General features: G+C 37.1%; 4 protein-coding genes across 9 annotated transcripts in view; 2 read left to right on the plus strand and 2 right to left on the minus strand.

The window, feature by feature from the left end:
- Window positions 1-4,560, plus strand: part of LOC123766128 (uncharacterized) — a 12,914-nt gene extending 8,354 nt beyond the window's left edge. The window contains exon 3 of the mRNA XM_045755004.2: window positions 499-4,560. Coding sequence (XP_045610960.1) covers window positions 499-1,012 — 514 coding nt within the window. The 3' untranslated portion in view covers window positions 1,013-4,560. The remainder of the gene's footprint in view (window positions 1-498) is intronic.
- A 2,160-nt stretch (window positions 4,561-6,720) lies between these two features.
- On the minus strand, window positions 6,721-58,658 carry LOC123766125 (long-chain fatty acid transport protein 4). Of its 4 annotated transcripts, none has more exons than XM_045754999.2 (15): window positions 58,513-58,658; window positions 56,447-56,671; window positions 40,665-40,815; window positions 40,266-40,391; window positions 39,243-39,354; window positions 38,907-38,993; window positions 38,115-38,262; window positions 30,701-30,902; window positions 26,237-26,311; window positions 23,893-24,010; window positions 21,753-21,896; window positions 20,327-20,464; window positions 12,295-12,452; window positions 11,826-11,979; window positions 6,721-9,701 (listed from the first exon to the last, which is right to left on the minus strand). In XM_045754999.2, exons 2-15 carry the CDS (start codon window positions 56,605-56,607, stop codon window positions 9,544-9,546), a joined length of 1,932 nt encoding a protein of 643 aa, XP_045610955.1. In that variant the 5' UTR covers window positions 56,608-56,671; window positions 58,513-58,658; the 3' UTR covers window positions 6,721-9,543. The 4 variants fall into 4 exon arrangements, with proteins under 4 accessions (XP_045610955.1, XP_045610956.1, XP_045610954.1 ...); XM_045755000.2 differs by lacking the exon at window positions 30,701-30,902 and adding an exon at window positions 31,979-32,180; XM_045754998.2 differs by lacking the exon at window positions 30,701-30,902 and adding an exon at window positions 35,866-36,067 and having other exon boundaries at window positions 58,513-58,657.
- LOC123766127 (connectin) lies at window positions 13,142-19,602 on the plus strand. The gene is made up of 8 exons (XM_045755002.2): window positions 13,142-13,269; window positions 14,325-14,505; window positions 15,208-15,316; window positions 15,513-15,619; window positions 16,576-16,698; window positions 16,931-17,111; window positions 18,228-18,353; window positions 19,263-19,602. The coding sequence occupies exons 2-8, from the start codon at window positions 14,326-14,328 to the stop codon at window positions 19,394-19,396; spliced, it is 960 nt and encodes a 319-aa protein (XP_045610958.2). The 5' UTR covers window positions 13,142-13,269; window position 14,325; the 3' UTR covers window positions 19,397-19,602.
- A 12,692-nt stretch (window positions 58,659-71,350) lies between the features above and the next one.
- LOC123766129 (long-chain fatty acid transport protein 4) overlaps window positions 71,351-72,089 on the minus strand; it is a 15,628-nt gene continuing 14,889 nt past the window's right edge. For 2 of the 3 annotated variants that reach the window (XM_045755007.2, XM_045755005.2), the window contains exons 15-16: window positions 71,999-72,089; window positions 71,464-71,761 (exon numbers count right to left, since the gene is read on the minus strand). The exon at window positions 71,999-72,089 is cut by the window's right edge and continues 63 nt beyond it. In XM_045755007.2, the coding sequence (XP_045610963.1) occupies window positions 71,604-71,761; window positions 71,999-72,089 (249 nt within the window). In that variant the 3' untranslated portion in view covers window positions 71,464-71,603. Of the gene's footprint in view, window positions 71,762-71,998 lie in introns of all 3 variants that reach the window. The other variant, XM_045755006.2, reaches the window with a different exon arrangement.

Consider the following 72,089-nt stretch of genomic DNA (forward strand, 5'->3'; position numbering starts at 1 on the left):
AATTAATTTTGTAATTTATTTCATACTAACTCATATGTAGTGCTCTCATTATACAAGTTAATAATTATGAAAGATTCAGACAGTAAAATGAACTCTGTTGTACTGTACCTAAAGTAATCTTAATAAGACTTTCCTGTTTTGTTTTTCTCTAAAAAAGTTACATAATTACAGAATACTGTATTATGATGATGAAATTTTCATCTTGTACAATATAGCACAGTACAAAGGAAATGCATATGCACTTCCTATAATTCACGTCCAACCACTTGGACTGGACAGTTGAGTGACGGTCTCGCTTCTTGCAGGTCGGCATTCAATCCCCGCCCATCCAAGTGGTTTGACACCATTCCTTTCCTCAGTGCTATCCCAAATCCTTATCCTCATAAATTACTGTACTTTCAAATGCTATAAAGTCATAATGGCTTAATGCTTTCTCCTGATAATTGCTTTACCCTCTTGTAATGCAGGTCAAATAGTCACTAATATGATTTTGTGCAGATTTTTACTTGAGGAGGAACATCTACCTGAAGACCATCCAGTGGTAACGGGTCTGGCAGCACACCTCACCCGAGACCATGCTCATGTAGAGCTCACTAAACTCTCGCAGCAGCTGGCTAGTGCTATTATGGATGCACATACTGCCCCAACAAATGAATCAGAAGTGTCATCAACTAACAATGCTAGTGCCCTCAGGGTTAATAGGACATTTAATGCAGGTTTTGAGGTAACATTAGTTGAGGATAATAGTGAAGATGAAATCATAGTTTTAGATGATGCAATGGATGAAGATGATTGTGAATATATTAACATAGAAGAATTTAGTGACAGTGAGACTAACAGTGAATACGAAGCTGATGGTGACCTGGAGGAAAATAATGTAACAGAGGCATTTATTACTGACCCTGAATTGCGTCGACAATTGATACGGTTCGTGTATCAGGGTTGTGATCTCTTTGCTGCACCACAACCTATCAGTCCAGCATCACATCAAGGGGTTGTTCTGCAACTGTGATGTTTTCTCAGATAGATACTTTTCTCAGAATGTTCCTTCACGTAACTGGATGCACACATACACAGTGTAGACTTAAAAGACTGCTACAGTTATAACAGAATCAAGTCCACATTATATTAATTAGTACAAATATATCATCATTTTCACATTTTCAGTCAGATGCACAAATTTTTGTTGTCTTTGTCATAGAAAGTAGAAATAAGCAGAAGAGAAACTAATAATTACTTAAATTCACAAATTTACTGATCTCATAAATTGTAGTGTACCCCTCAGCCTCGTGTTTCTCCCAGTTCTTGAAACGTCTTACAGCTATCATATATCCCATAACATTACAATATATATATCTTATATTTGAAGAAAAAACAAATGACAAATATCTTTTTCTTTATACAGTATGTATATTAATGAGCATTTCCTAAATGCGGATAAGTTCACACCTTGCAGTCTCTAATAGTTCATTATACTCTATTACAGAAATTACCTTCACTATGTACCTGGTATAAATAAGACAATTCCAACCATATAGCACATATTATAGTGTACTATAATTTAATTATAAATCATCTTAGAATTTAACTGGAGGAAATTAGCAATTAGTTACACCAATGGCCTTTTTTTTTAACATGTGCGACCATCATATGATGGCAGCGTCAAGTGGCAATTGTCTTAACCCCCCCCCCCCCCAAGATTCTCACACTGACCTGTTAGCGGATTTACAACCTCGGTGCTTGATCTCTCCTCTTCAGGATTATCATCTTAGAATCTTACTTGTGAAAATGGACCTGTTGTTGAAAATTAAAAAGTGTAGAGATTTTGAGTTTAGTTGAATTGGCTTATTGGAAGCAACATCTGTTATGCCATGACAAAGTGATATTTATCACAAAGTAGTACTGTACTGTCCCATGTATACTCATTTCGGTATTCTGAATGTTAAAGAATTTTGTATTTATGACTTAAATGAATGGCATTTAATTTCATGGTACAGTATATATGCAGGTAGTACTATTTTTGTTTATTAGTACTACTAATATATATATATATCTATTTATATATATTTACTATTATACTACTATAACAGTATAGTACTATTATGTATTTTCATATGCAAATATTTTGTAATGTACTGCATTGTAAATATTGAAGATGCAGTACTTTGAAAAGAATTTTCAAGTACTGTATGAGATATGCAAAAATATATTTACAAAAATATTTAGCATTTAATGATGTAATAGGGATTTGTAATACTGTACTGTATTTATGATCAAAGCATCTTTTCATATTTATGCGGAATAACTCAACTGCCATCACATTATTTGCCATAAAACGGTTCGATAGTTAACACAGTACTAACGTTGCAGATATCACTTGCAGCATTCATCTTGACACTACTGTACTATTATTGCGGACTTAGCTCACTTATTACTTTAAACGTGGGATTACTTTACTAAGAGGCATTACATTTATATATTTATATATTTATATATACAAGAGTTCTTACATTCTTGTACAGCCACTAGCACGTATAGCATTTTGGGCAAGTCCTTAATCCTATGTTCCCTGAAATACGACCGCACCAAATCGTTTAACAACCAGGTACCCATTTTACTGTTGGGTTAAACAGAGGCTACAGTTAAGGATTGATGCCCAGTGAATCCTCCCTGGCCAGGATACAAACCCAGGACAAAGCGTTCGCGAAACGCCAGGCGAGTGTCTTACCACTACGCCATGGGGGACTCTAGGATTATTCATTGCATACAATGCTGCTTATGCAAACTCAAAATGTTTTATAGTTGATAATCTTGGTATACTGTATTTACATTTGTAACTTTTGAAGTCTAGCCTTGGATATTAATTTATGTATTATTAGCAATATTGTATATGAAATAGTTATTTAGCACTTTCTTGTCAGCCTAAGTTTGTTTGAATAATATAAAGTAATACAGATACTATGCTTCTGAACTGTACAACTGAGATGTAACTATCTAGTTCTGTGCAATGATATTACCTGTGTATGATTTCAATAGTTCTGTCACAGTCCTGGCTTGGGGCCAGCCTTCCTTGGTGATTGCATTCATATACAAGGTTGTTTGTCTTTGTGTGACCATGTAACCATCACAGCCAAGCTGATCTGGTAACTTCAGCAAAAACTTGTCAAGTTCTGTCTTGAAAGCTGCTATAATACTGTTGTTCCACCGATATCTCTTGTATTTGTTAACTGGAATGTTGAAAAGTTGTGGATCTCTGATGTTTACAGTGTGTTTTCTTTTTGTGCTTATGGTGCCCCGACTTTTCTCTGAATTTATTTTATTCTTCCTACTATATCTCTCACTTCTGCATGTTGTAATTTTAATGAGCAATTTTGGGATCTGATAACCCAGATTTTCCATGTGCAGATTATAAAGATATCTCTCTTGTCTTCTTTCCTTGGAGTACAATATGAGTGCTTTCAGGTGGTCTAATTTGTTCAATAGTTTTACCACATTTGGAGACAGTAAAGGATCTCTGAATATTTTCAAGCTGCTATCTCACCTGCTTTGAAAGGGGATGTGATGACCGAGCAACATTCCATTTAAGATTGCACTAGTGCTTTAAAAAGTGTAGAATACCATCATTAATCTGGCATCCCTTGTTTTGAATGTTTTCATTATCCACTCATTTTTCTAGATGTTTATTTTTTTGTATTTTAAATATTAAATTTTCTGATATTATTATTCAAAGATCTTTGATTTGGTTGCTCGTTTCTGAGGAGAGCTGTATGAAGATTTGTATCTTGCTTCTTTTCAAGTTTTTATATTTGTCCTAATCAAAGTAACTGAACTCTTATCTCAGCTTAATGTTATAGAGTATTTTTTTCTTGTTGCCCAATGGAAGACCTTGCTGATATCCAACTGCTGTTTTATGGTTTTTCTAATGTTGCAACTTTCATCCTTATCTTGGTGTCATCTGCAAAGATGTGGCTTGTATCCCTGTCTTAGGCCATTTATGTGAAAGTAATGGTGTGAGGACTATCTTGTGGGACCAAGCTTCATACTGTCCCAAGGTTGGGCTTGTCTGACTTACTGTCACTCTTAAATATCACATGACAGTATTTACCAAGTTAGTTGCCTCATTCTTAGGAATATACTGTATATATTTTTATAAGCAGGTCCCATCTAAAACTAGAATAAAGAACACTTATACTGTGAAAGACAAATGCATATAGTCATTATTTTAAGGAGCACTGTAGTAGACATTCAAATTACTCTATGTGAAGTAAATATGTAAATTATGTCCTCATATTGGTTCCCGAATAGCATTCTATATTTGAAATGAGGTACTTTTTGCAAGATGTGAAAATAACAAATGTCCATGTAGAATTATGCACTGTATTTAACTTTCCTTACATACTGCCCACATTAAGCTTCATCATTAGCTTTCATTTTCATTTGTAGTCTAAATAGATCTGATCTTGCTTTGCTGTCCGAGGAAATATACTTAATGTAAATATCATATTTATATCAAGCCTTGAAGCTTTTTGTAATTTTTTTTATTAAATTTTTCAAAACTTTTTTTTCTTACTGAGTTATCCTCTGATGAAATATAAAATTACTTCAGTTCTGGATGTTAGCAAGAGCTGAAGTAGATATAAAAGCCAGTTACCTAACACTGGACAACTTTTGTACTGTATTCACCTTTTTTAATGCATGAAATCATTTGCCTGGTTTTGAATGTACTTTACTTCAATTAACAGTTCTAAAAAAAAAAGTCAGAAAAATTAAGTGTCCAGATTTGACTGTCAGATGATCATCACCTCAGACACGAGAACCTAGTTCTGCGGCTATCATTAAAGACATGACATGCCACTGGCATCGTGCATGTTTAGGTGTTGAAAATTATTCTCTTTATATCATTGGGTTTATAAATATTTTATATATCAACTAACCATGGTGCTGCATCCCTGTGGTGCAGTGATTAACAGCCTTGCCTGCTCGCCTCACAAGTTGAGACCAACCCCGGACAGGGGGTGTGACGATTGGCCACCTTTCCTTCATCGTTCACTCCTGTCCACCTAGCAATAATTGGGTATCTGGTAATAAAGCAAATGGCAGACAGTGTTCAAGAGAAAAAATGGCACTGAATAGTCTACCTGGTTCCAATACCTGACCTAAGTCCTAAATCTCAAAATAAAAAGAGTAACCCAAGTGCTAATGTGGTGCCAAAGACTTCAAATAGTGACAGTACATGATATAAACAGGTGGATAAATGTGTACAGAATGTACAAATCCACAAGGGCCGAGATGAGGGTTCGAACCTACGCCCGAGAGGATCCCAGACATGCCTTAATTGTGCCATGACATGGTAAAAGAATTGCAACCAGGAGTTCAACTGACCTCACACGGATTATGTCCCCTAATCGGGGTTAGTGGGTATAGGTAAATCTAGCAAGGATGATGGAGTTAAGGGAGTGGGAGGACGGACCAGAGGCAAACGGACAGAGTCCGGAATGTGAGGAGGCATTGGAGAGGGACAGTCAAGAGAATTAAGGGAAAGGGGGAGGGGGACAAACAGGGTAGTGCACCTCATCAAGGGCAGCACCCGAGAATCGAAGACCAAGGGAACCTCCATAGCTGGGACAGGGGGCTCGACCACCAAATTGGGGGGGGGGAGGATGCTTGACCACCAAAATTGCTGGGAGGATGCAGATAGAGTCCAGGTCAGAAGGCTGGGAAGAAAGGAATGCCTTCTTACCTGCCAGTTAGAAAGGAGAGGAGCCAGGCTTATGTTTCTGACTTAAAGAGACAGGTGTGCCAGCAACAATGTACTGCACAACAGCCTCCAGAGTCTCAACAGGAGGAGAAAGAGAAAGGGGAGCGATCAACATGAAGATTGCTGGGAGGATGATGGACAGCGGCATGGAGGACCAAAAGACAAGAGGGAAGGGCTGGGTAGAAGGATTTGGAGGGAAGGGGGGGGAAAGGAAAGAGGATACAGGAGACAGGGAAGACTGGGTTAGAACGGTTGCGAGACTGAGAAAGGAGGGGAGGGTGAGGAGAGGTGGAATGCAACACACGAGCATAATACATGCCACCACAGTCCGACTTGGGGGGCCTGTTCGCCCACCCCACAAGCCTGGGCAAGAGACGTCGGTTCAGTTTCCATACAGCATCAATTCTAAAAGTCTGGGGCATGAGCCAAGGAATACCACCTACCAGGGCAGCCAGGGAGGCCAAGCACTGGCCAGTGCAGGAAGAGGCGTGTCATCCCCAGTGTTGTTCATCCTTTTTATCAGGAAGTCCTACTGCCTCGTCCATTCTCCCACACTGGTGCAAAGACTATTCTCCCTTTCACCCCAGCCTGGACACCCAATCATCCACTTAGGGCAGCCTTCTCCAGCAGGTGGTCCGTTGACTCACAAGGCTCCTATGTTGGGGCCCTTTCGCTTGTACAACACTCAAAGAGGCAGGAGAGGGGGCGAAGGCAACCCTCACCAGTCCCAGGGAGAGGTACGCGAGCCCCCTCACCACGACAAGGTGACACCATGGAGGGGGAGAGGGAAGGGGAACTACCTTCCCTGTAGGCACCATAAACCCCCACTCTGCAACTCGAGCGATTTTTACTTCATTTATTTGAAACCATTATTTTTACCAAAAAATATTCCGAGGCTCAACTTTCTTGATAATTTAACATTAAAACACTGCTTCTGCAATAGAAAGGATATGATAAAAATATTTCACCAGTATGATTTATTCAGACAACCATGATATGGAATGACCTCTTAAGGCATAATTCAGGGTCAAATATAAAAGTCCTTGTTATATAGGCTATTCAAGACACTGTGTGAGCTGCACGAGTACAGACTTTTAAAATATTTCAGCACACATTCAAAACGCTTTCGCAACTCTCTCAACAATTACCGTATTTGTGTCTAGTATTACAATTATTACCCTTCTCCCCTCAATAAAAAAAAAAAATTATTAAATATAACTGCCACAATTTTTCATGCATCAAGTAAAATGTATTGCTCATGTCACACGAGTATACAAAGTAATGTTTCTTTATATAATTATTGGACAAGATTTTCAAAGACATGAAAATCTAGCTCAAGTCATTTAAGAATTGTTTAAAAGTTGAGCCGAGTGTAGTAGTTACTGTAGCAAGGGACAACCAACTCCGAGAATATCATGGTGAAGACCAAAAATCCGCACTAAATAACGTATAAAGAAACACTGTATACAACCATAATTATGCTTAGAGAGCTTCCATCACTAGTGATATACAGTACAGTGCAAACTGTAGTCACAGTGGAACAACATCAACCTATATAACATTGAAATGCTGCAGACTTGTTTCTTTTGTGCTTAATGATACATCACTGCCAAGCCAGAAAATGACAATAAAACATTACCAGCTTTTAAACATATTAAAATATTAAACAATAAAATCTTGATAGGAAGCAAGACATCATGCATGGCATCTCATCTCTACATATAAAAATCAAACTTGAACTGAACAGAAGCTGTGTAAGCAACTATATATCCTCACTTATACTTATTTTATTTTAATTCTATGAAGTCCTCTATGTAATACAGTACATGCATACAAGTGTGTGTGTAAATCGTGAAAAAAAACAATTAGTGTGTGTGTATGTATATAAATGTATGTAATTTACATCAGGGCTGCCTAACAAGCTGAATTCTCGTAAATACTGTCACTTTCCTCTTGTGGAACAAAGATTTTAATTATAATATACATGAACTGGTTTTGTTTTTATGTGAAAAGTAACTTAGAAACTTGACCTAACCTAATTAAGTTAGTAATTTATGTTCTCAAAATATTAATATTGGAAAGAAAGACCAAATTTGGAAAGAAATATTTTAAAATACAGAAAATTGTTCTGCTTGTTAGGCACAACTGACCTTGCTTACTAGGCCATGTAGTGTGGTTGCATATGTTAAGTACGACATACATTCACACACAAACAGTGCAACCTCGATTCAGTATATCTCAAGTTGCAACACACTTTCCAGACAGAATGTAATCACCTGCTTTGCCAAACAAATGTGTGGAGATTTGAGCGTAGTATTTATAGATTTGCTAAGCAAGCAGGCCAAGACTTCACACACCTGCGGGAATGTTGGCCATCGTAAAATAGGTAAACAATGCAAATTTTGCTCGGTAAAATTAGACCATAGAACATGGGAAAGCAGCATTAGAGTATGAATTGCAACTTTCATATGGCTCCAGTCAAATTTTACCAATTTTCAAAGATGGATGTAAAATCAGAAGAGAGAGTTGGAGCCTTGGGAAAGCTAATAAACACATTTAAAACCAAATTCTATGGTTCGTTTTAATTTTGAGTGTCCTATAATTTTGTTAACTTAAAATATGGTCCCTTCTACCTTTGAAAATGAGGTTTCCAGGCTGAGGCATGGGAAATAAATACTCTTATGGGTTCAATCACATTTTGTGTTTAATTTTCACGATGAATGAAACATTTTTTTGTCTTAAAGTAAATTGCATCACACAAGTATCTCCAAAAGGCATCTGAAGTTAAAATGAATCTCGCTAACAAAAATGGGGTTGGTCCCAAATAGTTTACCAAATTGAAGTGGCACTGTATGTATGAATATATATCCATTTACTGTATATGTATGTATATATGTAATTTTTTAAAACACCTATCTTCAAAATAAAAATATACCATTTCTATTGCTTAAAAAAAATAATAACCTGCAGAAAAATGTTTGAACGCTATAGTCATAATCACATCCATTTACTCACCTGAACTAACAACTCCGATATGCACACAACCTTGCTTTTTTGTCTATTAAAATAAATATTCAGCCAGACCTGATCTAAAATGAAAAGTTTTGAAGAAACATTTCCAAACAACACATTACAGACTGCATCAACCTAAGGAAAACGTGCACGGTATATTTTATATATATATATATATATATATAATATATATATATATATATATATATATATACACACACACACATCTGCCACACCCTCGAACTTTAACTAGTGCAACAAAAAATTGTACAAATTGTTGGGCGAGCAGAGCTTCATTATGCATTGTTCGTTACTCTCATTCTGAAGCTGCCCTTAGAGTATATAATTGGTGTATATATATATATATAACAAACAAATATATGCTGACCAGACCACACACTAGAAGTTGAAGGGACGACGACGTTTCGACAATCGACTTGAGAATGGTCCAGGACGGACCAAAACGTCGTCGTCCCTTCAACTTCTAGTGTGTGGTCTGGTCAACATACTTCAGCCACGTTATTGTGACTCATCGCCTGCAAACAAATATATATACCCAATGAGTAGTCAGCCTCAAAATAAGCCATAAAATTAGTCTGAGAATTAATCCACACAACGGTACTGGTAGACTTCGCAAGTCAATATCGGTCAAGTTTCACTAGCGACGGCTTGAACCTGAACATGATATTAACCTTACAAGTCAAATGTTAAGTTACAACAGATGTGCACCAAAGCTGCTTTAAAACTTTTCTAAGAATGCAAATCCTATTAGCCTAAAATCTGACTTCGCCACTGACAATCTTGTCATAAAGATCAATTGTTAGTGGAACATATTCCTTTTTCTTGGCGTCCAAGAAGTATATCTTGTCCTTGATGACATTTGGGTTAAAGCCTTCTTTTTGGATGGCAATTTTCTTAAGCTTGTAAGTTCCTGAAAAGCAATGAATGAGAAATGTGATTAGAGAAATGTATATTTCATCTGATAAGTTCTCAACACTGAATTGTTTAAATTGCTTAAAAAAATTAATAAAACCTGCATCATTTAAGTATTTCCTGCAACAATGTTTGTATAGTGAGTGTGTCTATAATAACAACCTAATATATAACTTGTATAAAAAAAATAAACAATATAAAACACTTATAGATTACCAGTTAGACACCTTGTAAGAAACAAATATCGCAAAAAACTGATCACAAAATGTTGTACAGTATTACATGTCCTAATTAAACAAATACAACAGTACAAAAGGTTATCATTCGAAATGAGTATCAAGGACAAATCAGGGGGAAACTAAAGCAAATAATAAAGACATTATTATTAGACATTAAAACAATTATAAATTAAAACAAAAGGCCCACTATGAATAGTGTATAACTAAACAGGAAACGTTAATATTTAGCAAAGGTCACAGCTCCCCGATATATAGGGATTCCATTATTCTCAAATCTGACTGGCCATTCATGCAAGTGTCTAACATTTTAACATCGTATTCCGGCAGAGAATGATTCGCCTCACTACAATTATTTCTAATCTCTGAGAATGCCAGTTTGATCATGATAAGCCAGTCCTAAATGATATTCCTGGTGCTCTAGTATCCTAATCTTATAGTTCCCGAATGGAACTTCTGATGTATCAGCATTACAGCTGGAACATTTATACATATACACTGTATAAGATACTAGAGCACAAGGGGGGGGGGAGGAACTTTATCTTTAAATTTAGAATAGGAGCCTATGGTATTTGCATTCACAAAAATAAATTTCAAGTCTACCTGAGGATAATGCTGAAAAAGCTTTCTCAATCTACAAGAGTTTTACATACATTCTTGTAAAGCCACTATTACGCGTAGCGTTTCGGGCAAGGTCCTTAACCCTAATTTCCCCGGAATACGACCCCGCCGAATCGTTTAACAACCAGGTACCCATTCACTGCTGGGTGAACAGAGGCTACAGTTAAGGATTGGCGCCCGGTCAATCCTCCCCGGCCAGGATTCGAACCCTGGCAAGGCGCTTGCGAAACGCCAGGCGAGTGTCTTACCACTGCGCCACGGAGACTGCTAATCAACTTCTTACATGAAAAACTAATGGTGCCGTAAAAGGATAATTTGATGCATTTATTATCCCTTTCTACCGTAGTAATCTTACAAAAAGAATGAAACTCCTTTTTTAAGAAATTCCTTATAAAAGTATACATCACATAAGCAGGGTAACCATTATTTGAAAAAAAAAAAATCACAATAAAATTAATTTCTTGATCAAAGTTAGACCAATTTGAGCATAATACAAAGGCTCTGTTCAGCAGAGTATTAAGTGCATTTTCTTAAAAATATCAGAAACAAATGCATTAAAATTTAAGTCTAAACCTGTAAAAGTTGGTTTTCTGTAAACTTCAGTGTTAAAACTATGAAGGTTACTCACTTTCACATCAAGAAATGACAAAGAATTATTAATTTCACACACTGCAGTGAAACGTATACAGTATTACGATGTTGTGTATTAAAATACAGGTTCTCTCTAAACTTAACACGAGATTGGTCCTTGAATAACAAGTGTCATCCACACATTTCCTGTACCTAATTGGTTTAAAACCCAGAGGACATTTGTCAAACCAATTTCTCTCATAAAAGCTTAAAAAAGCATTAGCGAATGCGGGAACTATTGGAGAACCCATTGCTAATCCATCAATTTGTTTATAATATTATTAAACATAAAGACCAAGTCTTTGACGGACAATTCTAACAATCGTCTAAATTTTCCACTTTCTTCTCGACACTAGTATAAAGTTTGCACATAAGAATTATACAGTATTACAAATGCCCTTTAACTTGCCATTAAAAACAAGGAAAAGATTATGTGGAGAATCAATCATACATGCATCTAAAAAAAATGCTCGCCTATTTGTAAATACAGTACAGTATTCCCAAACAGAATACAACATTTTCTTTTATATGTTTATCATCAATGACCCAATATCTAAGGAATATTTGAAATGAGAGAAGTTATGAGTGTTCTTTTAAAACAAGATAGGTATGTACTATATAATTGAGAAGCTTACCAGTCATTTCTAATTCCTTGGCAATCCTAACAAAGTAAGGACGAGCATATGAAGCAAGTGCCCTCATAACCCCTGCATAAAGTTCCTCTAAGTTCAGAGACACTTCACCATCCAAGATGGCTGCCATGCCTGCACGACCCTCGGCACCAGGAACCTGAAATTAATAACCATTATTCTACTGCCCTTATGGAAATTCTTGTTTGCTTATATGCTAATTGTGGAGATCATTCGCTGAATTATCTGCACAAAAAAAAAAAATGGTTGCCTTATGAAATAGAATCAGGTCAGCCCCATTTAGTTTGCTGGAGCAAATTTTAAATGCAGCCATACATTTTTGTTTAATGTACACATGCGAATAAAATGTTTGCACAATTTACAAAATTTGTGTGATATTTTATTTGTAAAATATTATGAAGTACAGTAAGTCACCTCAACACCATACACCATGTTGCCAACACCATATTCCTACCTCAACACCATACACCACCACATCCGCATGACCGGCTACTTTGGAGATAACTGCTTCAACTTCATTAGTCGACACATTTTCACCCTTCCAGCGGAATGTATCTCCTGTACGATCCTTGAAGTACAAGTAACCTTCCTCGTCCATCATGAGAATGTCACCTGTAAGAAATGACTTGTTAGGCCTATCCATTTTACAAGGAAAATATTTAACCCAGGAGAAATAAATAACAATAATTAATGATAATACTGAAATCTGGGTAAGAAAAATCCAGGAAACTTGAGCCCAGGTCATGATCCATGTCCAGATACTGTACACATTTTGACTCGGCTAGAAAAGTGCACGAGACCGTGTCAGTGTGCTCATGATTCATTGGATACATTTTCCAGCATTAAAGATACTGTACATTCTAATTAAAATGTATACCACAGAGCCTACAATATACATTTACAATTGTTGTACACAAAAAAACTTGAAAGTTCATATGACAACAATTAAGGGACTATTCCTAAACCCAATCAAAGGAATGCATAGTACTGATGGATATTCAAAGTGCAGCATCATGTAAATACCACAATGAACATGTTACCAAGAGGTTTAGAAGCAGGCATAAAATTTGACCTTACGACAGGGTCTAGAGACGTGATTGGGAAAGTCCACGTGAAATGGATGTGGGAACTCTCATTGCCGCGGGAACAGCCAGATGCAAGGTACGCCTGCTATCATGTCAACGCCAGTAACCTAATTAACATTTCTTACTGTTTCAAAATGCTTTAAGAAATCATGTTAAAAGAATTTTTCCTGTCACCTTCAGAAAAAACATTAATAGGTTCAAATATTGTAATGGAGCAGGACATAGTTAAGCCTAATAATAACTAGTACAACTAGAGGGAGGGTTGGCAACATGAAATGCTAGATGATATGGTAAAGTGCCAGACGAAACTCTTGTACACACCAGACTTACAGGATCACCACCAAGTTAGTATCTACTTATCCACTGTATATTTTGTGCTGTGATGTGTGTACAATATAGATTTTTTCAATGAATATGACTGCATATTCTGTGATGATTATTTTCTTATATAGGGTTTCTATACCTCTGACTAGTGCTCTTGCATCTTTGTCTAATTGGAAGAGGATCTCTCCAAATGTCATCTTTGTTCGAGGTAAACTTAAAGAATAATTAACTATAGAATAATGTACAGTATTACACTGTTTATAAATTTACACATTTCAAACCTACATGGTTCATTCTCAAGTGATGGGACTGTACTGGGCATATTGGATTTATACTATAAGGGAGGTCAGGTACATAATACAAATAGGTGAGAAGCTCCCAAAACTAATGGACAAAAATTATATTTGACAATTCAAACACAATTTGCAACAGTCTTTTAACAAGGGATCACCTGTTTTGATATGAAAGACTCTGGCTCGGAAAAAAATTAAATGTCCCCCAAACAGAGCCACAAGTCTGTATGATACAAGGCGTTAGATGGTAAATTGAGCCTGGCCTCAGGCCGGGCTCGGGGAGTAGAACTCTCAGAACCCTCTCCAGGGAAATAGTTTAGGGAAAAGTTGAAAAATATGTGAGGCATTTATTGCCTTGCAAAGCCTTGCAGCTTTCAGTTTGTAGGTAATGGACATATGACAGGCATCAAAGATAAACCCCAAGTTTAACATGGGAAATGCCTGTATATTGGTAAAACAAGAGGCAGAGACAGTACAGTAGTTCCAAAGCATACCCTAAAAGTACAGCCAACAGTAGTTCCAAAGCATACCCTAAAAGTACAGCCAAAGAGAAAGCATTGAAGAATGAGCTTTAGGGTCATTGAGACCAAAAGAATGTAATTGGGCTAATATATTATATCTCCAAGTAGTGTCATGTGCTTTCTCTAGGTCACATGCATCCTCAAGAACCACAATAAATGCATATTAATATGTAGGGTACTGTAACACCAATATTAGTACTGAATTAATTTTCACCACTCTTGAAATATGTATAGAACTGACTTTTCGTTTTTGTTTCCAAGGATGACTAAATTAATGCAAGTTATACTGGCTTATTGCCTGGTGGGATGTATGGCACAGTGCCCACCTAGCGAGGACCTTGGTCCATGCCAGTGTTATGAAGATGCTAATGGTGTTCCTGCCCTACGGTGCCAGGACGTGACTGGTTGGGACGAAATGGAAAACATTTTTGCCAACTTAGGGGTACGGAGAGAATTTTTGTTTATTTCGTTTGCATTGTTTTAGTAAAATATTAGATGGCCAAAATTTTCTCTACTACTGTAATACCAATTATTAATTTATTTATTGTATCTAAACAAAATATTGCAATATAATGAGTATAGGTACATTAGAGAGATTGAGGGTGTGACGAGTCAAAATGAATGGGACGAAATGAAAATGGTTAAGGAATGAATGAACACGTGACAATTTGTCTTGTGACTTTCCCCTGAAGTAACGTATGCCCGGTTGAGAATGCTATATACATAAGAAGTGCTGTGAATATTTTACTAAGAGTACAACTGTTTTGTACAGTCAAATACTACAGCTGTGCACAACCAGCACTGAACTGGAGAAAAAAAAAAGTAATTATCAAAGAAGGCACCAAGCCGGGAAGGAATGTAGTATGAAAGTGGTATGGAATAATGGCAAAATTTATATAGAAACAATATTTGAATTGAAAAATGCAGAAGCGTACTTAACAATTTAATGGAAGGACTGATAATACCTGGAATGTGCTTGTGCTCGACTTTTAACATTAAAAATCTATAAAAATGCACAGGTATTAGCATGGGGGGGGGGGAAATTATTTTTAAAGCCATAAAAAAATAGTTTAAATGTAAAAAAGATGCATGTTGTACAATGAAGCACAATTATTTACAATAATACTTGGATATAATTTGTCAGCTGACACATGTAAGCAGTGTGGACATCATCTCTTCACCGGGCCTAACAGATCTCCCACCGTTAGCATTTGCTGATGTGTTAATAGATGCCATACGTTTCTATAATACAGGTTAGTATTACAATCTGAATCTTCCTGTAACTACTTCCAGGCATTGCTTTTTCCCTACTGTTAAAAACTTCATGACGTTTTATACCAGTATGCCTAATTTATCTAATAAAACTAAAAAACTAGATTCTCTGTTACTATTGCTCTATACTGTATATAATATTAAAAAAATACTGAATAGCTACAAACATTGTTGCAGGCCTGGTGTACCTAAGCAAGGAAGTCTTTAGTGATGTTACAGCAAGTGGGCTTCAGACGCTTTACATCAAACATAATTCAGAGTTCACAACCCTCGAAAACGATGTGGTAAGTGAATCTTATTAAACAATCTTTATGATAATACGTGCACATTTAGTTCTATAAAAGACCAAATAATATTTAAATATTTTCATAGTATGCAAGGTAGTGTCAAAATGTCAGCCATTGGTCAAAGCTGGTTGTCTGTTACTTCCCGAGAAAAAAAAATAATCCTTAAAGTGTGCCATAAACCTAGACAAAAATGGACTTTTAAATGTACATGAAATGCTGGCCTCATTCCAAATGATGCCAGTCTGGGCAGGTTGGCACTATCACAACAGGGGATCATTTCCACCACTCCCATAGGGTCATACTGACAAGGGAGGCAATGGAGAAAACCCCTACTCAGCCCAAAGAGCACTAATTCCCAACATGTATAGGATCATGCACAGCTTGGGAGAATATTGCTTTACTTCCAATATTGGAAGTAAATATTGTGATCTAAAGGCACCAGATGAGACCAGCAGACTTCTGATCACAAAAATGGTTGACACGAACCAAGTAAACGAAATGTGCCAAAAAATTTCTGAAAGCAGCCAGAAAAGGGGGAAAGTCAACATTCACTCGAGCCAATGGTGTCCCCCAAACCGCTACTGTACCTCGGCCCGAGAGCTGAATAACTCGGAGAAGACCAGTGATCCCTTGATTTGGGCAGGGTTGGTGTTTTTCCAAAGCCCTCTGGTAAAGCAGCCGGGAAAACACATTGGCACTGTCCAACACCCAACGTACCACATCCCCAATTATTATTTTAACCCACCAATTTATCTTCAGTATCTCACCTTTCTGAATTAACATCAGTTTTATCACAAAACACTACATGGTTTAAAGTACTGCAAATTCCTTGATGGCAGTTTTTGTTCAAAAATCAAATAATTATAATTACACACACTTTACTAATAAACTTTATGGAACGTATTATACAATATTAATGTTGCTTTACAACTAATACATTAAATAAATTTCAGCTTGCTTCCCTGCCTGCTTTAGAAACTCTCTACTGCTCAAACAACCAGCTGGGCAGCCTAGACGGTGCACTGGAAACAACAAGTGTATCCTATATAGACTTTGGCCACAACGCTATCACTACAGTAAGTGATACTAAACAAATTCAAAATCTATCCAAGTAAATATGCCAATGCACCAATACCAAATTGCACCTTCAGAGTACAGCATTTCACATATTAAGCATCTAAGAAATATAAGACAAATGATTTTTAACTGTTTACTTTGACAAGTCTATTGCTTAGGATACATTTCTCACCTTCATAAATTTCAGTTCAATACACATATACATTCCCATATTTCTCCATGTTATAACAGATATCTGCAAATTACTTTTCTGGAGCACAAAACCTGAGTCGACTGCTCTTGCCCTTCAATGAGTTAACAACCGAGTCACTAGGGCCTGAGAGCCTGACGTTCTCTGGTGATGAGGAGGATATGTATCTGGACCTGGCTTGGAACCAACTATCTCAAGGAGTGCAACCCTCGGCTTTTGGAGGTAAGCTTACAGGGTTAAAATGACTTATTTAACTTGCGTGTGATAAACATTTTTAAAGTAAGTCATGACTGATAGAATTTTCCATATACTTTATATATAAGCACCTTATAGGAGCATTGTATGTACATTAAATCCATGCATGCATGCACACATTGAGACACAAAATTCAAGTTCCTAATGAGCATAATTAAATGCTATAATTTATTAGAGTGAAAGATATAGAAGGAAATTTAAAATATGCACTATGAAGAGTAGTGGTCCCATTGGCAGAGAGAACACATTCCAATCTTCTACCAAAATTTATAATAAATAATTCCAGAACAAAGGTGTAAGTTCTCTAAGGTGAATTAGACAAGCTCCTGTAGAAACTCTCAGATCATTCAAATTGTGATGGCTATGTGGGCTTTCTAGCAATCTATCAAGTCCTCACAAGTAAATGGGTAATAAAAACTGTTGAATTGTCACAGATAAGCCACAGATAAGCAAGGAGCTTGAGGACATTAATGAGACAAAAACTCATCTTAATGTTTGCAGTAAGGAAAATCTGGAGATGTTTTCCCTCTTGAGGAAGATCAGGCATATAGGTCCTAATTAACCTCATGGCTATATTAAGCAATATCAGTCTATTTAGTAAAATGCACCATAGAACACGAAAAGAAACTGGAGTTCATGTGCCTAGTCAAACACTTACAAATGATGTAATGCGTGACCAGGTCCTCTAGACTTTAAAACAGGCTCCCTAAACTTAGTAAATACTGCAAGTTGTTAGCAGCAGAACTAAATGTCATCACTGAACTTTGAAGTGGTAAAATCCAGTCACCACATGCTCTAAAATAATAAAGAAAAGATAGACAAGAATCTGAGTAACACTTCACAAGTAAAGGTATTCTGTATACACTGAATAATGAGCATTTACGAAAACATTCAATTATTTCAGTGTTAAAGTTTGCAGGAATATATTATTTATCGTTTAGATATTCCAAAAATATTTAGAGACCAGTCCAATATAAAATGGTGTTCAGAATCACAAGTCAACAGTATAAATTCTTTCTTCAACTTCAAGAAAATTTACAATACATTTAACATTAATATGCATAACAAAACATTCTTTTGCAGGGAGAATGCCCAAGGAGTTGATCTTGAGTCACAACAACATTACAAGCCTTGTTTACGACACATTTTCAGCCCTGCTCGATCAGATGGTTTCCGAGCACGGCACAGATGCTTATATACTTTTGGACAGTAAGTACAGTACTGTATTAGGCTGTTCTTTGACTGGATAATGTATCTAGGTAAATTATGTAATTTTATTGGTTAAATTTTTATAGTACATGAACTGTATCTCTTTTCTATGAGTGCAAAGGTGATTGATGGGTACAAGGTGATTTAGGAGCACAAAGTGGTCAACAAGTACAAGGAGATCAATAAGTACAAGGGGATTGATGAGCACAAAGGGATTAATGAACAAAAGATGACCATTGACTAGAAGAGGTTCAATGAGAGGGAGAGGGTGCGGAGAGTGATGGGGGAGACTATCAGGAGAAAGTGCCAAGCCATTAAAAGTATATAGCGCTTGGAAGGGATCAGGATAAGAATTTGGGATGGAATGGTGCCCAACCACTTGGAAGGCTGGGGATTGAATACCGACCTGCATAAAGCGAGACCATCACTCTACCGTTCAGCCCAAGTGGTTGGGCGTGCGGAGAGTGAGTGAAGGTCTTGCATCAAACACCAAATAACCAAATATTCACATTCAGGTTTAGTGTACTTTTATTTAGCTCTCACATTTTATTATTTTATTTGTCATTATATTTTATCTTAAAGCCTATTCTGAGGTATCACACAGTAATTCTAAAATCTAACATATTGGACGAATGTTTCATAGGTAATTAGGGGAACAAGGTGGAACAGTGTCTATTACAATATACAGTACGCATAGGAGTTTCTGGTGCGCAATCAACAAAACAGTTTTGTAGGCAATAGCGGTATGGAGAATCGACGCACGAGAAAATCGTAATAATCAACTACTTGATTCAGGTAAAGTGTGGGGCGTTTACAAAATACAACAAACAGAATAAAAGAACCAGAACATGAATTCTGGCAAAAATGCATATATAGTCTGACTTAAGATTGTACTCATTTCGTTTCTAGGTAACGAACTAGGATGTGGGTGTGACATGTCGTGGGTTGTGTCATACGCCGCTCGGGACCAGCTTCAGCAGGCAGAGTGTACCGACGGTCGTCTTGTGTCTGGTCTTACCGAGGAGGACTTTGCCAGTTGTTAGGGAACTGTACCTCATAATTACACCAAATATAGTAGTATTTAATTCATTCATATAACCAACAGTATAAAAGCAGTGCTGCTTATTTACCTGTCACTCTTGAGTCTTTACAACAATTATTGTAAGATAGCAAACTCCTAATGTTACCATTATGTTAACCACTTACATTGTAACTGGTTTGATGAAATTAAAATGTCAAAAAATTTAAACTCATTTTAAATAAGATACTTGTACATTATATGTACAGATAAGACACTGTACCTGCTATCTATTTTTATCTATATCTACATCTATCTCTATCTCTTTTGCTCTCTCTGTAGCCAAGTTTATATTGGCTTTGGGAATTGGAGCAGATGTGTTTTTGAAGTGGTAAGTAATCTGGTATCATCAGGGAAAATAAAATTAACAATGTCAGATAAGAAGAGGGAGCATATTGGTGATGCACCACTAACAAGGAAGAGGAAACCCATTACGCTAGAAAAAAGCTCGAGATAATTTAACACTCTGATAAGGGTAAGCTACCAAAACAGATCACACACACTCAGAGGCTGGGGTATGCATGTGGAAGAAAGTGATGACGATGACTACAATCTTTTTAGTTAGGTTCTGCTGGGAGTTATCCATTTTGTGATAAATTGAGGTTAAGATTTTGCTCAGTAAACTTTGCCCATAGTGTGTGGGGAAGACGAATGGAATGAAAAGGGGGGGGGGGGGAGAGAGAAAGAAAGAAAGAAAAAAGAGATACAAGTTTGTTGATACAAACTGGATCAACAATATTACAGAGAACTGCATATATATATATTATAATAGATGCTGTGGTAATCATTCACCTTTTGTCAGCACTGAAAGATGAGTCTTCAAAATTCCTGACATTATTAATACATTACCACTCTTCTGTGGCTGGCATGAATTATTGTCAGATCTTAAACTAACCTGAGAGGAAGGCATAATCTCCTTTCTTGAAGACATCCCGCACAATCTTTTTCTTCGTCGCACTGTCATCTGCATACCCGTGGAAGTCTCGGACAGGATCATCCTTTACTATCTTGCCAATAAACTCACCAGGTTCTCCTAACCAGGGGACCAAACAATAAAGATTTACAAATGTTTCATGGAGCATGATCTGTGATGAATAACATTTACAAACCAATTTATTACTAGCCTAAATTCCAGAAAATCAGTTACGTATAATAAAACACTTGCACACTTAAAACACTAAAACACTTAACTTTTAAAGTTTAATACAGAATAATAGAAAATCAACTAAACTTACAGTAATTCCATATATAGTACATTAATTATCATTATTCCATGTGGTCAAGTTAGCTAGCCCAAGAGACTCATAGTTTGAAAGCAAGCATTAAACTGATGTGAAAAATCTTGTGTTTCTTTACTCTATTAAAATTAACAAAGGTTAAATCAATTCTTAAAATGATTGATTTTACTTTGTCTTCCTTATAAGTCTTAAATTGCTTGATCCACCCAATGTGCCTAGGACTCAAACAGTATATTAAACTCATATGTTAACTATGCACCTCATATCTACCATGATGTTTGAATGCCATACTCCTTATTATAGTATGCCTACTACTCTCAAGTCTAAATTTGTCATGCTCGCATTCCAAGTGCCTCACATCCACACAAACACGGACACTACCATTCACCCCTGCAGCCCTCTGGCCACACCTCTTCCCTCTCTTTCTCTTCCTAATTGGGAGAGAGAGAGGAAGGTTTGGTTTGATATTGGTTTGCTGTCATGGCCACTGCCACAACCTGCAATACTTTGCAGTCAATTGATTTCAATAATTGCTTGAAGGAGGTATTCGTGTATAATGGAATTAAATAATAGTAAAGAATTCAGAGAGGAACGGAGAAATTGCCAAAATGTCTCCCTGCAAATGGTTTAATAGGGGCAGCCTGAAAAGGACCCCACTGCATTGAAGTTGACAGAGGAATACACAATCTTTATTTATGCTCTGACTCGGAGAAAGTCAAGTCTTAACTAGGGAAGCAACTAAGTGGCCATGGCCAAGGAAAACCATTCAGTGTACTGCAATACAACAACAATAATGTGACCTCACCACATAATCCCTTGGATACATTTCACAACTAAATTATATAGTTAAACTTCAAACAGCCCCAAGAATATATCCACAAAGTAAGACACTAGCAATTTGGCCAATATAAAAAACTTCCTACCGAGATTGTTATATAGAATCATCAATCTTTCGGCATCATTATTGAGATATTGTCCATAATAAAATAAATATTATTATTAATTACATAAAAAATTAAGTTTAATGTAAGTATTCAGAGAGAAATTATAGAAAATATTCCTGATGGAAACAAGTCTCCATACCTGGTTTGCATAATATGCACATTCCATTAGCATCTCTAACAACTTCTCTGGTGTCCTCGTCAACCTTGATGAGAGCCACAGGATAAACACTTGGGAACAGCACCGACACGAAGCCAACTGCTCCAGGTTTACCATCCATATTGACTGTTTAAAACAAATATAAAAAACTTTAAAACACCTAATTATATATAAAATCACAATTCTAATGCTTTTACAAAATTATTAAACTGTTACAGTACTGTACCTCAACTCTTGCCATTGGCATAAAAATTCAACCGACTGACTTCAAACGAAATACTGTATACTATGAAATGCTGTTATAAATTAGGTTTATTACTGCAATTTTATGAAGTTTGTGCAAAAAAATGGGTCAATTTTGTGTTTATGATCCACAAATATATTTCAACCACTCATGGTCGAGCTAACCCAGGTTGCACAGTTGAGAACAGAATATGAGGATGATAAATAAGTGAATGAATGAAATTCAAGTAAATTAAGAAAATAAGATCTCTTGGAAAGAAATAATGTATAGCAGAGACATTGGTGAAAAGGTAAATGGAAATACTGTATTAAAAAGAGAGATATAGGAGAATGTTTAACCCTTGCACTGCTCACCTATTTTCGGCAAAAACGTCTTGGTGCAATTGTCAAGGACATATTTTTATTATTTTTACAAATGTTCAGGTAAATTTAATGTCAAAATGTTTCCAAAGTCAACTATTTCCATTTCAAAACACAAATAGTAATGAAAACATTAAAAAACATTAAAATATAGCCAAATTAAAAAACAAAAAGCACAACTCTCTGAGCGCCTAAAGGCGCTTTGCGCAGTGCAGTGGTTAATGGTGAAGAGGAGACTAAAAAGTAATTTGAAAATCAAATGGGTGGAAGTGATGAAAGAGGTGCCAATGTAAACGTGATTGAATTTGGTGAGAGAAGAGTACAAGATTGTACATCAGTTGATGTATCCAAGGAAGCAGCGAGTACACAAATGAAGCTGAAATGTTAGGAAACATAAGGATTAGGTATATCAGTACTGTATACAGAAATTATTAAATATTGAGGAGAAAAAGTTGAGGAATGGTATAGAAAATTTACTAAAAGGCTTGGAATAGTTGTAATGTGCCAGAGGGCTCAAAAGGAGCCGTGATTGTGCAACTGTATAAAAATAAAACAAGAATGCACCAAACAAAAAATTCCAGAAACTACTCCGGCAGTTCATTGCCTCAATAGGGAGAAGCTGAGGCCACTCATCCAGGTCCTTTCCTTTAGGACTCTGGATATCAGTTACAGCTTCTCTACTCGCTTGTCAGGATTCAGTCCTTTCCTCACTTCACATTTGTGGCGTGTCAATATATTGTAAGACTAATTTTTGTCCACAAGCCCTCCAGATGATAAACACATGCAGTATTACTAAAAATTTTTTATTTTTTTTTGCATTTGCACGAAACTACAAACATCTTGTTTGTACGACTTTCACATTCGTAATGAAAGGGCACAATGGGAAATACCCGATCACAAATATTCTTTGTTACATGAACACTCATTAACAAAGTATCTACTGTACTGTCCTGGGAAAGTTATAGTTTGAAATATGTATTTTTTTTATAAATGTCGATTAAATTATTTGTTTTACAGTTAATTTTTTTTCAAGATATATTATTACAGAATCCTCATATAAAATATTATGGTAGGTCACTATGGCAAACTGTAGGAACTAGATGACAAGTGCAAGACTACAATACCATTGCTAAATCTATAATTTGGCTAATTATAGAGATAGAGAACAAGTATTCGAGTTACAAAATAAAGTATGTAATCCTTTTACAATTGCATCATACATTTTTTTTAATTAATTGTTCAAATTCGAACATGAAGGAAGCAGTAACCAGGTTACTGCAATTCAGTCTGTAAAAGGTTAATCTCAATTATTATACTTGTTATCTACATACAGAAACAGATATACTGTACATGGATCCTTATATTGTACATTTATGTACTGTAATACTATAATGTACATGGATCATGATACAATTATCCATATGCAAAAAGCAAACAAAATCTCAATCAAAATTTAATTTGCCAAATCCCAGAATATCAGTGGAAAATATGCACAAACTGGTGCTAATTAAAGACTTACTGATATTAGCATTCCCTTCAGTCGAGCCGTAGAACTCACTAATTCTGGGGATACTAAACCTCGACTGGAAGTCTTTCCATATGTTAGGCCGCAGCCCATTACCAAACATTAAGCGGATCTAGGAAAAGGTAAACATTAAAAGGATAAGGAAATGAGGGTATTATTCTTCCAATGAACAAATACAGTAAATTAGCTACACCAACTTTTTTCTAACTCAGCAAAATGACATTCAGAATAAAAACTGATTAAGATCATTTACATTTTCCACTAGAAAATGGAGCTTCAAGTCTCTCTAATGTAGGCACTTACCATCAGCATAAAAATCCTAGATAATCCGTATGGCTATTGCATTTTATAGCAGCAAGGTGAAGAAAACTATCTATACAGTAGTGCTTGTAATGGCTTTATACAGTTGGAGATTTGATACAGAACTTAAAGTTGGAGTGTAATCTCCAATACAGTCTCCTCTGAATTTGGTGTTTCACGTCAATAAAAAGCTACAAAAGTGCCTACACCAGTGGCGGCAGGAGTGCCTACACCAGTGGCGGCAGGAGTGCCTACACCAGTGACAGCCGGAGTATATTATATTTATACTCAAATTACTGTACGTAGAAGTTGCTAAATGACTAAGTTTTTCCTTATTTGAAGTAACATTTGTTCAGGTCAAACTACTGTAGCAGAATAAAGTTGGTGCAAATTTAGTGCACTAGAAAAAAATCAAAGATAGCTTTAACAGCATTTTATACATAGCCAAATATCCATCTATATCATGTTTTCTTTTCCTACCATTGCTGAAGGGATGCATAAAAAACTAAGGAATTCAGGTGGCAATCAGATCTACACAACTTGTAAAAAAAAAAAAATCCAAACTTTTAGTGAGCAACTTTGCAATAATTACAAAAATTCTGCACTAATAATTGTACATGCATTTATTCTAATTTCAAATAGAGGACTGACCAACGATACATGCTCATAAAAAAAAAAACTAAGTAAAAAATCCTTGGGATTCGCTGCTTTCCTTGGGTGGCTCATACTACAGCATGATTTAATGGTGTATCAAATGTTGAAAGGTAAACCTTATTCTAAATAAAGGTATCAACATTTCCATTACAATTTTCTTTTCTTATACTTTACAGTTTATTTATTTTGAGTTTATTTACATTACTGTACATGGTTTTCCTGTTCTGGCTCTAATTTACAGACACACACACACACACACACACACACACACACACTGTTGAACAATCTTTGTGCCTTGACCTATGCCATGTGCGTGTGACTTTCAGCAATTACTGTATTAACCGCATTTTGATACGGTATATGCAGTCGATTTAAAGCAAAATGTTTAGTTATGAGGTATGGGTACGTAAAGATATATTGATCTGAACACATGAGAAAACTCTACAAAGGAATTTCAATTTGATACTGTACATTCTAATTTAGATTCTAGTTAATAACCACCAAAGTAAAAGAAATGCAGTAAAGGATTAGCAGAAAATGTGAATATCGTGATGCCAGAAGTAGTCAGAAAACGGATAGCATTATACTACATGGTTTGTTTATGAGGGCACCAAGATGGCGGCTCCGAATCCACCTGTAAGAACGAAGTTAGTTTCAATGCAAGTGAAGAGCCATAACCGGCAGCTCTTACTTGCACTATACTGATGAATGCAAATTTAGTGGTATGCTGGTAATATCTTTATACTACCAAATTTGCAAGTACTGTAGTGGATTTCAACATTACACAGGTCCAGCACAGACTATTAGACGATCAGCAGTTCCATCACCTTTTCAAAAGATCAATTATTGATAACAAGATAGAATTTTGGAAGCCAAGATAGAATTTTTTTTTTGGAAGCTAGTTATATGCAACTCCTCCATACAGTACATTTTTATAAAGAAAAGATCGTAAGTACTTTAGTGGTGCAAACATAATGAGCAATATCTTTTTTATAACTTATATTTAATGTTTATATATTTTTTTTTGGGGGGAGGGGGGGGAATTCACATATTCTAGGTGGATTTTTTTTGTTTGTAGCTATTTTTTGTATTCTATTTTCTTGTAGCTGCTCTGAAAAATGGAAAAGGTGTTCATGATATAGACAGATATTATTTATTTGTTAATTCAACATGATTTGGATAGTGGATAACACTGCCATGACAACACTCACTGGGATAGGCAAGAAAACAGCATCAAATGTCCCAAGACGAACGTATGAACAAAATATTAGTTATAAGTTTGAATCATAAGAACAAATAAACATACCCTGTGAATATAAATTATAATGATTGCAACAAACATTCAAAATGGTAGCTTCCCCAACGTATGGATCTTCCAACTTACATTATGGCGTTTATCCTCCGGCTTCTCGGGCGTGTTGAGGAGATAGCGGCAGATCTCGCCAATGTACTGTGCAACCTGATGATTTTGTACCATTACACATTAACTTACATTATTCTTAGACAGTCACTTAGGATTATTGCAAAATTATTTAGTATTTTAAAAGGTAAACTAGTACACGTTTACACTGTTTAAATTTTGGTACTGTACTGTATCTACTATTGATGTATATAAACAAATTAATTATACATATAAAATTATACTTGTAATATGCATTGTTGCAGTTAGTCTAATTTATTTTATTTTATTAGTTAATGCAGGGGCACTAGATATTATTATGAGCACAAAGCTTTGCAACTACAGAAGAATATTGCATTTTTTTTTACAAGAATAACCAACTGATATTATTTATCAACGAGTCAATAAAAATACTAAATAGTGGAGTCCCATTCAAGCATAACCTGGACCACCAGATGTCCTGATGCGAGGAGTCTGTTCTAGGTGCTCGACTGCCACTCTGAATACAGCAAAAGTCTTTAAATGGCGCAAGTCCACGATTCGTTTGACCAGAATGAAGATCACAATTTTTGCTTTTTTTTATTGGGATATTTTATTTTGTATATTTTTTTTTGCACATCAAAACAAGACCAAAAAGTATGTTCAATTGTTTTCCAGTTATAGAAAACAATTATAAATATATAATAACAATGTTTGGGTGACGTGGAACTTCGTTTGCAGCAGCAGGAGGTAAGAAAAAATACATACAGGTACCTCAGTTCCAAATGAGACTCCACTACATCCAAAAAACACAATGTAATATAAAATCAAATTAAATGCTATATTCTAGTGCTTATCATGCAAACAAGCAACACACAGAAGAATTCCAAAACAAAGTAAGGGCACAAAACAAAAACTGTACTACAAAGCAACTCAAACACTACACAGCAAAAGACCTGGTAATTCTGAAGAAACAAATGGCATTTCTATCTACTAGAATGAGACTCCTTAATATTTACCGCTAACATGCAGTCTCTCAAATTTCCACCAATTTTATCAGCATCAGCACTTTTGTTCAGTTAAAAAATTAAGCAAATATTGCAATGTTTAATAAAATACTGTCTAAACATATTTTAAGATGGCCAAAAGTTGTTACTCCTCACTGTAAATTGAATAATAATAGAAGTTGATTAATGTTATGGTGTAGACCACAATTTGTGTGAATTATACATTTTTACATTATAATATTATACAGCTCGCAAAATAATTTCTCCTACTGTCAACACCTTTATTGCTCACATGTACACTTCACATAATAAAAGTACTCATAAGGTAGTGAATGCTTCTTCCTGTTCCCCAGTATGTATACAGACTACTGTATGCACAGTTTTCATGTACAGAAACCGATACCCTCTTTGTGAATTTTTGTTTGGTGTTGTATAGTTATGAATAACTAATTATACAAATTACAAAAAATATTTTTCCTTACAGACAAGATGAGGGCTCAAAGATACAAAATGTCATATTAAACAGTTCATATAATATTGACGGCAAATTTTATTGCAATGTCAAAGTTTTCTTCACAATTGCCATGTCATGCAAAATCTGTCACATATTTGCATTTTTGCTAGTCTCAAAAACACTGTCTATTTTCAATGTGACATTTTTTTTTTTTAACGCCAATTCCAACCTCAAATTTTTCAATCGCCATATTGTTTAATCTCCAGAGATATGCAAGATACTATACTATTAGTGCTTAGAAGGTAAATATTCACAAAATGTTATCCTCTTTAATGAAATTTACACTACCTGTTTTGCATGGAGCAAAAAACGAAAAAAGGTGATGCAATGCAATAAGGGCTTCATCAGCTCCCTATTTATCAGAGAGGTGTCAGCAGTGCTTCGTAATATACAGATACTCGTCATCATCTCATTAACAATTAAAATGTATAACTACAGTAAATAAGTGCCACACCTCTTATTAAGTGGATCTTCAGTTCAGTATGTTGAAACTATCATTCTCTGACCCAAAAGTTTTGCAAGTGAACGATCAGTAAATTTGGAAAAGTAGACTTGGTCTGTGCTGACATCAATATGTAATGCTATTCTCGGCTAAATACAGGGGATCCAAAATTTACAAACTACCGGACTCTTTGAATGCCCTACTAATGTCTCCCATTTAGAATCTCGATCCTCTACACGAGCCAGCTCCACTATCCCTTTACTACGAACGGTGGTACTTTTATGTTCACGACCTGCCTGAAACACCATGAGTGTTGGTGGCTTTGCAAGAATGTAAAAATACCAATCTTATGTAATCTCACAAACCCATTGTACCTTCTTGTAAAATTGTTACTACTATTACTACGTGGCTGAGTGATGTACAACTAACCCATGCGGTCCAGTTAGCAGTACCCTTATACTCTCTGCAGGCCTGTATGCCAACACTGTATGCACCATTTTTGTGGTTTCATGAAGATAATATCTTTAGTAATGGCTCATTGTAAGAGGAAGTATGCTGATTGTTCTCCAGTGTTAAAGAAGTGGCCAATTACCCTAGAAGCAAAGTTGGAGATAATTGAGCACTCTGAGAAGGGAGAAACACCAACACAGTGTCAGGTGTTAACTGCTCCACAACTGTTATTAAGTTAGAGACACCCCATGTGTACATAAATACACTGCATTGGGCTAAGGCTCATTTCTACTTTAAATTTTCAGAGAACAGGCGTCAATTTTCTTTTAGATTTAATGCCTTATGCACCGTGTTTCATGATGATAGAAAATACAAATACAGTACAGTACTGTATTGAGAGAAATTGTACGGGTACATTATACTGTATACTGTATGGTGTAACAATGTAGGAAACTGGTGGTGGTCAAATGAGTTTGAGTAGACTATTACCGAATGATTATTTGGGCTACTTTGAGGCACCATGGGAATATAAATTAAATTGGTAACCAAGCTGGAGGGCTATCTTCTCGAGATGATTTCAGGGCTTTTAGTGTCCCCGCGGCCCGGTCCTCGACCAGGCCTCCACCCCCAGGAAGCAGCCCGTGACAGCTGACTAACACCCAGATACCCATTTTACTGCTAGGTAACAGGGGCATAGGGTGAAAAACTCTGCCCATTGTTTCTCGCCGGCGCCCGGGATCAAACCCGGGACCACAGAATCAAGTCCAGTGTGCTGTCCGCTCGGCCGACCGGCTCCCAGCTAGCAGTCATGTTTTGTTTAGTCTCGAGTGTTTGCCTCTGATAAAACTGTATGTACTCTCCTAGTATTGGCCATCGATCTATTTTAATAAGTTATTACTGATGGCAACTAAGCATGCTCCACTATTATTGTGTTTGTGGGAGTTTAGAGTGTAAGTCTTTATCCCTGTCCCCAGGGGTAATTGTGAGCATAAAGTAAATGTCAACAGGCAGTGCCAGGTTCTTTTCCATGGGAAGGGTTCTGTGATTAATAAACCATAAAGTATACATACAATTTAACTCTTGTGTCTAGTCTGCAGGCGTCAGTCATACCCTAAAAGGTTAATTTGCGAGCGCTTTCCCTAGGGACTGGGAATTGGCTTGCTAGATTGTATGTTTGAAATGAATAAGGCAGCCCTACATCACAGTATATTGGTAGGTTTACACCGAGTATACCAAAACAAGCATCACAGCCCCTTGACAGTAGCGTCATTGTCTCCACCACCGTCAGAGATGACCTGGACTTGACCAACTGAGGGCGTGAGTTGGGGGTGTGCTCGCGAGGTTTCCACCTTACTATTGTGAGGGTGTTTACCTAAGTGTGACTCAGTGTGGCTGAGTACTGTAGTTAATCTGGCGAGTGGAATTTATCCTATGTATTTTATGTCTCATTTAATGTTTTTTTTTTTTAATAAATAACGCACACATCTTGCTAGTTTGTTCGAGCCTGGAAACTGAAAACAGTTGTGCCATTCACTTGGCATTACCTCTCGCATTTGAAATTTATTTCTATACATTATATTCAATCTGAATTCCAAAATTTAAACAACAAATATAAACAGTAAGTAAGGAAGCAGGAGGCTTTTGTATGTCCTCAAATTATACCCCTTCCCCTTACAAAATATATATACATTTCAAAAAGGAAAACTTTTTTGCCGATATATCTCAATTGGACCTAATAGGATGATGCCACAAAACATTGTTAGAAATAGAGTTGATTTCTATCAGTTTAGCAAAGTTTTGGGAAAAGCAATTAACTGAATCAGTACAAATGCACAGCTTCCTATGTTAAAGTTTGAAAAATATTATCTAGATAAATTACGGTAATCAAAATATAATTAAAACAAAGCAAAATCAGTAACAAAATGTTAAAATACTAAAAACTTTAATCATATTGTTCACAAAATATATATATGAATCACTAACGCAAGAAAAACTAAGCATGATCCAAGCAAAATGTCGAGTCAATTTCTCTCAAGTGTTACCCTTTCGATTCCTACCGTGACACTGTATCTTATGGTCTCCTCCCAATATTTTGAGGCCGAGAACTTGACTCTAATAACTGTCGAGCAGGCATAAAGAAGAGCCTGCCCAGTCCCAAGCATGCCCCCTGCAGTATGGTATAGCGGAAGGGGGTCGTATATCACATCACTGGGGTCAAGCGCTGCTAAGTAATACACGCCAGATGTGAAGAACAAATACCTATCATGCAGAGAAAAAAAATAATGCATACCTGTTAAAACAAACCTAATGCATTAATTTGTTTACCTGCCAAGTGCCACCAATACCATTCTGTCGAGGAACACGGGAAACGCTCGATAAATCACATCTCCATCATGCTGATATGCACATGCAGGGTAGCAAAAACTAGGAAGTGGTAATGTAACAGGCTTTTTCCATGTAGATACACATCACGTTTCCAATAAGAGCAAAGTCAACTCTAATGTAATTATTTCTCCTTGTTAGAAACACAGGAAGAATTGCAACCCTGAAGCCCAGGAAAATTTTTAATATTAAAATTCTATATTTAAAGCACACACAAAATCTTATACCTGTCTATAAACACATACAAAACTGGAACCTCTTAGCACAGTAGAATTAAAACTGAAAAAGACATCAAAATACCGTAGCTAAACTGCTCAGATGTCCACAATGTTCTCTTACTGCCTTCAACAAGCAAAATACTGTAAGTCTTACATATTGCACAACCTATACAACAATTTTACAGCTTGAATACTAAGTTACCAATTATATCCAAATTATTTCTTAAAAACAAAATTTACAACATAAAACTACTATTTTTTCACCACAAAGTTCAAGCTTTGAAAAGCAACGTATTTCAGCACCTTAAACGATCATGTTCAGGAGCACAAATTGGAATTTAACGACGAGGTAAGGTAATTATTCCTTGAGAAAAGATTGGTTTCTTAAGATTCCACGGTCAGAGAGTAAAAATAATAAAACGGGTTTTATTTGTCAAAACCTGATCATCCGATTCAATATACAAAATGATGTACTAAGTATAGTCAATTAAATCGTAGAAAAATTAACAAATTTAATTTGTTTATAATGTGTCATTCTTATAATGTGACTAGGTGGATTAGTAAACGACAAATCATTAATTATCTTTGGATTTAGATCAACCCATGCACCTAATATGCCTTTTATCATTACATTACCAGAATCAGTGTAAAAGTTAAATACTGATTAGAATAAAACCTTCACCAGATTTACCCAAAACTCCCTCTAAATTCGTTAACCAAAAAAAAAAATCTTACCGTACACCTGTATTTTACACAGTCAGACCAAAATTGCGAGACTGAGAATTTCCGTTTTAGGACTGTGGCCCCGCCTGTAAAAAGACTGTGGCCTAACCCTAGGATACCCCCCGCAGTGTGGTATAAGGGCAGGGGACCGTAGAGTATATCAGATGGAGCTAAGCCAATAAATGTGCTCATGCCTTCTCCCGCAAAGTAGGCCCTGGCAACGAGGAAGGAAAACGGTAGTAAACACTTCATACGAGTTGTCACTCAACCTACCACTAACTCGTTCAAAAAAATTAAAGACATGAAATGCCAATAAAGATTTTTTTAGTAAAATAAATTACAAATACATCTCCCTACGATAAAAATACTACAAAATTAAATCATACAAATAAAACTTAACAGCATATTTTCAATAAAAATAATCACCATTTTGTTCAAGTATAGTAATTAGCATGCACCAGCAAACCGATTCGATTACTAAAATATAGATAGAAAGCAAAGAATACTTTGTCCAAAAACATATTAATTCAGCTACATTGATCCTGTTGCCTTGCTTCATTGCCTACCACACATCCTCAAACAACACGGTTTAATGAATTGCACTTTGAACTTCTTCCCTTTTCCCCTGTTCAATTGCACATTGTTCTGCTGTAGATACCAGGTTACTCACTAATGCTTTTTAGAGATTCTTAAAGGTACAAGTGAAAAACCTGATGGTGATTAGGAATCTGTGGCAATCACAACCAAAATGTGACCAAATCCTCCAGGTTTGAGAGCAAGAATAACCACCACTCCCGACTCATTTGTACAGCAGTGCTGCCACCTGGTGGCAATTGTTTACAGGGCATTTGGTATTTCAGAGCAATTCTTGGCAATTTTTGAGTTGACAAGAAATGTTTGGAAGGGATTTCATGCACTTTGAAGCGTTTGTGTGTGTGTCAGTGAGCAGTTTACCTTGGGGTGGTTGAGGGATGCTCTTCATGATCCCCAGCCTTTTTATTAGTGGAGAAAACAATTTGAAAAAGTATGTTGTCTTCTGAGGCTCTAAATTATTATGAGCCTGGTGTACAATTAGTGCCCTGGGTTGGTCCACATACAAGACTCAGGGTAGCTACTGAGGGAGCCTAGCTCAAAAAATGTGAGGAATACAAGATACTGAAAAGTAACAGCAGAAAAGATGATGGCTGGAATTAGCACAATATATGTCCATATGTCCTAAGCCACAATCACCGTAGAAGTTTACAAAAAGTAGAAATGGGAACGGGAAGAGATGACAAAAATGTTTGAAAAGGGTTAGTAGATATAAGCATGAGAGAACCCAGCCTGCTTTACATTTAGATCTAAATAGAAGTATGGTAATATGGTGCCTGCACTCTAACAACCAAGATGTGTTTGTCACAGCTGATCGGGGGATAATATCACTCATACCTATAGCAGGTGAATCTTACAATACAAACAATATTATGAATATTCTAAAAACAAAAACCTCTCTTCTTTCCTCATTATATATATACATTAAAATAGAAATATACTGTATCTATATATATACTGTATAGGAAGAGATATAATGAATGTGGATCGAGTGGTTGTGGGGTTTATGTGGGGGTGTGAGATGGTGGTATTAAACAGTAGTTAATGAGCAAGTGCGCGTGCTTACCTTTCAGTGTTTTTATAGCACATCAAGATCTAGGTCACAGTGCCATGCCTATTTGCATCCAGTGCATTACAATGTATTGATGCTTAATTTCTTTGCAATATTAACACTAAGCTGTGCATGTAAATGGCTCTTAATTTCTTTCAAAGCATGCCTCCTTGTTTACCACCACCTCTTCACTAAGGGTGTGCTGATGGGGATAAGGGGTTTATGGTGTGCTGATGGGGATAAGGGGTTTATGGTGTGCTGATGGGGATAAGGGGTTTATGGTGTGCTGATATGGATAAGGGGTTTATGGTGAGTGCTGATGTGGATAAGGGTTAATGATGGGTGGATGTGGGTATGGATTTATGGTTCTAGCAGCATAATGCACAATTCTTGAAAGTTTGAAGGCAGTAGGGGCAGACAGTTTCCAAAAATCATGCATAAAGTGCCAAACAAAAATTTCCTAGATTATTTCTCAAGATTATTTTGAAAATTAAGTAATTAGGAGCAAAGTGGACTCTGCTATGGTGTGCTAGAATTAATAAAAATTACTTCTTTGCAGAGATTTACGAGGGTCACACCATGTGGGAGTCTTTACATAAGTGCAAACTCACAAGCGAAGTATTGCAAGGCTCGTGCTAGTCCCCATAATGTTCTCGTCATGTACATAAATGACATTCCGGAGTGTGTTCAAAACTACATGAATAAGTTTGTAAGTGATGCAAAATAAAAAATAAAAAATGTTAGGAAGAATACTTACCTCCTAATAATGCAAAAGTATTATATTGTATAAAGATCTGGGATATGCTCAGTGAATGGAGTTCTCACTAATGAATGAAATTCAGCAGAGTTCAGCTTGGTCAAGTACCATGTGGCAGATATAAATCGGAATCGGAAGCCTCATGAGAATTATTAGTCAAGTGGAAAAACCAAACTATTAGTGTTCATAAAAAAATTGCATTGCCAAAGAATCATAAAAGTGCCAATGTGAAGGATCTACATGTTATTTTAACTAATTTCAGGAGACCATTTAAACATATAGACAAGACGATGCTGATGAAATTAATTACAAATTATGGTACCGGTATACAAGATAAATACAGAAATATGGTGCAGTGGTATGTACTATTCATACTGAATTTAATAAAGGATACACCCTAAATATACAATTTATTTATATTTACACACACACAAGGTGGGGAGAGGATATAGTGGGGGTGTTAATTTTGATTTAAAAGTACTGTATAGTGTAGTGCACTTGTTGTAGTGAATGCCCTCACATATATGTAGGAGATTCAAAGTTAAAACACAGCAAACAAATTAAGACTGTATAATACAGAATAGAGCACTGCATAAAAATGTTGGTATGCAAATACTGTACATGGCTAGGGCAGCAGTTACTCTTGGAGCCTGAATTACATCATGATGATAAGGGCAAGTGGCAGGAAGTGCAGTCATTTGGTGCTTGAGATGTGGCTACTATAAGGACCAGTAATTCTCTGGCCACTACCTTTGACAATTGTTTTCAATTTGACGAAATATTGCGTATAAGTGACCCAAGCTATTTTTTTTTTAAGTCAACAGTCCTTTTCGATTTAAATAATCCCAAATTAAATTTAATTATAAAAATACAAGTTCTATTTACTTGTTAAGCATTTTTTTTTAACTGTGTTCTGTGCTTAACTGTGTTTAACTATAAAAATTATTCTTTCAGCAAGCTATCAATAGGTTTTCTGTTCAAGTTAGCATGCTCCTCAATAGTTTAGCTTCAGGTTACCTTACCATAAAGTTTACAGGTACAGTACACGTATAGCTTTTAATTGTACCTTTTCTGAGCATTTAGTGATAAAAAATTTATTTGTTTACTTTTGCCTATTAGAGCAAAGATACATGCAATATCCTTAGATGCCAATTTAGTGCTATTGACTGAAGCAAAATGAAGTAGTAGATCTATATACAGTACAGCACATGCAGCTTACCATTTTTAGTGCATTTTTTTGTTTAAAGTATAACAAAATTTATTCCAGCATTTCCACATGAACTTTCTTCATCTGGTTGGTAATATAGCTTCTTCATAACCCATTCCAGTTAATAATACAAGCATTTTAGACAACCACAAACAGCAAGTGAAAATGGCAAAAACAGTCACAATCAAAGTGCACTTAATACCGATTTGCTATTGCCACAAGTAGCCATATTGCAACTAAACCACAAATAAGTACATATCTTAACCCATTTATGAATAGTTCTGGCTGCTTACCGTGCAACCGTATTTATTACAATCGTTCCAATATGCCGAGACGGAAAATTTGCGTTTGATAACCACTGGAATCCCATCAAGGATGGCTAGGCCCGACCCTAAAATGCCCGAAGCCAAGTGGTAAAGGGGAAGAGGCGTGTAGATCACATCGTTGGGTTTTATGTCAATCATGCATAGGCCAGCTGTCACTGCAAGCACTCCCCTGAGTTCCCCAATATATTTTTTTTTTTTTTTTAGGAATTCCATGAAGAGAAGCATCACATGAAATGCAAGCAACAAAATCAAATTAATACTACATTTATTTTTACTAAACACTCAATATGCAATAAATACAAAAAAAGATATATTGCAATATAAAAAATTAAACCAAGCAAAAAAAAAAAAAAAAAAGCCACATTAACAAATGGCTAGAGCTCCAATATGTCAATACTGTACTGTAATGCTGAAAGTGTGAAGCATTATTTCACCAATCTGAAAAATAATTTGTAAATATGAAAAATTATTGTTAAAGAGCACATGCCATGGAGAAAACCAACTCAATACTGTATTAGCAACTGAAGCAAAAAAGAAAAAACTCTTCAATGCATCATATATTGTGGTATCATGCATAAATTCCTTGACTGCTAGCTTGCTTATACATACAGTGCAACCTTTAAAATGAAGATTAAATTGTTCCAGATTCGAGTGAATTCTGAACCTCAAAGGAATTTTGCACATTTTGCCTTCACATGACCCATAGACTCCTAAGGGCGACTATCCAGCCACATATAAGCACTCTGAAAAGCATTCAGAGGTCCCACCCTGGTTAGAATGGCCCAGGAGGTCCACAAAAAGACACACAAAAATCATGAGATCTCCCAACAGCAGTTTAACCTCCAATAAACAATGCCAGGAAAGACAACCCTGAAACGCATCCATAGTGGCTCTAAATAGTAAGTGGCACATGAATGACTGGCAAACCAAGCAGCGAAGCATAGAATACCCAACTCCATACCCTGTGTGCAAAAAAAAAAAAAAAAAAAAAAAAAAAAAAAAAAAAAAAAAAAAAAAAAAAAAAAAAAAAAAAAAAATCTCAAGGATAAAACCAGTCAGAAAAATCTTTTATCACTAACCATCGCAGACTCTAGGATAGAGAGAGAGGGAGCCAGGCACAAAGATTGCCAACTCCAACGACACAGTTGTGGTACAAGATGCTGTTAGCAGAGCAAGGTACAAGATTCTTTCTTACATTTATAATTGTCTCTTGCAGCGATTGTTAAGGATATTGACCCTGGTTTTGCATTACAGTATTGAGAGTTTGTCACTATGGTGTCACTGGCCAAGATCCACCATTCTCTCTCCCCCCCACCAAATTATGTAGCACAACCAGTTGAATTCTCACCGTGTGAGCCATAAGTTGACATGAGTCTGGCAGATGGAGAGTGCGTGCAAAGGGGGAAGAAGAAGATAAAACACAAAACAAAAAAACCCTGGGTGGACTATATAGTGCTCAGGGTGCATCAGAGGGACCTTGCCTCAGAAATAAGATAGGCTACTATTATGACGCAAAATGGGTCCCAATTTTTAGTAAACATTTAAATCATCAGGTCCCTGCTCTTTATATAGCTTTAAGGTTGCTGTAATATCAACGTTCAGAATTTTGAAGTTGCACTGTACATTACAAGCACCTATATATAAAAACAGTCACCATTCGGTCAAGACTGAAAATTAGAATGCCTAAGTAATTCTGTTAGTTGGGTTAAAGATACTGACCAGAGGCTAACAAATTCATTATACTAAATTACTCAATGAAGATACTACAACTATAAAACAATTAAGGTTATGATAATTATATATATATTACATGGCATGGCTCCAAGATATTTAAATTCAAAGTTTTATTAAAATATCCCTAACCATTCTAGGTAACCTACTTAAGAGTAACTACAGTATCAATTTCTTGTGAGACTATAGGGAGTATTCCCTAGCATCAAAGTACGTACTGTATTTGTGTTAGAAAATTCGGGCCAGTTATACTTATTTGTTCGAGATATTATACAAGGACATTTCCCCCCCCCCCCATTTTTTTTAAATACATTAGATATAAAATCTACCACTAGGGAGCTCCATGGCCCAATAACAAAAAAGTTCTTGCACCCCCTCATACATAAATGTTGAAAGTCTTAAGCTAATACATGAAGGCATTCTCCAGATATCACATGGACTTTAAATAAACCATTTTCACAAAGTGGTAGCCTGTTGTGCCTTACCTTGAGTGTTTAATAACAGCAGCTTTAGGCATACCAGTAGTGCCTGAAGTGTATATGAACACCATCTTGTCAGAGAAATTCACACTATCAATTTGAGGAGGAGTGGTTGACGGTGATTCCTTTATACCAACATCCATGTTTACAGCATCTGAAAATTTACAAACAGCCTCAATGTTAACCAGAGTTTGTATTTTTTAAAGGAAATATTTCAAAAGATTATATTAATTAAAAACAAAAATCTTAAAAAAAAGAGCCTTCACAAAGCCCATGGAGCAACTGTATAATGTTATTAGGTAAATAAGAGGGTATTAAGAAGTTGTCCCAATGTCCGTCATTGTAGAGAAAGCAGATACAGCTTTCTTGAAGGATTTTCATAATCCGTGAGATAAACTCTCGTCAATCTTTGTCTACATGTTCAAGTACTGTACCTAGATGCAGAAGGCTTATTCCCATCATGTTACTTCCATTATTTAGTATTATGTTTCTTAATCTATTCAGATGTGTGTGTGTTGGGCAGGGGAGGGGGGTATTCAAGCCCACACTCTTGTTTTATTAATCTTACTTTACTCTTAGAAAATGTATTAAATCACAAAAAGTACTTGGATTATTTTCCTTTTATGTCTTTTATGTGGATACTGCACTTTTCTTCCCATTTTCAAATGGGGCTATCCTGCAACATTGATATTGAACAGTGAATATTGTCTACATTTAGAATTCTTATTTATAAATAACAAAGGTAAAAAAAAAATTACTCGTCAAATTCACTTATAATTAAAACAATCATCCATATACCTTTGAGGATGAGCTCATTTTCACCAGTGCCAAATACATATACAGGAAGGTTGGACAAGTCATCACTTTCTCTAGCCTCAGCCAAGGCTGAAAAATAAAAAAATAAAGATTCATGTTATTTTCATATTAAAGTTCAGAGTGCAACACACTGTATGCAGGTTCAACATAAAAGTTCTTTATGTTATATAAAATACATATTATCCATCTATCTATACATTATAACATTATGTCAGTTATGAAATGAATTACAGAACCTGCATGAATACTATATTAAGTCAGTACCATATGGTATTGACTTACTTTGCAAGTAAATTACTGGTACTTTTAATGACTTGCCTGCCTGAATGTTTGCTCCACAAATTACAGCTTTGCAAGCAGCCACATTGATACAGTGTTTCAGCGAGTCAAAACGAAGGTTGTAATTTATCAAGGCTGGTATAGCGCCAATCTACAATGAAACCATAAATTCTGTGATAATCTTTTGCCCTTGGGATTTTGGGGAACTACAGACATATATTTAGAACTTATATTTCGAGGGCAAAAAAGGCTATGATAATGAAATTAATTCCCAATTTCATTCAAACAATTCTCCAACAACACACACAAATTCTCGAGGATCATACATGAAAAAAAAAATAGTAGACATTCCAAAAAAATTACATCAAAACATTAAATAATGTGCACATAAAACTTTCATTTCTATCTGTAATTCAGTATATTGCAAATATTAGAAAAATGCTAAAATTTCATAGGAGGTATGAAATGAAACAAAATTAAAGCAATCAGGTCCTAACTCTCCCAGGTACAGACTTTCTGAATCTCAACATGTCCAGCTCCAAGAAGCTTACTGGAAATATCCAACTGGTAAACAAACATTAAAGCCAAATGAGGGAGAAGTACCTTTCTGGTTCACTTAGAAGTAATGAATCCAGACTCATGAATAAGATGGCTCTTAAATGTTAATGATACTTGTCGGCTAAGTGGAAGAAATTGAAATTGAAATAAGTTTATTGAGGTAAAATACACACAAAGGGATGAGGTAACTCAAGCTATTATCACCCCGTTCAGTACATCGTGTTAATACATACATAGACACACATGACAAACAATAAACATATTACCGAACATTCTGAGAGAGAAACATATACATTCCTCCTTTACACGCTAAGTGGAAGGGGAGGGAATTATCATTTGAAAGTGCCAAGTCATTATGACTATATAGCACTTGGAAGGGGTCAGGATAATTATTTGGCATGGGACCGGGGGTTAAGGAATGGTGCCCAACCACTTGCACGTAGGCCTCTTAACTCTTCTTATTCAATATCAACTAATGTTAGCACAACAATAAATGACACTTACTTTTGTGAGGCCTAGCCATATGCACACATATTCCACGCAATTCTCCATGAACAGTGCAACAGGATCGCCATGTTTCACACCTTTCGCAGCAAAATAATTACCAACTTTGTTACTCAGTTCATCAACCTGAAAACAATTGGGTATAAATATAACCACTGCTTACTGAAGTGTTGATATTTCTAGATTATAAGATCATAAAATTAACAAAATGTTACTAATTTCGATCAGCATAACAAAGCTTAATCTGCGGTAGATGGACCAAGATAACCATCAAAATCATTATTGACTCTAAGCTGTGTAACTCTTTCTATATCTGTACAAGAAGAGATTTTTGGTAGATTCTACACACAATCTCATTTCAAGAACAAGACCACTAATTTTTTCTATATTTAGTTTCACCTGTTGAAAAGTCCACGTCTCATCTTCAAAATAAAATGCTACTTTGTTTCTATTTTTCCGCACAACCTCTTGGAAAATTTTTGGTACGCTAAGGTTATTCCTCTTGGCATGGTGAATCCTCTTCAATAATCTGAGGTAGCGGTACAAACCCCTGTGGAAAGAATATTAAGAGATTAGCTTCATATAGCTTCAAGAAAACTGACAATGGTAATAGGTATATGTAACATCCTGGATATGCACATTTTAAAACAAACATTAAAGCGATAGACAAAATAACAATCAGCAAGAGTCCTGATCCCCATCAAGTATACTGTATACTGTACAGTACTGTACTGTATACACATATAGAGTGTAAGGTATAATTTTCTCAAACTACTGTACTTACAAAACTTGGGCATAATATACAGTACTGTCATTTATGCGAGATTTATTTTTGCAAAATGATGAAGTACAGTACTGTATATACAAGTATTTCAGCCAAGTATGATCATGAAATGGTAATATAGTAAATTACAAAATCCAGTTATTTTCTGGTAAATGTTTTTCTTTTTAAACAAAACTGGTCAACTGAAATATAAAAATAAAATTAAAAATGTGAAACAATTAAAATGATAGCAGAATTAAATAAAAACAATGATTTCACACATCTTTTGTATAACACAGCCAACTAGATCAAAGTTAGAACATAACCTTAGCACCGATACATGAACATTAGAATACCTCTGCATCACTACATTAAAAATAAACTCAAGTACAGTACTCACAAGACTCCACCTACCTCATGTCTCTAGGCAATGTGCCAATACGGGTCATCTGTAACCGTAGAAACTGCAGACACGTCTCTCTCACCCCAGTGGGCGGAGAAACGCTTTTATTTTCCATACACTCTTCATTGAGCTGTTCATCGTGGATTATTGGATCACGCATTACCATTGTCAAACTTTAGTTAGTGCAATAGTTCTTATAAAACTTGCCTTGCTAGTACTTTACTGTAATTAATTGGGTGCATGATAAAAATTATTGGCTATGGGATAATGAATTAAATGCCGATTTTTTTTTGTTAAAGGTGTTGACAGAGCATCAAGAAAGACTGAATTGTTGTCAAGACATATTTTATAAAAAAAAAAAAAAAGTAAATATGTATACAGTACAGTGCATGCACACGCATGCTCATCCAGCACAACCGCTCGGGAGCCAGTCGGCCGAGCGGACAGCACGCTGGACTTGTGATCCTGTGGTCCTGGGTTCGATCCCAGGCGCCGGCGAGAAACAAAGGGCAGAGTTTCTTTCACCCTATGCCCCTGTTACCTAGCAGTAAAATAGGTACCTGGGTGTTAGTCAGCTGTCACGGGCTGCTTCCTGGGGTCGGAGGCCTGGTCGAGGACCGGGCCGCGGGGAGACAAAAAAAAAAAAAGCCCAGAAATCATCTCAAGATAACCTCAAGATAACCAGGATTTTATGTTAAGCTCGCCAACACTGACCTGTGAATAATTATGTTCATACCCTTATGCCCCTCTTTTCCTCTTTCAGGTCACAAAATGACCCAAAATGATTTTTTCATCGATATCACATCATTGTGATTTCTTTGTGATCTGATTGACTGCAATACAATGAAAAACTATCAAGAAACTTTTGGAAAATTAAATAAATTCACGAAAATTCGGCTTGTTAGGCAACTGGCTATTAGGTACATTATAGATAGATATACTGTATTAGATGGAGGTGTTCCAGAGTGCCTAATTATGGGTTATTCATGCCCGTGCCACCTCTTGGGTGGCTTAAATCTCTATCAGAATGAGATGCTGGTAGCAGTGGGGCAGCCTCTGACTCAGCGAGTGTATCCTGATTAAGATGTACGTACCATCCAGGCTGGGCCTACACATGTGTACACAAGCAACACCTCAAACCTTATCCAATCACTCTTCCCCGCCAGGGTTTAAGTAGAGTTCAAATGCACTACTGTATTATCCCCAAATGTTTTTTTTTTTTTTTGTATTACTAGGTCAATGACAGCGCAAAATATAGCAACACAGATGGCTTTTGAAAGATTGGAGACTTAGGGTTTCACAGAAAACCCAGGATGGTCTTCCATTTTGCAAGACTACTGTAGAATGCAATAGATTGATTGATGAAGATAAAGCCACGCAAAAGGTGGCATGGGCATGAATAGCCCGTAAGTGGTGGCCCTTTGGAGCCATTACCAGTATCAATAGATGATACTGGAGATCTGTGGAGGTGCGACTGCACCCTGCGTGACAGGAGATGTCTCCCGTAATGTGTCCAGAATGCAATCCATGAATGAATGAATAAATATGAGGGAAAGTGAGTGTGGTTGGGGCGTGCGAGTGTGCGTGCGTGAGTGCCTGCGTAGCATTCAATCCTTGGATTAGCGATCATACTTGAAACTCGAGCATTTCATGGAGCTGGAGCAAAGGAGGTACTTTATACCTAGTAATGCCAGAAAATTAAACCATGATTGTAGCGATATGAAATGGAGAAAGAATAAACTTTTCTTAACCATTCGAGTGCAGTTTGCGTCAAATGGTGATACGATTTCCATAAACAAACTGCCTAATTTAAAGAAATTCTTATGTTATTTGTAACATTTCTTAAGTATTTATAATACCAGAATGTGTGTGCGTGTGCGTAAATGAATAGTCACGTCTGTGGTAGAAGATAAAAAAAAAACAGTTCGTCAATGTTTAATTTGTATGATTGTATCAAGTGAGCAGAAGTGACGCAGTAAGTTTGAGGAAAACATCTCCCAATTAAAGACTTCAGAAATAACTATTACAAATGTTCAAGAAATCCCTAAATATTTCACTTAAGATGAAATATCATCAGGAAACAATCAATTATACCAAGATTGTTTAGTGTGGGTAGCGAATGTAAGCGATTGTAACCTTTCCACAACCGTCCACTGGATGGGTGGGTGCATAATAATTTTGAAGTTAAATATAACACAGAAGTAACTAATATGTAACCAAAATTAAAAACTTACTAAAATGTAAATAGTTTCATTCCACGCCCTATTGATTGAGATAAAGATGGTTCGGGTTCATCACAGATACCTTTCTGCCCCTCACTCCCCAAGGTTGGGTATGGCGGCCATACTAAATTAAACCAAGAGCAGTAGTGCTCTTGCTAACAACACTATTAATAGTGCCATTACACTAATTATAATATTAGAGTACACGTCCTTCGTACTATTTAAAGTTCTAATGACCTTCAGGGGGGACAGGAAGCCGGCAGCTTGTCAATGGTGCCCCATTATTGATGACTATTTCCGGCTGAATTGCGACACTTATCGCTTCGGAGGATAACTGTTGCCCTGTATGCGAGTTACATTTGATCTTTTAAAAAAGTGGTTTGGATTAATGAGCATTTGTCCTTGAATTAGATGAGGTGGGGGGGGGGGGGGGGGGAAGACCCCACCAGTGGTAATTCAGCCGGTTCGTACTTGTTCGCCCGAACAAGTCCCCAAAAAATTCTTCGTTTGCCAAACTGGTTCCGAATTCTTTTAGTCCACGCACGATTTCTCTCCATAATTTACATTTATTTTTATAAGATATATGCACTACCAATTGTCGCATGCTGATACACGCACAATGAGCCTGCTTCCCTGTAGGTAACAGTCATGAGTGCGCGCTTAATAGACACAATCGTGGTTGGTTGGTTGGTTGGTTGTCGGTGTTTCTAGTGCCATCTTCATCAGTTGGGTCACGTAGAAGTAATGTTACTAAATTACAACACGCTAATCATTTTTTTTATCGTGAGTAGATAGTTAAATTATATATATTTTTAACCGACGCGCAACACTGATGATGAACAGCCTTCCTATTTTTTTTAATGTAATTTCATATTTTTGAAATGTTTCGTTTTTACCTTTAACTGGAAATAAATTTGCTAAACGGTAAATAATTTCATTCCACGTCCTATTGATTACGATCATATACGCACAAGTAAGTTGCGAATGATATATATTTAAAGTAGACCAAGACAAATCCGATTCCAATCATTTATACATCTTGTTTAATAACAGGAAGAGATGCGGGATGGGGGGGGGGGGAGAGTCGGAGTTTTCAGGGGAAAGCGCCAAGCCATTACGACTATATAGCACTGGGAAGGAGTCAGGATAAGGATTTGGGATGGAACGTGGGGGGGGGGGAGGAATGGTGCCCCCCAACCACTTGGACAGTCGGGGATTGAACGCCGACCTGCATGAAGCGAGACCGTCGCTCTACCGTCCAGCCCAAGTGGTTGGGTGGGGGGGGAGGGGAGGTTGGTTATGTATCTTGTGGTTACTTTCGATCCCCGGTGGAGGCGGAAACATATGGGCAGTTTCTTTCACCTCTGATGCTCCTGTTCACCTAGCAGTAAATGGGTAGCGAGTTAGACAGCTGCTACGGGCTGCTTCTTGGGGGATGTGTGTAAATAGAAGGAGGCCTGATCGAGGACCGGGCCGCGGGGACGCTAAGCCCCGAAATCATCTCAGGATACCTTGCATTGATTTCGGGGATCAACGTCCCCGCGGCCCGGTCTCTGACCAGGCCTTTTTCAAGAATTTAAAGATTTATTTGATTATTTCTAATTAGGGACCGTTGGCTTTATTTCACTGTAGCCTGCTAGAAAAAAAATACTAGAGGCAAGTTAATAGGCGAGATGTGTGTCAAGTGTACTTAACTGCAAGACCCGTAAGCTAAATAAAATATATATATAGGTGGCATACAATTTAGTGCCTTTTTTTTTACAGATTCGATGAATACGTTAAAAACCCAAGGTATTAGTTATAACGTATATTGACGTTTCTATACATCAGCCTCAATAGGTTAGGCGGGTTCGTAAGTTTTCAAAACAGTTTAATTTTTGTTTACAGTATTGGTAAATGTAGAGAACGGGGTGTGATGAGGGAGGGTACAAGTGCAGCGTCATGGGAGTGGGTGGCAAGCCACGCCACTGGGCTCGATTAATGGCCGGGATTGGCTCTGCTTTGATGGTACGGCGGAAATACCCTTACCCTATCTCGCTAGCCACTTGAATTGTACTTTAGTGAGGCGCTTGGGCACCATATGGTATCAAGATACAGTATTCCCATCCTCTTCCGGACTATATGATCTAAGTTCTGACATCTATGTAGAAAAGAAGCGCGAGCGTAAACGGCAAAACGCCATCTTCCATAGTCACTGGTCAGTCAGGGTAAGCAGCAGCCGGGTATGGCCAGCATATGAATAGATGACCGCACAGATAGCCTTCACCATGGTTAGGTGACCTCCATAAAGGTTTATTGTCCCCAGATAATTACTACCCGTAGTCCATGTGTGGTGTGCGTCTGTCTACTAGCCAACTACTAGTATTGCATTAAAACGTCTAAAAATAAATAAAAATAAACGCGAATTTACGCTAACAAAGAATGAATCTCATACTTAGCAGCTTCATGAGAACACACACACACACACACACACACACACACACACATATAATAAAACAATAAACCTACTTTTACAACTGGCGATGATGAATGACCTGACACTATTCACCTAGTTGTGCTTACGGGGGTTGAGCTCCGCTCTTTCGGCCCGTCTCTTAACTGTCAATCAACTGTTACTACTATTCCCCCCCCCCCCCACACACACACCCAGGAAGCAGCCCATGACAACTGACTGACTAACTCCCAGGTACCTATTTACTGCTAGGTAACAGGGGGCATCAGGGTGAAAGAAACTCTGCCCATCGTTTATCGCCGGCGCCGGGAATCGAACCCGGGCCACAGGATCACGTGTCCAGCGTGCTATCCACACAGCCGTTGCTGTGGTGGTCGCCGGTGGTCAGGCAACAGCGCCCCACACCCCCAAGGTCACAGCTCTTACCCCTACACGTACCTACCCATACCCTTATCTTGGGCTTGCGGTCACTGCGTGAGGTCAGGTCAGGTCAGGTTAGTGAGTCCGTCTCCCAAATTCCTCAAAATAAACTAAAGCACACATCTTTGCAACAATTCGATAATTTTATCAGATTTTCGTTGGCGGCTTCAGCCTTTTTTTAAAAGATAGCTCGTGTTCCATCATGCTAAATAGTTTGTCTTTGTCCACCCTGTCAATTACCCATAGTGGTCATCATGTCTTCCTTTACCATTCTGTCTTCCAGAGACGTGAGGTTTACCTCCCGTAGCCTTTCCTCGTAGCTCATGCCTCTCAGTTCTGGGACTAGTCTGGTGGTATACCTCAGAATCTTCTCTAACACTCTTATGTTTAACTAGTCCGTACCTAGTTAAACAATTACCTAGGCTGGAGCTGCATACTGTACGTATGCGTGCGTGTATTTATTATTTGTCTGATGGATCCAGCTATTAGTGCTTGGACCCGGCCTTTCTAACCAATCTATTTTCCCTCTATTATATCTACTACATACATATTTCTCTCTAACACGCACACATTCTTAGGAAGCAGTGAATGAATATGTTATGTAGGAACTGATCTTAATCCTTGACATTGGAGCTTCATTAGAAAAAAATTAGTTTAATAAATGCTTATTTTAAGGGGAGTACTATTATAAGTGTAAAATGTATTAAAATGTGTTAACAAGACTGAAAATAGGGTTTTAATAATGTCTGCCTAAGATAGAACACGTAACAATAATTTCAAATCGGGAAAGTTTTGATTCATAAAAGAACTAGGCTAGCTGATAAGTGGAAGAGGTTAGCACATAAACATGACAGAAGCACATTCACTGGAAAGTTTGAGGCATCATCTGGAGGTGAATAGTTATATTCCGACAATTACAGGAGCTAATTGGTATTCTCAACATCCAAATATACGCATGTCAATGTTTGAACAATGTTTCTTCTCCGTGAAATTCTAAAAGGAATAGGCAACAATTAAATGCAAACAAAGAAAGCACCGAGCTCTTTAGCAACAGGAAATCTCTCCAATAAGCAGTATCCACATTCGACTCTACACATTGTAAACAAGATTATTTCAGTCTTGAACTAAAGACTATGGTACATGTTTAAGTTCAGGAGCCGCTCCTCACGCAGGCGTTTCTACCATTTTCAATCAACAAGTCATTTAGGCATATCATTAGATACCAACACAGCACGAGCACACACAGTCCCTCCAGCACGGATATCACACCAGGACTAAACCTGAGGATCCTACTGACATACTCTCGCTCATCGCCTGGCATCCGCAAAGGTACTGATTGCTCCCGTAAGGGAGAAATCTGCTGAAGGTGCATTCCCATTCTCAATAAAACCTTTATTACACACAAATATAACTTTTAAACTGATCATATACTTATATAAATACGTGTACTATCACTTGTAGGACAAAGTGTGGCAGTAAGAGCGATTATTATATGGTGACCAAGAGGGTCTGGCAGTGCTGTAGCGCCACTGGAAGGAGGATTGTACAGTGCAGGTAGCCAACTCTGGTAAGAAGTTGACCTCGGGCTACATTTTTCTTAGGCCTGTTTTTCTTATTTTTTTTCTGACAAGGAACTTTGTGCGTGTTTGGCTCCTTCTCAATTTTTTTTTGTGCAGGTAAAAAGGATTAGCTCATGTAATGAGACACCTTCCCATTTGCCTGACGTCGGTACTGGGAATAATTCTATTCCTATATACTTACCTAAGCAAAAATAACGGGTGGTCAACGAAGTGGCAACTGGAGATTAACGTGCAAAGTAACGAAACTGGGTGCTGGAAACAGGAGACCTGACACAAGATACCACAATGGTAGAGGAAAACCTCCTGGAATATAACAAACTTGATAATTACACCGAACTTGACACGTAACCAACATCAAACGAGTTTCATCAGTTGCATACGTAAGGTTCGTTTTTAGGAATCTAAAGTTGTCGTTCAGGACGTTTTATGCAAAACATGTCCGACCAATTCTGAAATATGACGGCCACCAGACGTGCCTGGTGGCCTCAGGTCAGGTTCGGGGAGTAGAAAACTCCCAGAACCCTCTCCTGGTATACCAGTGTGGCGGTGGTGGTTATAGATTTAGCTACTCAGAGCGAAATGTCCATGTAGTACGGGCTATAGTGAGCCCGTAAGCCACCAGTGTGGTGTTTATACATCATTAAATAGAAAACGCAACTAGAGAAAGTTCAGAGATATGCTACCAGATTAGTCTGAGCCATCGCGAGGATTGAGTTAAAGCTTCCAACTGAATATATTGTATCTGGAGCCTCTTGGTGATGAGAGCACACGAGTAGTAGCTCATCCCCCCCACAGTTGTACCCACAGGTACAACTTGGTATGTACTCTGCCTGTTCCCTCGGTGTGGAGGATCGTGTGATCCTATACATTACAGCACAAAAACATTATCTAGCAGCATGACCACGTTTATTTGCTCGGCTGAAATCTTGTAGAGTCATTACTTGAATGCTGGAGACCCTGATGTACTGAAAGGTAAGCTTGGCGAGGCATGAGTCGGCGTTTCTGGTACCTGGGAAGATATAATACCATCCTCAAGGATACATACGTCAGCCTACTTCAAACGTGTTTCCATTAGAAGAACGTATGTACACACACACACCAATCCGCTCTCTCTATTTCCCCCCTCCGTAAAAAATGGAGTGGATAAGCCTAACTAAAAGGCGTCAAAACCTAGGCTACCCTCCTAACCTTTTCGAAGCCCATACTCTTTAGTCCCTAAAACCGTCACTACTAATTAGTTTTCAAGTTTCCCTAAATCACCGCAATTTTTAAGCCGGGGTCGATTGCGTAAACAATATATCGCGTTTAATAAGAGGACGGGTTGGAAATGGTCTTAGATATAACCTACACACCTAAACCGACGCATAAATACGATTTTCCGTAAATTAAATCTATATTTATCCGCTGGTAGCAATAATCCGTCTAACCAGAACAGGATGCCTGCTGGGCTTATCAAGGTCCTCCCCTAAGGCCTAAGCCTTAAGGGGGGACCTTGGACTGACCTTCCCCAAGGTGTAACCCACAACAGTTGCCCAACTCCTAGCTAACTATTTACTGCTAGGTGAAAAAGCATTCGGCAGGAATCGAACCCCTGGACCCTTCGGGTATGAGCCATGACTGCGCTACTGGACACACTGCCCTTTATGTCACCGTCTAAGAAAACACTCGCACCTTCGGCCATTGAAAACGAGAACTTTTAAGTCTTAATTTTACATTACAAACCACAAGATTCCATGTTATATCATAAATGCTTTTGACATCAATACGAGAAAAATCAAGTAGGTTATTCACAGGATTACCAATTAAACAGTTCAACATTACACATCTTACTGTACCCCTTCCCCCCCTTGCCTCCCTCCCCCACACACAAAGTTTCTTGGACTATGCCTCCGGCAAGGGCAATGTTGTCCACTCAGACCACAGGAACCGGAACTATTGTCACTAAGGTGACATTGCGTGAAACCCCGATTGAGCTTCAGGGTTCGGGATCCTGGTGAGGGCACTCCAGGTTGCAATTCTTTTAACCATGTCATGGTACAATTAACTAAGGCGATTCTAGGAACATCCCGTGCGTAGGTTCGAACCTTCATCACGGCCCATGTGGATTTGTTCATTTGTTATACAGTATCACATTATTGTGATTTCTGTGTATACTCGCCTACCTGAGGGTTGAGCTTTGGTTCTTTGATCCCACCTCAACTGTCAATCAACTGGTGTACAGATTCTTGAGCCTACTGGGCAAATCTACATTTGAAATTGTGCATGGAGACTGTCTCCACCACATCACTACTTCATTCCATCTTAACCACTCTTGACACTGAAAAAATCTTTCTAATGTGTCTGCCTCATTTGGGTACTACGTTTCCACCTGTTTCCAACTTGTTTGTGTTCCACCCATGCTAAAGAGTGTCTTTGTCCACCCTGTCAATTCCCCTGATAATTTTGTAGGTGGTTATGTCTCCCCTTACTGTTCTGTTTTCCAGGGATGCAAGGTGCAGCTCAGTTAGCCTTTCCTCGTAGCTCATACCTCTCTGTTCCGGGCCTAGTCTTGTGGCATACCTCCAAATCTTCTATCTTTGTCTTGTGTTTAACCAAGTATGGACCTAGTGTGTGTAAAACAAAGCATGTTTCATTTCAAGTGATCTATATACCTGTACCAACATGAAAATTAAAAAAATTAAAAACATCAACTGGCAGAAGGGAGATTCAGATTAAACAACCACAAACTATGTAGTCCAACCACATTTGTACTCCAACTGTTTGATCTCGCAGCTCTTTATACAGAATGGATGAGAAAAGCCTTGTGCTCTGGTATGAACAAAATTACAAAAGCTTAGATGGGATCTTTCATTGCAGTTATAGTTGATAAATTATTACATGGGAAATCAATTTATGACTAATCAAACAAATTAAAGACAATTCATTCTTTCATGGTGCAGCCCATCTCCTCGAGTTGCTACAATGGACAGAAGATAGTGTACTTACAAAGAGAGCTAACCCTCACTGGCCCATTCAAGGTCATTGTCCGAACTTTCTCATACACATCTCGCCTGACAAGATAAAAGCAACATCACCTGATGTACAAAAAAATAGTACGGTACTGTAAACTTGATAAGGATTCATGGTGGATTGAAATCTTGTCACTTTCATATGCATGGGTTGGATTGTTTGTTTCAGCCAAGTTATTCTGACCATCTCTGCTTAGTACTGCAACAACTATGTAATATTTTTTACAATGCATTACATAAACAACCTGGACAGTATCCGAAGACCTATGGCTAAATGGTCACCAAACGGTGTTCTCCTGTTTGTGAGAATGCACAGAATATGTATTTTTGTTTCATTTTATGAAGTTTAATTACAAATAAAAATACCGGAATTCATAAAATTACAAAAACCAACATATTTGAAAAACAACCCAAGTTTGTCTTCTGCAAGCAGTATGTACTGTATTGGTATATGAAATTAGTCAAAACATTGTAACCTGCTTAGTTAAAATATCATTGAGGTACAGTTCCTGAACCACATACATATAACTCGACTCTTTCACAACACCTATACTGGGGATGAAACTGTCGTCCATTATAAACAGTTTAAATAAAATTTAAACCCATTACCAATCTTATTTTTTGGAATTGTGTACCTTGCCTATATATTTTAAGAAATAGTTTTCAATGCAGTGATAATTAATGTTAATGAACCGTTATATTAATTATTATTACCATTACCAGTGAGTGTACATGTAATTGTTGGAGTATGCCCAACTTGTAAAGAAATTGATGAAACTTCCACATCACCCATCTATTTAATACATAATAATTCTAGAAGTTGTCTACCTTCAGCTCCTGCCTCATGCTCCCGGGATGCCCAGCACAAAGCTGGACATCCCACGTCTCAAGATCATGCACTATTATAGGCTGCACAGTTACAAATACCAATGCTGCTATTTGATCAGCATTATTGGCTACATTTTTCTTATGCCATTTGGCTTTGTTACTTTAGCACATTACAGCTTAGCATATTGAAATATTTAATTTTGATGAGTTAATATACGGTAATACAATCGAGGTATTTAACCATATTAATTAATTGCAGCATGTACTGAACTGCGTAAGTATTTACGATAAGATACTGCAACTATGAGTGAAGTGCCTCCACAAAAGTGAGGAATCTGATAAAGCTGGTAATTTGGCAGTGTAGCCTAGTGGAAATTAAAAATCAGTGAAAATATGGTATATACTATATATAGCATTAAGCTTAATGTCAAGCTTAATAGCTTGACATTAAGCTTAATAGCAGTCAAGCTTAAGCTTGAAAACAAGCTACTGTACCATGATTCTAAGATTTCCAAAGTATGAGAGCTTAATTTGGTAGTGTGATTTAAACAAAAATATTACTATACACTAAAATTTTACCAAAGGCGAGATCTCTCATCATAAACAGTTAAATTTTAGTTTTTCAAATTATAGGAGAACAATAGCTAAATAAAAGGTAAAGTAACATTATAACATTGATATGGCATTCTATTATATGGAAAAAAGTCTTAATCAGTAAGACTGATAACACCCTCTTGAAATATAATGTGATAAGTTCATAAAACGTCAATTATATAAACCTGAAAAAATGGATTTACCTGTATCAACTTAAGACACTGAGCCACGGGCTAGAGTCATTACGCAGGTATGCAGGAATTTATGAATTTTTCTCAATGCTTCGGAGATTACGTCGCAATTCAGTAAAAAGCATCCTCCATAGCACTCATAGCTTTTCGTAATCCATACACAAGTCAAGCATTCTCGACAACACAGCCAGGAACTCAAAATACTGTACCTTTGTTGGCAGATCCCGCCATGCTAGCAATATATATACTGTATGCGTCTAACTTGCATTAAATTTGTATTTTATGAAGTCAAAATAAAAAAAGAACATATCAAGTTATTACATAAATATTTATTAATATTAATCGCTTCATACAGGTCGGCGTTCAATCCCCCAACAGTGCAAGTTGTTGAGCACTATTCCCGAACCAGGAATTCACAATTCTCGAGATTGTGAAAGAGGCAAGAAGGAGAGATGAAAGGAGATGGAGGGAGGGAGAGGAAAGAGAAAGGACCGCGAGAGGAAGATGAATAAGAGACAGGTGAATGATACAGAATGGAGAGGTGAAAAAAAAAAGATCATGAAGTGCAGGCAATGAGGTGGATTACATCTAGGGATCACCTGAATGGGTCAAATGGCAGTGTTCATATAATGTTTACAGTATGACATGTAAATAATGACTGTCTTGGGCTCTACCAAGAGAAAGACGGTTATACCACATAACGATCAAACTCTGTACAGCATCTCGAACATTCCCAAGGCTAGAACCAGTGATAAAGTTCATTCACATTTGATGATGAAGGCATAATTTGGACATAATGTTCGACTCCTAGGAATTTAGGCAATATATGTGATGTACTCTTTCTCCACAGCATAGCTACTGGATACATTAGTCCTTCTCCCACCCATTTACACAGTAACAATATGTGAACATCATACTCTTACTATCCTCCTATAGAGTTGCGTAAAATGTGAGAGCTCAAGGCATAGTGATAACCAGAAGTCAGGTAAGATAAGATTTATCTTAATTTTGATGCTCAGATGGACCACACAGATAGAGGACCCTGATAACAGTGGAACAACAGGCTATGAAATTGAAGTATGCCTTAATACCTATCTTTATTGTACATATGTACCAATATGAGACGAATCCACATTTGGATCAAATGTGTGAGGCTGGGAAGGTATAGACATATTTATGGGGAAGGGCAGATCACCAGGACATTAAGTAGGGGTAATGAACAGTACTTGGTACTGGGGGGGGGGGGGGAAGAGTGTGCTATGAGACATGATATATTAAATATTTGTGCCAATTGAAGTATTATTCTGTGCAGTTAACTATATTTCTGTAAACTGGAAGCCAGGACTGTTTAATTTGTTAGGCAAGTGACAACAGCCTTTGAGATTTTCAAGACCCTACAAAAATATGAAATGATTAAATATATTATTTACTCAAAAAACACCACGAGAAAATGGCAAAAAACTATATAAATAAATGCTTAATTTAAATGTCTCCACAGCATAACATTATGTTAACTGCAAATTGACTCTGCCCTTGATCAGGGATCACATTTTAACACAGTATTAGCAAGAAAATATAAATCCAGAATATTTTTTTTTCTTGTGCACCACAGATTTGTCATAACACAGAAGCACAATGCAGGGGTTAAAAACCTCTATCACTGGGGATAAATCTATTAAGAAAATTAGCCCTTTAATACACATGCTGCTTGCCATTTACCCATCCTTATTATAACTGTCTATTATAGGAGAGAATACAGAATTGGATGCTGCCACTTAAATTGGCATCAGTATTTTCCATAACATCATCAGTGCTGTATAAACAATCAAGTTATTTAATAAACAATTTTCCATTGCAATCAGCTAGTTGTGATTATAATTCACTCTCGGAAACAGTTGCTTGCCAAATTTCAATATACAGTACTGCACTGTACAATGCTTGCCAAATTTCTAAGTACTGTAGTTAATGTAGCTTTGGTAGCATTGCTTCATGCAGCCCGAGTTGTTTCTGATAAACACTTTACAACATATAAAATATAAAAATATTTTTATTGATATTTTCTATCAATTTAGACCATCTATGCAGTGAAGCCGAGAAGAATGTATTCGCAGATTTTATAATTTAAAGAAGTTCACTGCTGCTAAACAACACTCCACAACAGCTAATTAAATCAAATTAAGAATGTCAGTAACACATGGAACTCATTCAGTTTAATTTCAGCAAAAACAACAATGAATCCAGTTTATTTCCTCCATTGTTAGTTACATAATCTCCCAACGGAAAGCTAATCCTCGATCAGCAAGACATTTTTTATATAAGTAACAGTTCTTACATTCTTTTACAGCCACTAGCACGTATAGCGTTTCTGGCAAGTTCTTAATCCTAATATTCCCCAGAATACGACCTGCCAAATCATTTAACAACCAGGTACCCATTGTACTGTTGGGTAGACAGAGGCTACAGTTAAGGATTGGCACCCAGTAATTTCACCTAATACAGTACTGAAGTACTGTATTAGGTGAAATGAAATGTGACCAACCTTTTCTGTCCCACCCGGGATTCGAATCCGGAATTCTCGATTGTGCGTCGAGAACGAACCCGACTGTACCGGGACCAAATTGTGATATGATCCAAATTGTCTGGTCTTCCTAATACCCTAGCTATTGGAGTCAACTCTCCAGCCAAGCGAGCAGTTCTTGGGCCAAGCGATTTATATTTCACTGAATGATAATTATTATTGCTGATAAGGGACTGTGGATCAACAATACAATTTTGCACAATACATACAATATAGCAAAATTATTTCCCCATTCAAGTTATTAGTCGCTATGATAGCACTGGTGAATTTATTCACTGGTCATTTACTGGTGAAATAATGATAATATATGAAGAATACGAAAGTTTAAATAGGGAAATGAAAAGGGGCCTATTTATGTCTTATGTTGTCTAAATCACACCTCAGAAAATTAAGACATGACAACATTTTGGCCTGTCCTGGACCATTATCAAGTCTACTTGGTAACGAGTTCAGGACAAAAAATGTCATTTCCTAATTTTCTGATGTGTGATGTTTGGACATCATATCTTCAGTCACGTTAGTGTAAATCATCGTCTGCTTGTGGCTGCTATGGTTGGTTAATGTAGAGAGTTTTAAATGCTCAGCTTCAAATACAAGAGTCTTCACTACATGCCGTCACGTTATACTGTACTGCTTTGTGTATACAGTACGATAGAGTTAATCAATTAGGGACTTAACATTCCTTGTTAATTAAAAGAAAACATGGCCAGTGATGGGGGTTCCTATGGGGGAAAAAAGAAAATGGCACTATTTTCTTACGATTAAATTAAATTTTAAGGCGTTTTGTTGATGACAGTATACAACATTCAAAAACACTTCCATTGTACAGTACAATAAGAACTCTTCAAATGCAGTAAAATATTGTACAATTTTATATTTTGTAAACAATAGTACAATATTCTGTTAAATACCCTAAAAAACAAAAGAATTTATGTGCCGCAATACTTAGCTGGTGTGTATTAACATCAATGTATAAATATTTTTCAGTTAATACCATATAGCACTTACCTTGTTACATGACATCATATGCAAACTTTTAAACCTTAACACAAAGATAAATTTTTGACTATTAAACATCTCTCACATGCAGGAGGAAACAAGAACAAGATTCGAACCAGAAAACAATACTGTACAGTACTCACTTTACATCGCGAGGTAATGTTCTGTAAATAAGCCATAGTGTCTGGGAGCCCCCAAGACTTAAATAAAGAGCCAGTGCACAGATGGTTATCATGGAGGCACCAAGGTTGGTGGCGTAACAAAGGACACCGGCCACACCCATGGCCACTGCTGATGGAAACATGATTCCCACCCTTTGAACCAACTTTGATGCTGCCAGAAAACTACAGCAACACTGGGACTTCAGTCTGCAAATAAGAAAGTTTATCTTAAAATTATTTATATATATTGTACTGTATTCAGTTACAAGTAAATTATTTTCTACAGTATGTTTAATAGCCAAATACAACCTGGTGGATGGAAGCATGCACATTTCTTAATTTCGCTCAATAAAGGAAAACCCTTTTGAGATAATGGAATGAAAACTATTTGTGCTACATCAAAGCCTTTTTGTGTAGTTTTGTTTGGAATTGTAATGATGTGTTATCCTGCATCCAAATACAGAGGAGCAATTTCCTATGAACATAAACTAATAATATACAGTACTTCCTCAACAATATTGCTCTCCACATAATGGATCTAAATAACAGACCAAATACTGTACACACGCAAGATCTTCCCTTCAAGTTTCGAATGCTATCAAGCTTCTTTTTGTCAGAGGGGGACCAAAGTGAAATACAGATCATAAGGTAAAAAAAAATTTTGCACAGAGAATCTGGTTTATAAACCCTTATCTAACCCAAGGATTTGGATATGTTAAACACAGGCATATAAAGCAGTGCACAATTTGAATATAAATACATAGAGCACTGAAAAAAATAAAGAAATAAACAGATCATTGCCCTGATCAAATAATATTTATTTATATACAAGAAGGTACATTATGTTTGTGAGAATACATAGCATAGTATTCACAATTTTGTGAAGCCACTAGTACGTGCCGGTCGGCCGAGCGGACAGCACACTGGACTTTATTCTGTGGTCCCGGGTTTGATCCCGGGCGCCGGCGAGAAACAATGGGCAGAGTTTTTCACCCTATGCCCCTGTTACCTAGCAGTAAAATGGGTATCTGGGTGTTAGTCAGCTGTCACGGGCTGCTTCCTGGGGGTGGAGGCCTGGTCGAGGACCGGGCCGCGGGGACACTAAAAAGCCCCGAAATCATCTCAAGATGACCTCAAGATAACGTGCAGCATTTCGAGCAGGTCCTTAATCTAACAGGTTACAATACAGATTACAATATTGGTTACATTATACAGTATTAATAATGCTGCCAGAAACTGTGTGTGTTAATAGCTTTGCTAGAATGTAAGAACACCGATAGTATTATGTACAGTATTCTCGCCACCCAATGTACCTTCTTGTATATAAATCAAATAAATAAATCTTTATCCAAATAAGCAGCACGTCTATATGCCCAATATCTAAAATCATCAGGCTAGGGATGGCTTAATTATGCAAATGATTCTCAAGTTACTTCTCAAAAATCACTTTCAAATACAGGTATACGTTTTCAAAGGTTCAGACTGATTAGGTTGATTACATGTCTAGCTAGGCAGTAAAATGCTTCATGCACATTATACATATAGGAAGTATGCCACATCTCATGTTAGCACCACACTCACACCTCTCACACACACAGGCAACACACTCACACCTCTCACACACACAGGCAACACACACACAGGCAACACACTCATACAGACAGGCAACACACTCATACACAGGCACCAGCCTCACACACACATAGGCACCACACACACACAGGCAACACCTCACACCTCTCACACACACACACACACACAGGCAACACACTCACACCTCTCACACACAGGCACCACACACACAGGCAACACACTCACACCTCTCACACACAGGCAACACACTCACACACACACAGGCACCACACTCTCACAGGCACCACACTCACAGGCAACACACTTACAGGCACCACACACAGGCACTACACTCACACACACAGGCACCACACTCTCACAGGCAACACCCACACAAGTACCACCCTCACACCCCACACAGGCCACAACAGCAACACCGGGGTGTTGAGTGAGGAGCAGGTGGTGCAGCAGCTCACCTTGCCGGGGCTCCAGTGGTACACTGTCTGCCTCTCACACACACTGATCAACACAAACACCACAACCTCGCCACCAGCGCCCTCTGCCCCTTCTCATATCACCGCTGCGCGATCCATATACTCAATTTGCCTTGCTTTACAATCAATAAGAGTCTACTTTCTTAGTCTATATTATTGAAGTGTTGTGGGATTAGCTAAATTGTGGCGTTATAGTTCCTCTATATGAAAAATCGTGCGGCTGGCAGCTTTGTCACGGTGACAACGGTGGATTCAGGTCAAGTTAATTTTTTTTATTTTCTGGCTGTTTTAGTGGCCTGTATCTATGTTAACTCGTATGTTTGACTACGGCCATTGCTTTTATCGTTACCTTGGTTGAAACACCAGGAAACGATATATTTGTGAAAGATCTCATTATAATATTTTATTTATATGAAAGCACTGAAGTGGTACGATTAATTATATGTTTTACACAGTGGGCAATTATATTGCTTATAACAGCAACTAATATTGCACAACATTTCAAGCAAACCTTAAGATTAATGTGTCTTTACTTTTACGATTAATTTAGACCATAAATGTTTATCGTCTAGCTATATTTAGAAGTTATTAATCAAGACCACTTCTCTAAAAGGTCAAATGTAACCCTTAGTAAGTGCAACAGCTTAATTGAAGCTCAGAGATTCTTTCTATAGGCCATGGATGTCAGGTCTCAGACCCTATAGATCAAGGGCTGGCTAGGATATACACTATATATATGGCTATATACACACTGGCTGGCTATATGATATACACTCTAATCCATACAGAACAGTGTAGTAGTAGTAGTATGCTGCTGTGTACCTAAGTATTTTATAAATGAGAAAAATCTTCGTCACCATTACATATTTAGTGGGCTACATTCTCGACTTACACTCGAGGGACCCCGGGCGGCACATCAGTAACGGTTGGGCACGTTTCCATGTTCGCATGACTTTAGTGTTGGAATTATGGCTATTCCTTTTCTCATTGTTTCTTGTACTGTAGTTGCCTTCCCTTCACGGTGTAATTAAATACATGTCTCCTATCTCCCTTACCCATTTTACATTACACTTATTTGGAATCAATTTCAGCAGCCGCCTGCGCACTCCTGAAGCTAAGGTAATTATCAGGAGAAAATGATAAGCCATAACGACTATGTAGTACTTAGAGCGGATATGAGGATAAGCAGCTGGGACAGGAGGGAGGATAGTAATGGTGTCCAACAACTTGGACGGTCGGTCCACTCCTGAAGTTTGACAAGGTCTTCCTGCAGCACTTTACTGTCCTCTCCAGTTCTTTCCCTCATTGACTTCGACATGTACAAGCTCACTGCCTCTGCAGTCATATATATATAATAAAAAAAACAATGGTTCTAGGACAGAGCCCTGTGGAACACCACTTTCCACTCCTCTCCAGCCTGATATAACTATGATCCTTTGTTTCCTGTATGTTAATTTAAGTATCCCCCTTACCTTGCCTTTTCTGTTATCGACACTTGTCTTGTGTGTTGGCCTTTTGTGAGGAACTATCTTAAAACTTTCTGGCAGTATACCAATCCTTCTTTCTCTTGTGACCTTGTAAAAATTAAGTTTGTTAGGAATGATTTTTCCTCACCGAAGCATTGTGCGCGCTTTCAAATTTACTCTCTAAATTTTATAGAATCCTGCATGGAATGCATGTTAATGATACTAGTCTATAGTTTAGTGATTCATGTCAGTCTACTTTCTTGAATATTAGAAATTTATGTGCCTTTTTCACATTTCCGGTAGCTCTTCCTTCTCAATTGTAATAATAAACAATATAGGTACTGTAACGAGTAACATAAGATCCTTACAGCTTCCTTCAGTAACCATGGTGATATCTAGTACTACTGCTTTTGTTACATCAAATTCCTCAAGGTATCTTTTAACCTTTTCTACAAACTCCTTCAATTGTGCCTCGACTCACAACTCAAGGTTCATCTTCAGGCAAACTTTTTGAGGCCAATCAGATATGATGGCCCTCCGGTAAAGTCAGGTTGAATTTCACATTGTTGAGACGAGAGAAACTCATTAGCTTATAAATATTACCCTAGACAAAGAGTGACCTTCCACAGGATGCAAGCAACAACTGTTGTCTAGCTTTGAGGTACCTATTTACTGCTAGGTGGACAGAGAAGATGTAAGGAAACATGCCTAAACATTTTATTGTGAAGTAATCATACCCAGGACTATGTGGTTATGAGTCAATTGTGCTGACGAAGATATTAAGTACAGTAATAATTTAACATTAAAAGTGGAAAACCAAGTAATGAAAGACATGTTTTGTTAATCTTTTATTAATACTGTATATTGCTGTAGGTTGTTAAAACAATAACAGTAAACACTTGAATCAAAAAATAATATATTTGTAATATACTCCCAGTCTTTAGTATGAATTACCATGGAAGAAAATAATTATTTCTCCCACTGAAGATAAACTCTTAAAAACATATGTTATGCCATTTGGTTATTTGCAAAGTGTGCTTTAGCTCTAAAACTTGCTGTTAAGTGACTTGGTTTATGATTTCTTCTGATTTATGTACATATATATTTGTGCACACTGTTTTAATATACATACAGTATATACTATTCAGTGAATTTACATATCCAGTATAAACATGACAATTTCATATGTGACATTTAAAAAGTTTGAAAATTGTTCATTAAATCATTTAAATGAATTCAAGCAGTAAATCAATACTGGTATTATAATTCAATTAAATTTAAACAGGGTCCCCCACTTTTAAGCAGGAGAAATTGAACACAATACAGTAAACTTTTCTGTCAGGGCCCTGTAAATGACAGTCCGGACGATAAGCATACTAATTGTGCACCAAAACCTATATTTCAGCCAGGAGCCACAGAAGATACCAATGAGGTAAATCATAGCCGAAATACATGCAAAAAAGGCAGGAAGCATGCCAGTCATATCTCGTGTCCATTCTTCCACCCTTGAAGGAATCAAAGTAATTATCAAAGATGGTACAAACCTGGGAAGACTATGTAGTCCTTGAAGGAAACTACTATGGACAATGGAGAAGTGAACTGTAAAGAAAAAGACCAAGCAGACTCCTGGGGGTAACCTAAGACTGCACACCAAGTTAATGTATAATGCAGACTTCTATCACTGCATCACAAGAGTGGAGCAGAAAGTTTGGACACGCTATCTGAAGCAGATACCGCTATAGACAAGAAAGAAATATCTGAAGTATGGAACCAATTTCCACATGTATTTGAACAAAAAACATTTCAAGAGTGGCTCAAAAACTAAGAACCTCCACTAAACAGCTCAAGTCTTCTAGTCTACAAAGACCAGAGCCATTAGCATTTTGGAAGCTTGGATATAATATTGTCATGAACCCAAATCATGGTGAAGATCAGAAAAAATATAGCTCCATGGAGCACATTAAAAGAGGAACATAATAAACCAGAAATGAATCACTTTCTCCGAGGAGGATAATGAAATTTCTGCCAGCCAAGAATAAAGCTGTATATACAGCTTGTACTGTAATGAAACAAAGAAGCAGCTGTGGGCACTCTTTGCAGCACGGTGGTTAAGGATCAGCTCCTCAAATTTTCCCACCAATACTCAATCTGGGTCAAATGGCAGCCATTGTTCAGTCTACTGTAATCCTGAACCCTTGGAAACTCCATCCCCAAGAGAAGGGCCAGGAATAGCACCAATAATGAAACCACTGGAAAAGGAGGAGAGATGAGGGAAGGGAGGAGGGTAGAAGCAGTACCCACTATTGAGATCACTAACACCTCCAAAGGGTTAAGCTTCAAATTGTCAAACAAACATAAGGGACAACCCATCAAGAGACTGGGCTCCCATGTCACAACCACATCCACAAAAAGTGAAATTTCTGCCAGCCAAGAATAAAGCACAACCTTATACTGTAATGAAACTAGGGAGCAGCTGTGGAGCTGAACTCCACAGTAGGTAGGTCAGTTTCCAAAGTAATGTTATGGTGAGGGATCCTCACTAAGTGAGGATCACCATCCATAGTGAGGGATCCTCACTCAGCCAAAAGAAGAATGCACCAATGATTTGAGAACAGGAAAGACCTTCAGCTGAGGCCATTTGCAAAGCCTTAGCAAGGAATATGCCAGCTAGAAGTAGAAGTATGCCAGCCAAACAGATTGGACCCAATTGCCAGAAGTGATAGCACAGGGGAAAATATCTAAATCTATCACAGTTCACATCACCGAAGCCCCAAAATTTCTCATCACCAAATACAGCACAGACCACAGTTGAAGACTGCAAAAGTCAGTACCATAAGGTGCACACAAAGTGCGTAGGAGCAACCCTATAGGTTGCTGCCCCGGAAGGTGGCGCAACTAACAGGCATCCAACAGCAACATATATCGTGCATCCATAGATGAAAAAAAAACTTGAACCCAACAGGTAAGATAAATATACATGCAGTTAACAAACTTTCATATACTATGTATGCACTGCAGACTTAATATTGAACAGAACTACTCAATACACAGAAAAAAACAAAGCATATATAATTCTACAGCCCCAGTAACTTCACTCAGTATGTGTACAGCAATTTTAAAAATATACTATTTTCTTCATGCATACATTACATATATTATGCTTGAACCTATGCATCATATATAAAATGCTGAGGATATATTATGCACACATAACATAACAGAAGATCTTTCTAAATCTTCCTAGAAGACAAGTCAATTGTAATGGCACATCTAAATGATTTGATAACATTCAAATTCTGACTTTACCAAAAATAAGAAATACAGTATTTGTGTTTGCAATAGTTCTTTTACAACGAAACCTTGGTTGATATTTCTAGAATATGACTGTCACACTACATTTGCCTGATACTGCATTATGAATATGGTGTAATGAGTATTTTTATTATGGAAGAATGAGTTATCATGAGTGCCCTGGCACTCATAATCATTCAGGTCACGGTGAAATGATTACGGTAATTTCAAACTGTATAATCCATAACCCTTTTGCTGCAGAAAGCATGTGTGATTGCCTGGCAAGTTTATACTGTATCTGATTTTGTGAAGAGCGGCTCGAGGTACAGCACTTGCACACACACAAATGAGAATAAATACCACATCCTATAATGGTCACTTAGATGCCTGGTAGATATACTAGGATGATAATAGCTGCCTTTTTTGCCTAAATGTTTTCTCTACTTTTTTTTAAATCATTCATCATTATCAGTGCTATAATGATTAATGAGAATGCTTATTTATGATTAGAAATTTATAGCAAATTAGACAGTAACTCAAATCAATACAAGGTAAAAAATTAGTAGAATTTTAGTTTTTGTACTCTTACTAAAATATATGAAATTCATTATAGAATATTTGTTAATGATGAACTATAGTGTGTGTGTGTGTGTGTAATTACCTAAGTGTAGTTACAGGATGAGAGCTACGCTCGTGGTGTCCCGTCTTCCCAGCACTCTTTGTCATATAACGCTTTGAAACTACTGACGGTCTTGGCCTCCACCACCTTCTCACCTAACTTGTTCCAACCGTCTACCACTCTATTTGCGAAGGTGAATTTTCTTATATTTCTTCGGCATCTGTGTTTAGCTAGTTTAAATCTATGACCTCTTGTTCTTGAAGTGCCAGGTCACAGGAAATCTTCCCTGTCAATTTTATCAATTCCTGTTACTATTTTGTATGTAGTGATCATATCACCTCTTTTTCTTCTGTCTTCTAGTTTTGGCATGTTTAATGCTTCCAACCTCTCCTCGTAGCTCTTGCCCTTCAGTTCTGGGAGCCACTTCGTAGCATGTCTTTGCACCTTTTCCAGTTTGTTGATGTGCTTCTTAAGATATGGGCACCACACAACAACTGCATATTCTAGCTTTGGCCTAACAAAAGTCATGAATAATTTCTTTAGTATATCGCCATCCATGTATTTAAATGCAATTCTGAAGTTAGAAAGCATCGCATAGGCTCCTTGCACAATATTCTTTATGTGGTCCTCAGGTGATAGTTTTCTATCTAGAACCACCCCTAGATCTCTTTCTTTATCAGAATTCTTTAAAGATTTCTCACATAATATATAGGTTGTATGGGGTCTATGTTCTCCTATTCCACATTCCATAACATGACATTTATTAACATTAAATTCCATTTGCCAGGTGGTGCTCCATATACTTATTTTGTCCAGGTCTTCTTGAAGGGCATGACAATCATCTAAATTTCTTATCCTTCCTATTATCTTAGCATCATCAGCAAACATGTTCATATAATTCTGTATACCAACTGGTAGATCATTTATGTACACAATAAACATCACTGGTGCAAGAACTGAACCCTGTGGTACGCCACTTGTGACATTTCTCCATTCCGATACATTGCCTCTGATTACTGCCCTCATTTTTCTATCAGTCAGAAAATTTTTCATCCATGATAGAAGCTTACCTGTCACCCCTCCAATATTTTCCAGTTTCCAGAACAATCTCTTATGTGGAACTCTGTCGAAAGCCTTTTTTAGGTCCAGATAGATGCAGTCAACCCAACCATCTCTTTCCCGTAATATCTCTGTGGCTCGATCATAGAAACTGAGTAAATTCGATACACAGGATGTTCCAGATCGAAAACCATACTGTCTGTCTGATATTATATCATTTCTCTCCAGGTGTTCTACCCATTTAGTTTTGATTAGCTTTTCCAATACTTTCACTATTACACTTGTCAATGATACAGGTCTATAATTGAGGGGGGGTCTTCCCTGCTTCCACTTTTGTAGATTGGAACTATGTTAGCCTGTTTCCACACGTCTGCTACGATTCCTGTACACAGGGATGCCTGAAAGATCAGGTGAAGTGGAATGCTGAGCTCAGATGCACATTCTCTCAGAACCCATGGTGAAACGCCATCTGGGCCAGCTGCTTTGTTCTTCCCGAGCTCCTTTAGCATATTTTCCACTTCATCTCTAGACACCTCTATCCGCTCTATGTTCTCTGGAATTCTTATTGTGTCTGGTTCTCTGAAGATTTCATTTTGTACAAACACACTTTGGAACTTTTCATTTAATGTTTCACACATTTCCTTTTCATTTTCCGTGAATCTGTTTCCCATTTTCAACCTCTGGATATTATCCTTTACCTGCAATTTGTTGTTTATGGATTTGTAGAATAGGCCCGGTTCTGTTTTACATTTATCTGCTATCCCTTTTTCAAAATTTCTTTCTGCCTCTCTCCTTACTGCTGTATAGTTGCTTCTCGCATCTTTGTATCGCTGGTATGTTTGGGGGTTTGGCCTCTTCCTATACTGATTCCATTTTTGTGTCTTTTGGTCTCTTGCCCTCTCACAATTTCTGTCGAACCAATCCTGTTTTCTGGCCCTGCATCTCTGTTTTGGTATGAATGTTTGTGTGCCTTCCTCGTATAGTTTTAAAAATTTGGCATACATTTCATTTACTTCCCTGCCTAGCAACAATTCTGTCCAATTACACTCATTAAAAAAATTTCGAAGTTCCCCATAGTTGCCTCTCCTTAAATCGAGTTTATCAACTGTTTCAATGTCCCCATTTTCTTCTAGATGATATCTTAAAGCATATTTAATGTCTAACAGGACGTGATCACTCTTTCCCAAGGGAGGAAGGTACTGGATGTCAAAAATCTCTTCTTCTTTCCTGGTGAATACTAGATCCAGTACTGACGGTACATCTCCTTCCCTCATTCTTGTGGCTTGCTTTGTGTGTTGATACAAGAATGTCTCCAGAATGAGGTTCACAAATCTGCATGTCCAAAAGTCCTCCGTTCTTGCTTCATAGGCCTCCCAGTCTATTGCTTTAAAGTTGAAGTCCCCCAGTATCAACAGTCGTGATTTATCTTTATCTGCTTGTACAATAATATCTCTCATGACCATTATGAGGCCCTCTCGTTTGTCATCCAGTTCTTCCTTTGTCCATGTGTTGCTTGCTGGTGGGCTGTAGGTATTTACAATTATCAGCTTATCATCCTGATTCCAGACCTGCAATGCCATTATGTCAATATCTCGAGGGTTTTCAAATATTAACTCTTTTACCTTCAGGTGTTTTTTCACCAGTACAGCCACTCCTCCTCCCTTCCTAGTTTTCCTGTCACGTCTCCAAACTGAGTAGCCTCTTGTGAATATGACTTCATTTATTATATTTCCTTCAAGTTTCGTCTCTGATAATGCAACAATATCTGGGACCCTAAGCTGGATTATATCTTGCAACTCCAAAGTTTTTGACCTCACTCCATCTATGTTGGTATATACAATTTTCAGGAACATGTTCCCTTTTCCTTTGCTCTTTACTCCCCCTTCCATTACTGATCTTGTTGCTTTGTTTTTATGTACCATTTCACAAGCTTTCCAGTCACTGTCACTTTGTAAAAAAACGAATTTTTTCTAAGTAAAAAAAAAAAAAAAGTAAAAAAGTAAAAAGTAAAAAGTTTTAGTAAAAGAAAAAAAAAGAAAGAAAAGAAAGAAAGAAAAGAAAGAAAAGAAAGAAAGAAAAGAAAAAAAAGAATGTAAAAAAAAGAAAAAAAAAGTGTGTGTGTGTGTGTGAAAAAAAAAAAAAAAAAAAAAAAAAAAAAAAAAAAAAAAGTATTACAAATCATTTGGCAATGATGTTTTTCAAGTGTGTATGATGATGTATATCAAGGGAACATGTATGCTCTGGTCCCAAGTTTCTTGAACCAAGTTTTCTGTTACACAAGACATTTGTTTGATTTGCTGTGAATTTTGGTCTAGCATTTAAAATGCATAGCAAGAAAGAAAGCAAGTTTTTTCTTATTAGAATGGCATTAGGAAGGACAAAACAAAGTTACATATTCGGGCCTGATTTCTATCCTCATGGAAACAAAGGGCTTGAAAATGGTACTGCAGCAAAAAGGTTAATTCATATAATGTACCTATATGGATGTGTGGCACCAGGTGAGAAATTTGAGAAGTATATCAACTATACATTCACAAGAGTAAAATCGATATCATATATCAAATCTGATAATGCATTTCTTTCAACAGATAACAAGATGACTTATTGTGGACAAGAGCAATAATGAGACATTGTGAAATGGGAGTGGAAGAGCTATAAGCACTTAAACCATTTTAAATATATGGGAAGCATAACAGGCAATAAAAGAAATCTAGGTGGCAGTTATTAAAGCTGTGGTCACGAGAAAAAGAAAATGGAGAAAGATGTGGCTAGCAGCATTACATAAATGAGTGGCAATATGCCTCTACACTTACACAAATGCCAAAATGCTCGAGCTTAAAAAAAAAAAAAGCATAAAAAGTGTTCAGTGATTAAGCAACGTAAAAACAGTTTAGGAGGAATTGAGTGTTTGTATAGATACGTCTAAGCGCTTTACACGATTTGCTAGGTATTGTGGAGCTGGAGTGTTTTACTAGGGATGATATCCTGGAATGTTTTACTATCAATGATATCCTGGAGTGTGTGGTGATGCTGGATGTCAGTGTTTTGAAGGCATGGCAAATAGGTAATATTTTAAATATTAGTACCCTTCTTGTTCCTATCCTACTCTCTTATCTTCTTTGGGTAAATATCTTACTATGAAAAGTGGAAATGTCATGACAAATTTGATACAAGTATGATACACGTGCACATAAGAAATATAATAGAAAGTGCTAACATGAATTTGTATATTCCAAAAATGTCTACTCCATACAAGATAAAATACCAAATATATATAGAATTAACATTATAATACCCCATTACGGTAATATCCAAAATATGGCTGTAATATGATAGTATATTATTATAGTAATAAGACACCTCAATAACATTTTAGAGTATTGTTGTACATTTACATGATTTGCTGTATTAACGATTTATATTATTGTACTGTAGTATGTAGACATTGCTTCAAGAAAAACAATATTCTGAAATGCATCGAAATTGTGTGTGATTTCGTAAGGATCGTGTCCCAATCAAATGGGAGTACACATTAATGGCACTGTAAATGTATACTGTACAAGGGGTTGGGGTTGCTGAGTAATGGGTACATTAATGACATCTGTGAGGGAATAACCACCTTTCTAGCTAGAATGGGGTATGTAAACTGTTTGGTTTAATATGTCTTCAAACAAACCTGAAAAAACTCTTTACTGAACAAATCATCAGTATTCATAGTAACATGTCCTTCACTAGTAGTACAAGGTTTAAAGAAAAGTTCAAGTTCCTGCCATAAAAGTAACAAACAATTGCATCACAAAAATACAGTGGATTCTAGTTCAAATGGAAAATCTGATGCAATGGAAGGGACTCCAATCTGGTTAGTGCCTAGCGCAAAAGAAAGAAATCCAGATGATCAAGAAATTCCTGCAAGATCCAAGTTACAATGCCAGGTAGACGCTGTAGCACTGTCTGTTGCTGGATCTTCAAAAGGCACTAAATATCACTCAAGATGCCAATACGAGAACAACCGGATGTAAGGCGAGCCATATAAAATATATCAGATTTATCAAGGACTTTATCAAGGGACATTAAGAAAGCTTGACATCCAATCATCCTGAAAATTAGGACATCCTACAAGTAACAAAATAGGTACTATACCATTTTAATAAAATATATTTAAACTTTCCCATACAAAAATTTGCCCATGTAATCTACAAAAATTACATACCTTGAGATAAGAAGGCACTTTTTTTTGCATGATTGTTACGATACATTCTGCATCAAAGGCCTACTTGAAGAAAAAATATATATGCAATGTAACTTGGCTTACTTAGATCAATGCACGAGAAGGATATCTGATTAAGACGAGATAAAATGATTTTGAAGTACAGAATTTAATTACAATGATACCTGTTAACAGAAAACTACTTGTTTACATCCTCGGCTCACAACCGAGGATCAAAGGCACGAGCCCTGAGCAGGACTGATATGGTTGAGCGTTTCCTTTTAACTGATCCATCTATTCACTTTGCAATAAATGGGTGTCTGGGAGTTAGGGCAACTGTTGTGGGTTGCATATTGGTGAAGGTCGTCAGTAGTTGGTCTAGGGGGACCCCAATAAGGTTAACATGTTTCCAGTACATGACCGTGTGAACCATTACACAGTGGAGGTCAAGTAATTTTGTAAATGATAATTTTTCAACACTGGATATTACAGGGTAACAGAAGTGCTGCTTTTATGATTTTAGGCGACACAGCTTATACTTTCACCACATACTGTACTATTTCCCCTTGTCTACTAGAAGTAATGTTTGTATACAGTGCTGAATTTCAGCCGATTTTATTATTAGCAATCACATTATTTACCGACTCATGAACAGATGTTTAGGTTTATTTCTAAATGACTCGACATCACACAGTACAAGATGCAACGGTCTAGTACAGGGGTGGGGAGCCGAGGCCTTTTATGGTACTCGGTGTGGCTTTCAAAAGCAATTTAAATTAATGAAACTTGACCTGTAAGTTTTGTGATATATTTTAAAGTATACAGTGCATAATACAATGTGTGGCCTTACGGCATCTTCTCCGAGTAAAATATGCTTTTCATATGATGAAAAAGGATCCCCACTTTTGGTCTAGTGCACGACCCTGTCTTTGTCGTGCACATACAATTGACATACTTAAGCTTTACATATTTCCTTGTCTGGGGAATTATAGTTATATAATGGAATTATAATAGAACATAATGGAAGGTCCATTATAATTCCTTGTCTGAGACCTTCCACCCTCTTGCCCATTACCACTTCACCAAGGGGGAGATAAAAAAAAATTATATATAAATTCGTTTTAAAAAATTTCCTCCAATACTTGTTAACAGTTGACCAAAGCACACACTAGAAATGAAGAGACGACGACATTTTGGTCCATCCTGGACCATCATCAAGACAATTATGATGAGACGAAGGAGGCAAGGGCAATATATAGGCAAGAGAGAGGTGAGGAGATGAACATCTTAGAGGAAGATAATAGCAAGGCAAAAGGTATGGAAGGAATAATAGGAATAAGAAAGGGATCACAAGAGAAAACTTCCATTATTACACGCTCTATTACACCTTACCTAAAGTACCTTTTGCCTTGCTATTATCTTCCTCTAAGATTTTCATCTCGCCTCTCTCTCTCTCTCACCCATTTATTGCCCTTGCCTCCTTCGTCTCATCGCAATCGACTTTATGATGGGCCAGGACAGACCGAAACGTTGTCATTACATCATTTCTAGTGCGTGGTTTGGTCAACATTTTTCAGCTACGTTATCGTGACTCTTCCTCTGCACTAACAGCTTTTAAAGTTAAAAAAAAAAAAAAATTAAAAAAAAAAAAAAAAAGATTAAGCCAAGAAACAGCTCTACTATAGAACAATTCAAATACAGTACATCTACCTGTAATATCCTATTTCTTTGGGGAAAATATTATACATAAAGTTGTACGAGACCTCAATAACCTTCCTTACACATACTACAACATGCACAGTAAATATACAACCGTGCACAATCCAGGATTGTTACACTAATGTAGCGTTTTGACATGTTTCAACTGCAATAGATAACTTCACGTGCCATATATGGTGAATTACTTCAATCTACAATACAAAGTATGTATAATCAAACCAAAACCCGTACCTTTTCTTTTTTAGAGGGGAAGAGGGAAGGGGGAAAGAGTTCCTTGAAATGTCTTAAAAAATGTATCAGGTACTGTACTGAGCTTTTACATACAGAATTATTGTAAATGAATATTGCATTTTAAGGCACTTTGGATATTGTAAAATATGTTTGCAATTACAGTACTTAAAAATTATATGTCTCCCTGACAATTTGCAATTTGGTTTTACTTAAACATTTCTAACCTAGAATTTTCCTTAATGACGTATATAACAAAAGTAGGTTTACAGTATCATTAACATCCAATAGGCCAAAAAATTTACAAACCTTAAATTTGGGTAAGCATTAAATTGGGAAAAAAAACAAAAAACAAATTGGCCCAATGAAAAAAATAGTTGGCATAAACCTTCCCAAAAGTCTAGCAAGTTAATACACTAAAATTCAAATCATACTTAAATATATCCACTTTCAGAGATGATATGCAACATTCCTCCAAATACTCTTATAGCCCAGCTTGTCCTTGGTCAATCTTGTTGAATAGTTCAGCGGTAAGAACCACATACCTCTGGAGTTTACTATCAAAGAAATAGAGTTTATCTTCGATGAGGGATGGGTTAAAGCCTTCCTTCTGCAGTGTCAACTTCTTTAGTTTGAAAGTACCTGAAAAGTGTAATATAATGTAGTGATCATTGATATCAACAATACACACCTACCTGTATTATCATGTATGACTCGTGCACTCGTATGTAATATTATTCTTGTTTTACACATTCTACTTGTGTTATATGCTTCATGCATTCTTACATATTATCATGCATGATTTTTTCTTTACACATTCACCTATAACATCACGAATAATTCACACTCACCAGCAACACACATGCCTCGCACACTCACCTGTAACATCAATGTCCTTCAGTATTCTTAGGAAGAGTGGACATGCATAGGAAGGCAAGACATCCTTCAAACTCAATGTGAAGCTGTGTAG

This window comes from Procambarus clarkii, chromosome 9, assembly GCF_040958095.1.
Source record: "Procambarus clarkii isolate CNS0578487 chromosome 9, FALCON_Pclarkii_2.0, whole genome shotgun sequence".
In the NCBI taxonomy this organism is placed as follows: domain Eukaryota; kingdom Metazoa; phylum Arthropoda; class Malacostraca; order Decapoda; family Cambaridae; genus Procambarus; species Procambarus clarkii.

What these genes read in the sequence shown, in the direction of transcription:
- LOC123766127 (XM_045755002.2), top strand. Translation starts at nt 14,326, where the DNA reads ATGACTAAATTAATGCAAGTTATACTGGCTTATTGCCTGGTGGGATGT. An exon ending in ACATTTTTGCCAACTTAGGG is followed by an intron (nt 14,506 to 15,207) that starts GTACGGAGAGAA and finishes ATAATTTGTCAG; the next exon opens with CTGACACATGTAAGCAGTGT. An exon ending in TGCTTATATACTTTTGGACA is followed by an intron (nt 18,354 to 19,262) that starts GTAAGTACAGTA and finishes TTTCGTTTCTAG; the next exon opens with GTAACGAACTAGGATGTGGG.
- LOC123766125 (XM_045754999.2), bottom strand. Translation starts at nt 56,607, where the DNA reads ATGTTTCCATCAGCAGTGGCCATGGGTGTGGCCGGTGTCCTTTGTTAC. An exon ending in ACATTACCTCGCGATGTAAA is followed by an intron (nt 40,816 to 56,446) that starts GTGAGTACTGTA and finishes TTCTTTCCACAG; the next exon opens with GGGTTTGTACCGCTACCTCA. An exon ending in TGGTGGTGTATGGTGTTGAG is followed by an intron (nt 11,980 to 12,294) that starts GTAGGAATATGG and finishes TATTAATTTCAG; the next exon opens with GTTCCTGGTGCCGAGGGTCG.